We start from the raw sequence: 72,089 nt of genomic DNA, 5'->3' as shown, positions 1-72,089 counted from the left end.
AGCAAAGGAGCAAAATAAAGACAATGTGTGGAAAGAAATTAAACACCTTTGGCAAGATAGAAAAAATGTTACGATTAGAAACCATTACACTGTACGCAATGACGTTCTGTTTCGCCGCTCTCATCCTGACAGCAACAATTGGTTATTATGCATTCCTGACGAACTGGTCAACAAATTAATTTGGTACACTCATTTAAGCTACGCACATTACGGAGCACGAAAATGTTTTCTTATACTGAGACAGAACTGTTATTTTACTAACATGGAAAAACGTATATGACGAGTTTTAGCGTCTTGTAAAATTTGCCAGAAAGCTAAATCAGACACCACTTCACATATTCCTCCTTTATATCCCATTGTACCTGTTAAATTAAGACATATGGCCGCAGTAGATATTTTTGGTCCGATTCCGAGAACTAACAGAGGTTTTTGCTACATTTTTGTCGCTGTTGAGCTCACTTCAGAATTTGTTACTTTCACTCCGTTACGCAAAGCTACTGCTAAAACTGTTTCGAAAGCATTTGTAAAACATTTTCTATCTCATGTAGGGCATGTAATGAAAGTAATTTCTGATAATGGATCACAATTTCGTAGTAGCGTATGGACACGCATGTTACGAGCTAGAAACATTTCTCCGATCTATATATCCAAGTACCACGCTTCTTCGAACCCCTGTGAAAGATTAATGAAGGAAATTGGTAAACTGTGCCGAATATACTGCCACAAAAGACATATTGATTGGGATACACACATACTCTCATTCCAAAATGTAATTAATTCCATACCAAATGAATCCACTATGCTATCTCCGACTGTTATACTGAAAAACGTTGAACCACCGAACAAAATTAAAGAATTAGTAAAATTACCCAATTGTAGGCGACTAAGACACCACGAAATAATTGACATTGCGCTGAAGAACATCAAACGTGCCGCAGAGCGCCGGAGAAGACAGCAAAAACAGGTTTGTACACGCCGCGACTTTCACGTTGGACAGAAGATATTAGTACGTACACACTATTTATCCAGCAAATTAAAAGGTAAGTGCAGTAAATTTAAACTTCTATACGCAGGTCCGTATCGGATTCGCAGCATCCCTCACCCCAATGTTGTACACGTCGAAACTTTGAGAACCAGAAAATCGAAAGGCAATCACCGTATCTCAAACATTAAACCGTTTATTGAGTGAAACCACTGTATGATTCAACACACTATGATGCCATTTACTAATGCAATTATATTCACCTGACTAATTACTGATGATTATCGTATTTTTTTCTTGGCAAGTGCCCGGCAAGGTAAGGTTAGCAGGTCGCTTTTCTTGTCGTTACATATCAGACCGTGCACATTTTCCACTTTTTTTGTGTATATGATTGTACTCCAGTTTTGTTTGTATGCACTGTGAAATAGTTAAGATATAACACACCTGTTGACTTTGACATTTTTTTTGCCTTATGACATCTCAACATCGTGACTGTTTTACATTTTGCTGCTGCATGGTATTATTCTGTGTACATTTTTGCCTCTGAACACTGTCAATGCCTTTGACATATTACGTTTTCTGTCATGTTATGCTGTATGGTTAATTATGTTACCATAAACCAGTCATTATTTAGTGGGTATATGATTTAAATGCAAGACATTAATCTCTGTTCATCAATTTCAGTAAGAAATGGTGCGTGTAAGAAATAAATTCAACAGAAATGGGAATTTCACCTATGGAATAAACGAAAGAAGATGCAATAACTTTATGGGGAAGAGTAAATGGATCAGGATTAACAAGCATTAACAAGAATATACTATACTCATCGTAGAATAGCAGTCTTAACTAATTTTTTCTTTCAGAATACAAGGTGATTGATGCAGGCTGTCAGACTGAACTACACATCTTAGTTTTAGTGATGAAATATGCTAGAGATAAGGAATAGTTGTATAATGAGTAATGAAGTGATTTTTTGCAGATGATAATGAATACTGATGAATAATGATAAAGGAAATGGTATTATGAATAATGAAGTTTTTCTCTACAGGTGATGATAATAATGAAGTTATGATGATATGGATAATGAAGTTTTCTTTACAGATGAGGATAATGTTGAAGTTATGTATTTATGTTATGTAGTTATTTAAGTATTTGTTGCAGTTTGTTTTGACAGCAGGTGTTATATTGCATAGTAGGATGACGGAAAGTTTTGGAAAGGACAGCTATGGAACAAATTTTATACACATTTCACTACTTGTTAATTCGAAGTTCACTACTTTTCAGCCTAGTGTGCGTTTCTTCTTTCAGGTCAATAATCCATTTTGTATTTTTTTCCAGAAGAAGTTTTTCATGATACTTACTAAACCTGTTACTTATTATACCTGTTCTAGTACTTGCATTTTATTTGTATTTTACCCATTTGTGTTTATCATTTATAAATGTGATCACATGTACTGCCTTGTTACATAATCTTGCTACAGCTGACTCATGACGAATGACGTTACCTATCCTCATTTGCTGCAATAGGTCAAAAGCAAATAGTGTTATGTTTCAGCAATTAATTATCGATCCCAACGCAATGCATTGCTACCAAAAAAATGTATTACCAGTCCCACATAATGTCACTAGTTTATGATAATTCTGAATAATACTGATTAGCTCTGAATAGTATGTCGCTTCAGTAATGACTTCTTAATGAGACAAAAAAAAGTATATATTTAAAATAATGCTTTGTCACTAGCTAATAACTGCCACTGTTTATTGTAATGAGACTACTTATAATGCCCATGATTATTAATGATTTGACTGTAATTAACTGATTTTAATAATGACTTTGTAATGATCTGAATACTACTGAAGGAGGAACACTGTTTATGGTAATGAGACTACTTATAATGCCTGTGATTATTAATGCTATGACTGTAATTAACTCATTTTTAATAATGACTTCATAATGATCTGAATAATACTGAATGATGAACTATGTTTTATTCTATTCAATACTTGCTGGCCACTGAGTGCCAATAATTAATGTCAATCAACGAATTATGTTATTAATTATGCCATTAATTAGCTCTTGTTTTCAATGTTCATACTTTGTAGTTGGAAATGAATGTGACTGTTTAATAATGCTTTGTAATTAGGAGAAGACTAATGATTCTTACTATATTAGAATGACAAATGATTAATTAACGACAAATGATTAATTAACTCTAATTAGACAAATGATTAATTAACGACAAATGATTAATTAACTGTAATTAGACAAATGATTAATTAACTGTAATTAGACAAATGATTAATTAACGACAAATGATTAATTAACTGTAATTAGGAAAAGGCTAATGATTATTATTGGAATGACAAATGATTAATTAACTGTAATTAGGAGAAGGTTAATGATTCTTAATTATACTCTGTAACTGGAAAAGAATGTGATTGTTTCATAATGCTTTGTACTTAGGAGAAGGGTAATAATTCTTACTACATTGGAATGACAAATAATTAATTAACGATGCCATACTTTGTAATTGGAAATGAATGTGACTGTTTAATAATGCTTTGTAATTAGGAGAAGGCTAATAATTCTTACTAGATTGGAATGACACATAATTAATTAACTATGCTATTGTTTCATAATGCTTTGTGGTTAGGAAAAAGATAATGAGTATTACTATTGGAAGACAAATGATTAATTAATTATACTATATTTTGTAACTGGAAAAGAATGCATTTATTTCATAATGCTTTGTAACTAGGAAAAGAAGGCTACTGATCCTATGTAAAACAATTAATGAACATTTTTCTGTAATACTACATACTTGGTACAGAAATGTTCAATAACTGGGCTATGAATGCCACAAACTGCTAATTAAGTCTGTAATTGTCAATATTATGTGACTTGATGTCCTTCACCTCATAAGCTGACTACCCTAAATTACTGCAATGTCCATTTGTCCTGTTTATCCTAGTGATCATGGAGCACTATATTTGGTTTTTGCACTAATTCTACGTTGGTGTGCCTTGTAAGAGTGTGGTGTTGACACGACATGCTGTCCACCACCGTGAGCAATGAAGACGTTATTATGGTCCCACTGTTTGGTGTACCTAATGTACTGCCAAAATGAAAACATGGAACATTACTACGACAGTTCAGTGTCTTGGCTACACTGATAAATTCTGATGGGAAAAGAACTTCAAGTTGTGTCACTTGGTGTTGTACTTCTGTGGAAAGATATGGACTTTCAGAACAGCTGTGTGCAATCTAAAGTGCTACAACCATGATGCAATCCTTCCCTTTCCTATCCTAATTCTTGTCACATAATGAAAATCATTTTTTTGGTAACATCATTTCTGTTCGCAGGTTATACATTTTTTCGATTCGCTGAACTCCAGTGCGAGTACACTTATGTCACTGGTCGACATGATGTTTGCCATTATGTTTATTTGTTGTGAAAATGCTAAAGACATTTTTCAGTGCATGTGCACTTTGGACATGATTTTCTTGCCATTATGTTTATTTATTGCGAAAATGCTAAAGACATTTTTCGATTTGTTCTGAAGTACAGTATATGTACACTCTTGTCTTTTATATTGTATATACATTTTTTTATTTTCTGAACTACAGTGCATGTGCACTCATGTCACTTGTCAACATAATATTTTTTGCCAGTCTGTTTATTTGTTCTGAATATGCTAAAGAATTTTTTTTTCAGTGCCTGTGCACTTTATCTGTCAAATAATTTGTATATACATTTTTCTGATTTGCTACTATGTTTTGTACTCACATTTTGTCTTTGTCTGATATATTTTGTACTTAGTGCGTGTGCACAACGTTTAAATATTCTGTAAGTTGAAGAATTTTGTTAATTAAAGAAAAATTTTGCCGCGCTTGGCAAGTCCAAATGACTCACCATCGCTGCCAAATTTTTGCCCCCCCAGTGGGGGGTTATGAAACACGTATGTAACATAGCAGCGATGGCGAGGCATTGTAGCATCTGTGACCAGAGAGTATGCGCTTGACCGCGCGAGTGTTGCGAGCGGTTCTCAGTCTGTCAGTAGTCGTTGCGAGTCTGTAGCTCTGTCTAGTTGCAGAGCAGTACGCTAATAGTCGTCATGCAGAGTGGTCGGTCAGTAGTAGCAGCCCAGTGCGGTTGTGTGATGTAGGCGGTCGGCAACACTGGTCAAGATGCTGAATGAGGTATACTATTAATTAATATAATCATTAGATAATGTAAAAATTTATTTATTGTAATTATTCTCCAACAAGTCCCCCAATAATAATTTTTATTTCAAAAGCATTTTCTCAAAAATTTAATTTTTTATTGAACTAAAGATTTCGTTGCACTTCCCATTTCATTCCACTTCTTTTGAAGAAAAATTTCACTAAAATCACAAAAAAAGAGAATATTATTATTTGCAATGCAGTTCCTCCAAGCGGTGCGCAACAACAAGAGCAGAAATGTGACATCCATTTATTCTGAGGTCAGACTTTAATTCTGATTGTTTTGCACAGGGCCAAAGACCGATATTTCGGTTTAATTGAATTTTCTTATCACTGAATTGACCTTAATTTTTTTGAAGAACTTATATTTGAGTCAGATTGCGATTCTCACTTTTATTGTCATTAAATTTAATTGCAGGGAGGTTACGTTTGGCTCCCATTTCTATTAAGTATTGTCATTACATTCCTTATAAATTTTTGTGGGGAGGTTACACTTAGCGAAATGTCCATTAGGATTTCTATTAAATATTGTCGTTACATTTAAAAAATTTGTGGGGAGGTTACAAATTACCCGAAACCTTTGACAACGTGTCTGGCGGAATGGCTTCACATGCAGATGAGATGTACTCCTTCAGCTGTTCAATTGTTTCTGGATTCTGGCGGTACACCTGGTCTTTCAAGTGTCCCCATAGAAAGAAGTCACAGGGGTTCATGTCTGGCGAATAGGGAGGCCAATCCACGCCGCCTCCTGTATGTTTCGGATAGCCCAAAGCAATCACACGATCATCGAAATATTCATTCAGGAAATTAAAGACGTCGGCCGTGCGATGTGGCCGGGCACCATCTTGCATAAACCACGAGGTGTTCGCAGTGTCGTCTAAGGCAGTTTGTACCGCCACAAATTCACGAAGAATGTCCAGATAGCGTGATGCAGTAATCGTTTCGGATCTGAAAAATGTGCCAATGATTCCTTTGGAAGAAATGGCGGCCCAGACCAGTACTTTTTGAGGATGCAGGGGCTTTTCGGTTCCCCATATGCGCCTGTTCTGTTTATTGACGAAGCCGTCCAGGTAAAAATAAGCTTCGTCAGTAAACCAAATGCTGCCCACATGCATATCGCCGTCATCAATCCTGTGCACTATATCGTTAGCGAATGTCTCTCGTGCAGCAATGGTAACGGCGCTGAGGGGTTGCCGCGTTTGAATTTTGTATGGATAGAGGTGTAAACTCTGGCGCATGAGACGATACGTGGACGTTGGCGTCATTTGGACCGCAGCTGCAACACGGCGAACGGAAACCCGAGGCCGCTGTTGGATCACCTGCTGCACTAGCTGCGCGTTGCCCTCTGTGATTGCCGTACGCGGTCGCCCTACCTTTCCAGCACGTTCATCCGTCACGTTCCCAATCCGTTGAAATTTTTCAAACAGATCCTTTATCGTATGGATTTTCGGTCCTTTGGTTACATTAAACCTCCGTTGACAACTTCGTCTTGTTGCAACAACACTGTGTTCTAGGCGGTGGAATTCTAACACCAGAAAAATCCTCTGTTCTAAGGAATAAACCATGTTGTCCACAGCACACTTGCACGTTGTGAACAGCACACGCTTACAGCAGAAAGACGACGTACAGAATGGCGCGCCCACAGACTGCGTTGTGTTCTATATCTTTCACATCACTTGCAGCGCCATCTGTTGTTGAAAATTGTAACTACTGTAATCTCGAAAGTTTGTCCGCCTGAAAATATACTGTTGTCCCAAGCATATTGCAACAAACGGTGTATTTCTATCGCTGCTCGTTTAGTTTTTATTGCCGTTTCAAATACACCGGTCGTTTTTGAAACACCCTGTAAATGTTATCAATTAAAACAGAAGTGCATACGAAAATTAACACGTCACGTGAAAATCTGCAATCCTGTATCGTACCATAATTGCTAGCAATGAAATTATGATTTTTCTTTGTTTGAGATGTTAATAACTCTAATCTGTTAAACATACTGTTTTCCCAACGTTAACTAAAATTTCTCCACACTGTCGAAACGTACACGTTCGTCGTATGTCCCACATTGATTTCTGCGGTTATTTCACGCAGTGTTGCTTGTCTGTTAGCACTGACAATTCTACGCAAACGCCGCTGCTCTCAGTCGTTAATCGAAGGCCGTCGGTCAGTGCGTTGTCCGTGGCAAGTGGTATGCCTGACATTTGGTATTATCGACACACTCTCGACACTGTGGATCTCGGAGTACTGAATTCCCTAAAGATTTCCGAATTGGCATGCCACATGCGTCTAGCTCCAACTACCATTCCGTGTTCAGAATCTATTAAACTCCCGTTGTGCGGCCATAATTACGTCGGAAACCTTTTTACACCAATCACCTGGGTACAAATGGCTGCTCTGACAAAGCACAGCCGCGTTATATGTTGCGTGCGCGATACTACCTCCATGTGTGTATACCGAGCGAGGTGGTGCAGTGGTTATCATACTGGACTCGCATTCGGGAGGACAACAGTTCAATCCCGCGTCTGGTCATCCTGATTTAGGTTTTCCGTGATTTCCCTAAACCGCTTCAGGCAAATACCGGGATCGTTCTTTTGAAAGTTCAGGCCAACATCCCTAATCCTCTTGGACTGATCTCCTCGCTCTTCGGTCCCCTCCCGTAAACCAACCAACCAACTACATGTGTATATCACTTTCCCGTGATAATTGTCACCTCAGTGTAGATGTTCGGAGTGATACCAGCTGAGGAGGACAGGCTGTGCTGGCCTGCACTTCAGTTTCGGTGCGTGTTGTGGTAATTGCAGGGGGCAGAGAGGCGACAAGGCGCCCACTCGGTAGGCAGGCGGGAGGCTGCACGTGCGCCGTGTCCGCCGCGCCACAGCCGGCTGGTGATCACAGGGCGGCCCGCCTCTGCTTTTTGCCGGCTCTGCCTCTCTTCTCTTCCCTCCTCTCCTCGCGCAGCGCCCCCTCTCGCTGCCGAATTACGCTCCGCTCGCTAAACGGCCCGCGACTCGTCAGCTGGTCATCAACCCGGGAAAACGAAACGCCGACACGCTCGCTACCTGCTTTTCACGGCCGCCAGCGCTTCTGGACGGCCCCGGTAGCGATCGCCATTCTTACATCGGGAATCGCTGCTTTCCATCTCCCCTTCGCAGTTCCTGATTAGCGTTTCGCGGAGTTCGGGTAAATAGCCGAGTCGCGATTCTCCGATGTCTCATCTGGACCCGTTCTCCCAATCGCTTCTACGTCAGGGCTACCTTAGTTGAAATCAACGCCCGGATTTCAGTTAACGAAGACTGATCAGAGCTGAGTGCACAGTACACGTATCGGTCGATGGAAATGCAGATGGCTCAGTACATTTAAGGGCAAATGAACTGCTGTTGCCACAAAAGCACTTCCGTGTTCACACTGACCCCAAAAGTTATAGGGTCGACAGTTTCTTCATGAGGTTGACGCTGATGGTTAAGTAATCGTCAACATATCTTAATCTAGCTTTTCACATATTTCCACAGAGGACAGTGCTCATCTAGGATGATTGTAGATGACTTGAAATAGAGTTCAAACCATAGAGAACTGTGTTTGGTGGCAAGAAATCCTAGCAATCAGTGAATGGCTGCCTGTACAAGGATTTACAGCGCCCAACAACGGTGCGCGGATGATACCAAGGTTGTTGCCTGAGAGGCACCCATATGCCTTGCTCATACTGTGGCATCAAGCAGTCAGGCCTGCAAGATGAGTGGTCTGCCAAGCGAGTGGATTCATTCTTATTTATCGAGTAACATGAACTCTAGTACTCACACTTAAGTTACAAGTTATCCTCCTATATGATCTACACGCCGTAACAGCTAAAGGGTCGCTTATTTCAAACACCAAAGTTTTACATCTACACAGATAATCCGCAAGCCGTAGTGCGATGCGTGGTGGAGGGTACCCTTTACCACTCCTTGTCGTGTCCCTTCCATTCCCACTCGCAAATAGAACGAGGGGAAAGCGACTGTCTATATGCCCTCATATGAGTTCTAATTTCTCGTATCTTAGCTATGTGGTCCTTAAGCACAATGCATGCTGACGGTAGTAGAATCGTTCGGCAGTCAGCTTCAAATGCCGGCTCTCTAAATTTTCTCAATAGTGTTTCTTGAAAAGTGCGTTGCCTTCCCTCCAGGCATTCCCATCCGAGTTCCCGTAACGTCTTTGTAACACCTGCCTGTTGTTCGAACCTACCAGTAGCAAATCTAGCAGGCCGCCTTTGCGACGCAGAAGTTAGAAATTTTTTCGCAAAGTTTGCCTACAATGTTTCTCTGTAATGATGCGAAAGCGTGCCGCCGTGCGACCTCACTCACGGGCTCAGCGACGTTTCAAACGGCAAGGTGGTGTTGTTCAAATGTGTGTGAAATCTTATGGGACTTAACTGCTAAGGTCATCAGTCCCTAAGCTTACACACTACTTAACCTAAATTATCCTAAGGACAAACACACTCGCCCATGCCCGAGGGAGGACTCGAACCTCCGTCGGGACCAGCCGCACAGTCCATGACTGCAGCGCCCTAGACCGATCGGCTAATCCCACGCGGCGGGTAAGGTGTACAGGCGAAAAAAAAGGCAAGAGGTCAAAAGTTCATATGAGATGCTAGGTGGGTTCATGATATCATGTTGGCACCTAATTTCACCACAATTCTGTCCAAGTCCACCAAGGAAGTGTCACGGGACGCTAAGGTCGTAACACCCCCTCTTACCGACATCTCAGGCCTTCGTAAAAGACGCTTCTGTGATGGAGGTCAGAGACGCGATACCGAGACTAGATATCAGGCAGTACCCGAAGAAAATATTTCAGAGACACCGCTGCTTGGAATGGACACGAAAAGGCCTCAGTGGATAGTATAATGAAACAACTCCTTCCCCTGGGACGTTGATTCCTACATATTTCGCAGCCGAAAACGACAGTTTGCAGTGCCATTCCTGAAAATCTTTAACGCTGCTGATACTCTTGTCCCCCCCCCCCTCCCCTCCTCCTCGGGCAATTCGACCCTTCTCTAAGGACATACTCGACCTGCAACCCCACTGAACGTAATCGCAACCCTTTGGAGTTTATTGCGACCGTAATTTTTGCTCTCGCTTACTAGGTGGAACCGCTAGGGACCGTTTAAAATCCTTCGAAGAAATCTGAACGTGATCCGAGGCAGTAAAAGGTGTTACGCTTTTCTACCACTCCTGTTTCGCGTTTTCTTGTCGCGTGATGAAAGGGGGAGCGGGATGCAGCATTGACACACAGATTAATAAAACAGTAAAGTGTAACTCTAACACCCGATAACATGGCATGAAAGGGTACAGTACCGCCCGACATTGAAAATAGGTACAACATACTTCACTATTTTTGTCAGAAGAACACATTTTTTTTGTAAAATAACTCAATTTCAATTAATACAGCGAAACCGGATACCAGTGTGGGAAAGAATGACAATTTATTTATTTAATTGATCACATGTGCACTCCCACAAAGTAAATCCCTACATCCAGTTTGGTGAGATCTGTGAAATGAATGAATGTATGGTAGTCTGCTAACTGCAGATGGTGACTGTGGGTATATGATCATCTTTGAGTCGATCCTTTGGCCACCTTTGGTGGGACCAAAGAGATGAAATTTACCAGAGCTTTGAGCGCCTGAAATGTGGCTGACCAATACGATAGCAAGGTGCTTCCCCCACCTCGACAGAGGTGTGAGAGCACCTAGAGAACGGCCATGCCGGCCGAAGTGGCCGTGCGGTTAAAGGCGCTGCAGTCTGGAACCGCAAGACCGCTACGGTCGCAGGTTCGAATCCTGCCTCGGGCATGGATGTTTGTGATGTACTTAGGTTAGTTAGGTTTAACTAGTTCTAAGTTCTAGGGGACTAATGACCTCAGCAGTTGAGTCCCATAGTGCTCAGAGCCATTTGAACCAGAACGGCCATGTTTCAGCACTCTGCCGCTGGATCTTGTGCTGTTAAGACCTGTTTTAGTTGTGCTCCGTAATGACGAAAGAGTGGAGACAAGGTATGCATGTGGAATATTTAAGAGTAGTTTGAAATATTAATTTCTCTATTTCAGGAACTTTTGTGGGGAGAATTAAATGTCAGGCAGGTAATATTAATGGGATTGTAGGAATCTTCAGAAGTGACCAACGGTCACAATGAAACCACGTGTAGCAATTAAGTTGAAATACTTCCATGTGCTTAAGTTAAGCTGAATTACTAGCGTGTGTACAATAAGTTGAAATATTTAAGAAATAGCGTGTGTACCATAAGTTGAAATATTTAAGAAATGGCGTGTGCAGGATTTGAAATTAGAGACGAGTACTTCCACGTGGTGAGTACTGTGTGAGTCTCAATCTGTGTATGAGACAAAGGATAAAGAGAAGTACTCGTCCATGGTACCAGTTGAGGACTCGCGTGTGTGATGTTCTTAATATTACTTTGCGTGATATGATTCCGCGTGACGCTTGATTCAAACTCTGAGAGAGAAGCAAGGTGAGTCGGCCGTCTATCCAGCAACGCCACTTGGCTTGCATTGCACAGGAAGATGGGCATATATCTCTAGAGTTCATAGTAGGAAAGTAGAATTACGAAGTGGGGCAGTGTCGTGTGAAACTGGGATAAATATTAATTGAAGTGCGAAAGCTGAAAGTGATAGTGTTGTGACTATTTAGTGTTTTATATTTCTTATTGCAGTGTGATGTATGTCATGTAATTTGGGTATGTGTGGTTTGCATGGGAGAGTAGCAAGGTAGTTTCAAAAGATTAGTGTGTTATGCTTGTTCCTTCTGTACCGCTCGGTCTGGAGGAAAGTTTAGTGATGATGATTGTGAGAGTCGAAGTGTGAGGTACAATAAAAGATCCACCATCCTATCCAGAAAGTGCACTGTAGCGTTAAAAATAATTACGAGACCATAATATAGAGATTCACCATTGTAAAGCCATGCCCACGGGGCGGAATTTCTCACGTGTTATTGTTGTAGGTTATAGAATTTGTGTGTGTAGGTTAGAGAATTTATCGGAATAAATAAAATAGTGAAAAGAAAAATATTGGTGACCTTTCCTTCGAATTGTATGTTGTAATAATGTCCCGAATTTATAATGTGTGCGCCATTCATATTCAGTGCGGTGGTCACGTGTCGATAAACAGACAAAAAGAAAAGACAAAAAGAAAATGTGGTATTGCCAGTGCGTAGTGTCCAGTCAGAGTTCTGTAAATTACTGATAGTCAGATGCGTGTTTCCGTTGCGTATTAATCATATAGGAGGATAACTTGTAACTTAAGAGTGAGTACTAGAGTTCATGTTACTCGATAAATAAGAATGAATCCACTCGCTTGGCAGACCACTCATCTTGCAGGTCTGACTGCTTGATGCCACAGTATGAGCAAGGCATGTGGGTGCCTCTCAGGCAACAACCTTGGTATCATCCGCGCACCGTTGTTGGGCGCTGTAAATCCTTGTACAGGCAGCCATTCACTGATTGCTAGGAGCCGATGTGACAGCCATCCCTTCCTATACTCATAACATTTCACAGGGTTCAAATGGCTCTGAGCACTATGGGGCTTAACTGCTGTGGTCATCAGTCCCCTAGAACTTAGAACTACTTAAACCTAACTAACCTAAGGACATCACACACATCCATGCCCGAGGCAGGATTCGAACCTGCGACCGTAGCGGTCACGCGGTTCCAGAGTGTAGAGCCTAGAACCGCACGGCCACTCCGGCCGGCATTTCACAGGGAACCAGCAGGCGCTGGTTCAGCGCTACTCAGGTGAGTGATGTCGAAATGGTTGCCTGTTACACCGACACCTAAGATTCAGTTTTGGTTTCAAACGGTCCGTATGGTTCCATCTTGTACACTAGAGCAAAAATTACGGTCTACATCCCAAAGCGGTGCGATCACGTTCAGAAGTTATCAAGAACGTCGTTCTGCTGCTCATAGCATTGCAAACTGTCGTTTTTGTCGTTTTCGACCGCCAAATATGTGGGAATCAGTGCTCCAAGGGAAGGGGCTCTTTCATTGACGCCTTTTGTGCCACCCGCTGAGGCGTCTCCGTGTAGATTCTTAGCTACAATGTAACTGGAATTTTCTTCTGGGGCACCAATAAGAAAACTCCGTCTACAGCGTTCCTTTAGTCCTTTTGCTTTTCCTTCATTGGTACTGCGTAATTTCTGTCAATCGCACCGTTAAGCGCCTGTATTCCCTTTTGCATATTTCATTTCCGTATTTTCTCATTTTACCAATTAAATTCCATACCTGTGTGTTACACAATTATTTCTACCGGACCTTTTTTTTTTTTTTGTCTATTTGCTATTTGTTGTTTTCACTGTTTCATGTCTCAAAGCTATCAGTTTGTCTCCGATTATGTTAGTCACCCCTACATCATTCAGTGGTTCCCTAAAGTTCGTTTTGTAACTTTCGACAACTTCCAGTTCTTTCGGTTTATGTAGATCCTTTCTCCTTATTTTCAGACCTATTCTGTTATAACTTTAGCTTTAATATGCAGTTCATAATTAATAAATTATGGCCATAGTCAACATCTGCTGTCTTATCATTATGTAATCCGTGTTAAACATTCCAGTGTTCCGAGGCCGCTTCTATGTATACAACCATCATCATGATTCTGAACCAAGTGTTACCAGCGATAAAATTGTGATCTGTTCAGAATTCTAAAAGATCACTTCCCTTTTCTCCCGTCCACGTTGTTCTAGTATTTTTCCTTCTCTTCGTTTCTTTACTGTCAAATTCCAGTCTCCCATCGGAATTAAAGTTTTGTCCCCCTTAAGTATCTGAACAGTTTTCTTTGTCATTAAACATTCTTTTAATCTCTTCATCACCTGTGGATCTACTTGCACTAATCTGTTGGTTCTTGGATTTATGTCTGTTTTGACTACAAAAAGTGCATTTATTGTCCCTTTGATAATAGTTGATCCGGGTTTCTATTTTCTTATTCTTTATTAGTCTTACTCCAGCGTTAAAAAATGACTCTGAGCACAATGGGACTTAACATCTGAGGGCATCAGTCCCCTAGAACTTAGAACTACTTGAACCTAACTAACCTAAGGACATCACACACATCCATGCCCGAGGCAGGATTCGAACCTGCGAACGTAGCAGTCACGCAGTTCCGGACTGAGCGCCTAGAACCGCTCGGCCACCGCGGCCGGCTCTCCAGCGTTACCCCTAGGGCTATGTCACGCAGGGGATTACAAATTTGAGTGTCTATCATTTGACCAAAGGAAACCTCTCAGATACCTTGATCCAAACTGAGGGATTAAAACTATGTCTAATTTAAATTTAAAAAAATATAAAGCATTATTGCCTGTAACTGAATGTGCCATTGTGTGCACGAGAGTAACGTCGACGATGAGATCGCATTTAGAGTAGAGTTGCTACCGCTGATGAAGTCATGTGGATAAGCAGCCGCAGTAAGCTGGAGAGACACGTCCACATGAACTAATACGACTGCAATGAAATACAGGGTCAGGTTAATCGTTGACAATCAGTATAAGAGAGGTTACGTATGAAATTAAAAGAAATATATTACAGAGTAATGTTGAAAGGTGTGTGTAGCACGTAACTGAAGATGGAATTCCCCGGCAGATTAATGCTGTGAGACTCGAACCTGAAATCTTCGGAAGGTAGGACGGATATTTTGTTGCAGTAAAGGTGTAAGAGTAGGCAGTGAGCCCAACCGGGATAGCTCACTCAGTATAAGCATTGGCCTGTGAAAGAGAAGTTCCTGGTTCGAGTCACGATCCGACACACAATTTGAATCTGCGAAAAATTTCAAAATAGGCCAAACTCGGCTTCAGAATGAAATATTCATACTGAATAATTGGAGACGGTTCTAAGAAAATAAATGACATTCTCTCCCTCTCCCAGTGGATTCATTCAAAATGGCAACAAAAATTTAATTTCTATCAGTTTTAGGTCAGTGATTGAAGCTTAGCATATCCATTTGCTTTATAGTAGTGTATTACGATCGCGTTAGACAAAATGTTCGTCTTTCCAGCCCACAGCGACTGTTTGTAGTCACGATTAGTACCAACTGTCTCTAATCATATCGGGCTTCTTGTTCAACTTGTAGACGTAGGGGCAGCTTCGCTGACACACGGTGTACAAGGCCAGTCCGAAGTTTTTTTTTAATCTGCAGTATTAATGAATTAAAATAATTGCAATTTGGACCGTCTTTAATAAACACCGCCGGCCGATGTGGCCGAGTGGTTCTAGCCGCTTCTGTCTGGAACCGCGCGTCCGCTACGGTCGCAGGTTCGAATCCTGCCTCGGGCGTGCATGTGAGTGATGTCCTTAAGTTAGTTAGATTTACGTAGTTCTAATTTCTAGGGGACTGATGACCTCAGATGTTAAGTCCCATAATGCTCAGAGCCATTCGAACCATTTTAATAAATACCACCTGAAACTGATCCGCTTCGCTTGACCATGTTTCCATTGGTTTTCTGAATACGAAAAAAGTGCAATAATCATCTCATTTGTTTAGCCTGTAACGTATTCAAAGTATATTTTTACAAACAACATTTAGTGACTTTTTTTTTTTTCGCGTGAAAAGACGAGAATAAATCTTGTCGTTGGGCGACACGCGAATACGCTACGAATAGCTATCCATGCTTGAAACAAGTTCTCTTAAAATCACTCCGCAACATCAGAACCTTATGCTTCTGCTTTATTCATTGTTATAATATACGCCAGTGTTACTGAAAATTGTACCCTCTTAAATCTGAATGTAAGTTCGTGGAAATGAGTGGAACTCGTAATATGAAAACGTGATTTGCCGTGTTCTTTTCTGATTAATATTTCCGCTGATATGATGTTGTTTAGAAGCTTTTTAACCAAGGCATATCGGGAACATCTTTTTCGTCCCCTGGTACTATATTCTCTCTTTCAGTGTGTGTTTGTTGGAATAAGTCATTTTTGTTCTTAAAATTGTTTCCTCAAACAACCACTCTTTATATGTCCGATTCCATCATGAAGTAACAGAAATTTGCGACTCCATCTCGTTTCTCGGCAATGTTTATTCTGAGTTTGATTGTACAGTACGATATTCAAGGTATTTACATAAGTGCGGTGCACTGTGATGTATTTAAAATTTATGCTGTTTTCCAAATTTTTTTCTGATATTACTACCATTTTTTGAACTATTATATGAAAATGTTGCAGTATGAAACTTGATCATTCTATTGTTTTCAATTTACAAGCAGATATTGTGGCTGTGAAAAATGTATTTTGTTCCCATTTTTATATAATTTACAATTAATGTTATTTGTACTTGATTATTTTCCAAATTTATTATGTGCTGTGGCAAATGAAACACCATTAGTCACCAAATTAAGAACCATTATTGTATTTCAAAAACTCATCTCTTCATCTACACACACACACACACACACACACACACACACACACACACACACACACACACACACACACTCTCCGCAAGCCAACGTCTGGTGCGCGGCGGAAGAAACACTCTACTACTACTACTGGTTTCTATAGTTTGCTGTAAAAGGTAGAGGTAAGCAAACCTTATGACGTGCCATTTCTTGAAATTTTACATTGTATTTTACGACTTTATCAAATAACTTTCTTCACTAATTTTATCCTCAGATCTTTGTAAGCATAAAATGATACAATTTTGCTTAAAATGACAGTGATACAAAACCGGATGTCCTTATTATACTAAATTTGAACAAATAGCTTTTATACTCTGTGTCTACTTACTTAAACGTACTTTCTCAACCCCAAAGACCGCAGTCGCTTATTGGCCTCGTCAGTTAGTCTGTTACAAAACGTTCTTCCCTTGGCATCTTCTTTCGTTGTTCTAAGTATTTGAAGACGCCTGGTCTATCCATCTTATTTTCAGTCTTCCTATAAGTCTTCGTCCTTGGGGCTCTTCATAGACACTTCTCTCTGTCTCTATCCGGTCTGCCTTCTACAGACGTGGTCGCCCAATCCCAATCTCCTTCTTTCCGCTTCCAAAACAATGTCTTGTTCATTTTATCTCCCTGAGCACCGTGTTCTATCGCCATTCTCTTCTTTCGAAAATTGGCCCAGGTATCTTCTGTAGGATTTTATTTTCAAAAACAGTTGTATTTCTCTGAATATACTTCTTTACTGCCCTTATTTCTGTCCCCTGTCCCCTGTAGGAATACAGGCCTCATTATATATTTCTGTATCCATATTTTGGTTCCTCTTGAAAAATTTGTATTACAGCAATTTGTTGAGCGAATATGACGTTCTGGGCTCCACTTTGCTCGTCGCGTCTCTTTATTGTTTCTCTTCATTTCTGTTGTTTACTACTGAATCAAGACGTTTAAACTCATCTACTTCTTCAAACGTTTGGTAATAAAGCTGCAGGGTTTCCTACTGTGTTATATTGTCATTTCTTTCTACTCTTGTGAATTTAGTTTACTCGTCATGTAGTTCTAGTGGAACTTCCCTTGCTGATTCTGTACTTGAGAATATTCAACAGCATTCGAAAATATTCGTAAATCTCGAGAGTATCGTAGCACAATCTCGACATTTTTTCCCCTTGCGAAAGTGACAGATGATGCCCAGTTGACCACCACGATGTGATTGGCGACCTTTTAAAGTATTTGTATCTCTACAACCACAACGGCTGCCTCGCATAGACGCTATAATGCACATTACTCCTGAATATTTTCGAATCTTCTAAAATATTCTCGAATGTTTTAGAACACAATATAGAAACTTCACCTATCAGATTGATCTATACTTCCGCAAAATCGTCTTAAACTATGAATTGTGCAACGCAGGAGAGCCAGAGGACCAGAGGAACAACTCATCGAAAAACTGCATCTGCTTATACAATGAAACTATGTAAACAAAGGCTGGTTGTGTGGGTGAACAATTTTACCAACAGAAAAAAGGAAACGAAAGAAGAGTAGTTCAACAAACAAATAAGCGAATTTAGAATGTGGCATAGAATCCAAGAATAGCACCGAACACAAGAAACATTTATGGATGCCAATTTCACCGATATTTACTGATTAGGGTGAGAGGCAGGTTATCAGCAGGTATCCCATATGGGAGTTGAGTTGTCCTTGTCTGTAACGGTGTGTCTTTAAGAGAGACGCCGGCGGAGTGCGGTCGATGCGCCTGCTGTGTATGCAGCCCGTGTCGCGCTATCTGAGGATCTCGCGGCGGGAGGCAATTAGGCAGGCAGTGTGGCGATCCTAGCTAGGCCTGGCCGCTATCTCAGCCACCGCGGCGGGGCGCGTAAAAACAAACTGCGGCCGCTTATCTCGGGAAGCGCACAGGGCCGACCCGCACCTCCCGTCGCTGGCTGCATCAGCATCAGTGTCTGCGTCTCTGCCGCTGCACAGTCTGCGCCCGCCACTGAGACGCCCCTTCCCGCCCTGCACCAACCAGTGGCGCGGTGCGCAATGCAACGTCACGGAGCTCTGAACGTCGTTTTTGATAATAAAACGTCGTCTGCCAAGGTGAGACAGGTTCAACAATCTGTGATGAACGGTGAGCTCCGAAACAATTTTTGTGCCTGTTCCAGCACTGTAGGCTGTCGTCAGATCTGCCACAGATTGCCGCCTATCCTGCTTTACAGAGCAAGGAAACCGCCGACTACCAAGTTCTGTGAAGAGACGTACACGTCCAGCACATCGTCACTTACAATGTGATAGTCATTCATCCACTGCCCATACATGTTGACGATAGTATCATGTGAACAGCCGACCAGTTTTGGCGTTTCCATATGGTCTTCCCAGGCGCCAGACCATAACGATCTCGCCTTCATCAAAGTCGCTTTTATCAGAGCATTTCGCCACTTGTGACCCTTGCCGTCGCTAGAATGATTTCCCATTCGTCTCTGCTTCGCTTACGTCCTCTTTTTACCGTCTCAAGTGCCCGCAACGCCACCGCGTGACGTTTAATCTCGCGGTGGGCAGTAATCGTACACTGAGGTGACAAAACTCATGGGAGCCCACCTAGCATCGTGTCGGATCTCCTCTCGCCCGGCGTAGTCCAGCAGCTTGTCGTGACGTGGTCTCAACAAGTCTTTAGAAGTCCCCTGTAGAAATATTGAACCATGCTGCGAAGGCCGAAATACTAAATGTCTTTTTCCAAAGTTGTTTCACAGAGGAAGATTACACTGTAGTTCCTCCTCTAGATTGTCGCACAGATGACAAAATGGTAGATATCGAAACAGACGACAGAGGGATAGAGAAACAATTAAAATCGCTCAAAAGAGGAAAGGCAACTGGACCTGATGGGATACCAGTTCAATTTTACACAGAGTACGCGAAGGAACTTGCCCCACTTCTTGCAGCGGTGTACCGTAGGTCTCCAGAAGAGCGTAGCGTTCCAAAGGATTGGAAAAGGGCACAGGTCATCCCCGTTTTCAAGAAGGGACGTCGAGCAGATGTGCAGAACTATAGACCTATATCTCTAACGTCGATCAGTTGTAGAATTTTGGAACAAGTATTGTGTTCGAGTATAATGACTTTTCTGGAGACTAGAAATCTACTCTGTAGGAATCAGCATGGGTTTCGAAAAAGACGGTCATGTGAAACCCAGCTCGCGCTATTCGTCCACGAGACTCAGAGGGCCTTAGACACGGGTTCACAGGTAGATGACGTGTTTCTTGACTTCTGCAAGGCGTTCGATACAGTTCCCCACAGTCGTTCAATGAACAAAGTAAGAGCATATGGACTATCAGACCAATTGTGTGATTGGATTGAGGAGTTCCTAGATAACAGGACGCAGCATGTCATTCTCAATGGAGAGAAGTCTTCCGAAGTAAGAGTGATTTCAGGTGTACCGCAGGGGAGTGTCATAGGACCATTGCTATTCACAATATACATAAATGACCTTGTGGATGACATCGGAAGTTCACTGAGGCTTTTTGCAGATGATGCTGTGGTGTATCGAGAGGTTGTAACAATGGAAAATTGTACTGAAATGCAGGAGGATCTGCAGCGAATTGACGCATGGTGCAGGGAATGGCAATTGAATCTCGATGTAGACAAGTGTAATGTGCTGCGAATACAAAGAAAGAAACATCCCTTATCATTTAGCTACACAATAGGTCAGCAACTGGAAGAAATTAATTTCATAAATTATCTGGGAGTACGGATTAGGAGTGATTTAAAATGGAATGATCATATAAAGTTGATCGTCGGTAAACCAGATGCCAGACTGAGATTCATTGGAAGAATCCTAAGGAAATGCAATCCGAAAACAAAGGAAGTAGGTTACAAAAAAATGGCTCTGAGCACTATGGGACTCAACTGCGGAGGTCATTAGTCCCATAGAACTTAGAACTAGTTAAACCTAACTAACCTAAGGACATCACAAACATCCATGCCCGAGGCAGGATTCGAACCTGCGACCGGAGCGGTCTTGCGGTTCCAGACTGCAGCGCCTTTAACCGCACGGCCACTTCGGCCGGCTGAAGTAGATTACAGTACACTTGTTCGCCCACTGCTTGAATACTGCTCAGCAGTGTGGGATCCGTACCAGACAGGGTTGATAGAAGAGATAGTGAAGATCCAACGGAGAGCAGCGCGCTTCGTTACAGGATCATTTAGTAATCGCGAAAGCGTTACGGAGATGATAGATAAACTCCAGTGGAAGACTCTGCAGGAGAGACGCTCAGTAGCTCCGTACGGGCTTTTGTTGAAGTTTCGAGAACATACCTTCACCGAGGAGTCAAGCAGTATATTGCTCCCTCCTACGTATATCTCGCGAAGAGACCATGAGGATAAAATCGGAGAGATTAGAGTCCACAAAGAAGCATACCGACAATCCTTCTTTCCACGAACAATACGAGACTGGAATAGAAGGGAGAACCGACAGAGGTACTCAAGGTACCCTCCGCCACGCACCGTCAGGTGGCTTGCGGAGTATGGATGTAGATGTAGATATAGCCGTCTATGAATGAGAAAGTGTCGCCGATGCAGGATTTTGTGCACGAACTGACCTCTCGATTATGTCAGGTAAATGTTCGAAAGGATTCATGTCGGGCGATCTGGGTGTTCAAGTCATTCACTCGAAATGTCCGGAATGTGGCCGGGTGCATTGCCATCCGTAAAAATGTCATCGTTATTTGGTAACATGAAGTGCATGAATGGCTGAAAATGGTCTCCCAATAGCCGAACACGACCGTTTCTAGTCGACGATCGGTTCAATTGGAGCAGAAACCCAGTCCATTCTATAAAGACAATGTCCACACTATTATGAAGCCACCACCAGCATGCACAGTGCCATGTTGACAACTTCGGTTCACCAAGTTTGTGTACGTCCATCTTTGAAGGTTTTTGGGACTTCGACCGTTTACTTCGGTTCATGGACTCGTGATGTCTGCGCAACACTCGAACCCTACCATCAGTTCTTACCACCTGAAATAGAGGCTCATCTGACCAGAACACCGTACTCCAATCGTCTAGCGTCCAGCGGATATGGTCACCAGCCCAGGAGAGACGCTGCAGGCGATGTCGAGCAGTCAGCAAACGCACTCGCGTCGGTCGTCTGCTGCCATAGCCCATTAAAGCAAAATTTCGCCGCTGTGTCCTAACGGTTAAGTTCATCGTACGTCCCATAGTGATTTCTGGGGCGTTGCTTGTCTGTCAGCTCTGACACATACGGAAACGCCGCTGCTCTTGGTTGTTAAGTGAAGATCGTCGGCCACTGCGTTTTCTGTGGCGAGAGGTAATGCCTGAGTTGGATTGTTTTGGGGGAAGAGACCAAACTGCGAGGTCATCGGTCTCATCGGTTTAGGGAAGGATGGGGAAGGAAGTCGGCTGTGCCCTTTCAAAGGAACCATCCCGGTATTTGCCTGGAGCGATTTAGGGAATCACGGAAAACCTAAATCAGGATGGCCGGACGCGGGATTGAACCGTCGTCCTCCCGAATGCGAGTCCAGTGTGCTAACCACTGCGCCACATCGCTCGGTGGTAATGCCTGAAACATGGTATTCTCGATACACTCTTGACGTTGTGTATCTCGGTCTACTGAATTTCCTAACGATATCTGAAATGGAACGTCCCATGTGTGTAGCTAAAACTACTATTCGCGTTCAACGTCTGTTAATTCCCGTCATGCAGCCATAATCACGTTGGAAACCTTTTCACATAAATCACTTGAGTGCAAACGACAGATCAACCAGTGAACTGCCGTTTTATACTTGGTGTAATCGATACTACCGCCTTCTGTATATGTGGGTATCGCTACCTCATGACTTTCGTCACCTCAGTGTATACAGATATTCATCTGGAGATTTTGATGAGTGAGATTGCATCAAAATATATAACATGTGTGGCCCTATCTCTTGACTGCATTGTATTAGAAGCTTAATTATTTTACGCACTAAGGAACTGTAGACGTTAGCATGTGACGTAAATTTCAGCACGGTACCTCCATCCATTGCTGACAAAAAGGGGTTTTAAAAATCGGGCAGACAACGAAGTGATTCTAAAAGGGTTCTGTTTTTATCAATTGAGGTACGGAACTGAGGAAAAAAAAAGCATCGTCCACTCACTGCCCAGTTCTGATCCATATGGAGATTCTGAACCTTCCTTCTACATCTACATCCATACTCCGCAAGCCACCTGACGGTGTGTGGCGGAGGGTACCTTGAGTACCTCTGTCGGTTCTCCCTTCTATTCCAGTCTCGTATTGTTCGTGGAAAGAAGGATTGTCGGTATGGTTCTTTGTGGACTCTAATCTCTCTGATTTTATCCTCATGGTCTCTTCGCGAGGGTATGTTCTCGAAACTTCAACAAAAGCCCGTACGGAGCTACTGAGCGTCTCTCCTGCAGAGTCTTCCACTGGAGTTTATCTATCATCTCCGTAACGCTTTCGCGATTACTAAATGATCCTGTAACAAAGCGCGCTGCTCTCCGTTGGATCTTCACTATCTCTTCTATCACCCCTGTCTGGTACGGATCCCACACTGCTGACCAGTATTCAAGCAGTGGGCGAACAAGCGTACTGTAACCTACTTCCTTTGTTTTCGGATTGCATTTCCTTAGGATTCTTCCAATGAATCTCAGTCTGGCATCTGCTTTACCGACGATCAACTTTATATGATCATTCCATTTTAAATCACTCCTAATCCGTACTCCCAGATAATTTATGAGATTAATTTCTTCCAGTTGCTGACTTGCTATTGTGTAGCTAAATGATAAGGGATGTTTCTTTCTGTGTATTCGCAGCACATTACACTTGTCTACATTGAGATTCAATTGCCATTCCCTGCACCATGCGTCAATTCGCTGCAGATCCTACTGCATTTCAGTACAATTTTCCATTGTTACATCCTCTCGAAGCACTAAAACTTCATCTGCAAAAAGCCTCAGTGAGCTTCCGATGTAATCCACAAGGTCATTTATGTATATTGTGAATAGCAACGGTCCTATGACAATCCCCTGCGGCACACCTGAATCACTCTTACTTCGGAAGACTTCTCTCCATTGGGAATGACATGCTGTGTTCTGTTATCTAGGAACTCTTCAATCCAATCACACAATTGGTCTGATAGTCCATATGCTCTTTCTTTGTTGATTAAACGACTGTGGGGAACTGTATCGAACGCCTTGCGGAAGTCAAGAAACACGGCATCTACCTGTGAACTGTGTGTCTATGGCCCTCTGAGTCTCGTGGACGAATAGCGCGAGCTGAGTTTCAAACGACCGTCTTTTTCGAAATCCATGCTGATTCCTACAGAGTAGATTTCTAATCTCCAGAAAAGTCATTATACTCGAACATAATACGTGTTCCAAAATTCTACAACTGATCGACGTTAGAGATATAGGTCTTGCTGTACCTTTGTACGTCTGCAAAGGTGACGAGCTGCGAGATGTTTCCCGTTTGGTCCCAGTGTGTCGGCCGTTCCAGTGTACAGCTGCAGTGTGAATGCTGACCCAATTCCGGATCTCGCGCGAGTCAATATTTGTGAGGGCGGGCGCGAGCCGCCAGGCACCCAGCACGGGGCGATAAGAGCGCCGGCTAGCTGCCGCTCAAACACCAGATACCAGGCACCCACACCTCGCCACACCACAAGCCAACACAGCCCACACTGCACCGCCGCGCGCCGCCTGCAGGGGCGGCCGTGCGCCATGCACGCTCTGTTGAGCGTTGTTGCGCTAGCGCCGCTGCTCTGTGCCTCCTATCTGCGTCCTACAACGCGACGCAGCCCAGCGAACAGAGTGTGATACTTTCTTATTTATTGTTCGGCGCTACAGGCGTTGTAGAATCTTGGCCTCCTTTGTCACCTGCCTCCATTCTTCTCTGGCCACCTCTTTACTCGTCCAGTTCCTGACGCCCGTTGCTTTGAGGTCTTCCTCCATACCTTCAAGCCATCTTTTCCTAACTCTTCCTCTTCTCCTCCTCCTTTCGGGCTTTCCTATAAACGCTTTCTTAACACTTAGAGTTTCTGGCATTCTCTTAAATGTCCAGTCCATCTTATTCTTCCATCGTTAATTTTTCTCTTAAATATTCATGTGTCCAAAAAGTGTCTATAGTTCTGCAGTTGTCCTTATTCTCCGGTTTCCTTCCTCTCTCAGCGCCCCAAATTTCTTTTACAAAATCTTTCTTACTTATCTTAACAACTAGCCTACCTCCTTTGTGATCATTGCCCAGCCTTCTGGTCCTTACATCGCTAATGGTCTTAATATAGTACAATACATTTTCGATTTTTTGTATTTCTACTAACATGAACCATTTTTTGTATTTCTACTAACATGAACCATGGACCTTGCCGTTCGTGGGGAGGCTTGCGTACCACAGCGATACAGATAGCCGTACCGTTAGTGCAACCACAACGGAGGGGTATCTGTTGAGAGGCCAGACAAACGTGTGGTTCCTGAAGAAGGGCAGCAGCCTTTTCAGTAGTTGCAAGGGCAACAGTCTGGATGATTGACTGATCTGGCCTTGTAACAATAACCAAAACGGCCTTGCTGTGCTGGTACTGCGAACGGCTGAAAGCAAGGGGAAACTACAGCCGTAATTTTTCTCGAGGGCATGCAGCTTTACTGTACGATTAAATGATGATGGCGTCCTCTTGGGTAAAATATTCCGGAGGTAAAATAGTCCCCCATTCGGATCTCCGGGCGGGGACTACTCAAGAGGATGTCATTATCAGGAGAAAGAAAACTGGCGTTCTACGGATCGGAGCGTGGAATGTCAGATCCCTTAATCGGGCAGGTAGGTTAGAAAGTTTAAAAAGGGAAATGGATAGGTTGAAGTTAGATATAGTGGAAATTAGTGAAGTTCGGTGGCAGGAGGAACAAGACTTCTGGTCAGGTGGCTACAGGCTTATAAACACAAAATCAAATAGGGGTAATGCAGGAGTAGGTTTAATAATGAATAGGAAAATAGGAATGCGGGTAAGCTGCTACAAACAGCATAGTGAACGCATTATTGTGGCCAAGATAGATACGAAGCCCACACCTACTACAGTAGTACAAGTTTATATGCCAACTAGCTCTGCAGATGACGAAGAAATTGAAGAAATGTATGATGAAATAAAGAAATTATTCAGATTGTGAAGGGAGACGAAAATTTAATAGTCATGGGTGACTGGAATTCGAGTGTAGGAAAAGGGAGAGAAGGAAATATAGTAGGTGAATATGGATTGGGGCTAAGAAATGAAAGAGGAAGCCGCCTGGTAGAATTTTGCACAGAGCACAACATAATCATAACTAACGCTTGGTTTAAGAATCATAAAAGAAGGTTGTATACATGGAAGAACCCTGGAGATACTAGAAGGTATCAGATAGATTATATAATGGTAAGACAGAGATTTAGGAACCAGGTTTTAAATTGTAAGACATTTCCAGGGGCAGATGTGGACTCTGACCACAATCTGTTGGTTATGACCTGTAGATTAAAACTGAAGAAACTGCAAAAAGGTGGGAATTTAAGGAGATGGGACCTGGATAAACTGAAAAAACCAGAGGTTGTACAGAGTTTCAGGGAGAGCATAACGGAACAATTGACAGGAGTGGGGGAAAGAAATACAGTAGAAGAAGAATGGGTAGCTTTGAGGGATGAAGTAGCGAAGGCAGCAGAGGATCAAGTAGGTAAAAAGACGAGGGCTAGTAGAAATCCTTGGGTAACAGAAGAAATATTGAATTTAATTGATGAAAGGAGAAAATATAAAAATGCAGTAAATGAAGCAGGCAAAAAGGAATACAAACGTCTCAAAAATGAGATCGACAGGAAGTGCAAAATGGCTAAGCAGGGATGGCTAGAGGACAAATGTAAGGATGTAGAGGCCTATCTCACTAGGGGTAAGATAGATACTGCCTACAGGAAAATTAAAAAGACCTTTGGAGATAAGAGAACGACTTGTATGAATATCAAGAGCTCAGATGGAAACCCAGTTCTAAGCAAAGAAGGGAAAGCAGAAAGGTGGAAGGAGTATATAGAATGTCTATACAAGGGCGATGTACTTGAGGACAATATTATGGAAATGGAAGAGGATGTAGATGAAGATGAAATGGGAGATATGATACTGCGTGAAGAGTTTGACAGAGCACTGAAAGACCTGAGTCGAAACAAGGCCCCCGGAGTAGACAACATTCCATTGGAACAACTGACGGCCTTGGGAGAGCCAGTCGTGACAAAACTCTACCATCTGGTGAGCAAGATGTATGAAACAGGCGAAATACCCACAGACTTCAAGAAGAATATAATAATTCCAATCCCAAAGAAAGCAGGTGTTGACAGATGTGAAAATTACCGAATTATCAGTTTAATAAGTCACAGCTGCAAAATACTAACACGAATTCTTTACAGACGAATGGAAAAACTAGTAGAAACCAACCTCGGGGAAGATCAGTTTGGATTCCGTAGAAACACTGGAACACGTGAGGGAATACTGACCTTACGACTTATCTTAGAAGAAAGATTAAGGAAAGGCAAACCTACGTTTCTAGCATTTGTAGACTTAGAGAAGGCTTTTGACAATGTTGACTGGAATACTCTCTTTCAAATTCTAAAGGTGGCAGGGGTAAAATACAGGAAGCGAAAATCTATTTACAATTTGTACAGAAACTAGATGGCAGTTATAAGAGTCGAGGGACATGAAAGGGAAGCAGTGGTTGGGAAGGGAGTAAGACAGGTTTGTAGCCTCTCCCCGATGTTGTTCAATCTGTATATTGAGCAAGCAGTAAAGGAAACAAAAGAAAAATTCGGAGTAGTTATTAAAATTCATGGAGAAGAAGTAAAAACTTTGAGGTTCGCCGATGACATTGTAATTCTGTCAGAGACAGCAAAGGACTTGGAAGAGCAGTTGAATGGAATGGACAGTGTCTTGAAAGGAGGATATATGATGAACAACAACAAAAGCAAAACATGGATAATGGAATGTAGTCTAATTAAGTCGGGTGATGCTGAGGGAATTAGATTAGGAAATGAGACACTTAAAGTATTAAAGGAGTTTTGCTATTTGGGTAGCAAAATAACTGATGTTGGTCGTTCTAGAGAGTATATAAAATGTAGACTGGCAATGGCAAGGAAAGCGTTTCTGAAGAAGAGAAGTTTGTTAACATCGAGTATTGATTTAAGTGTCAGGAAGTCATTTCTGAAAGTATTCGTATGGAGTGTAGCCATGTATGGAAGTGAAACATGGACGATAAATAGTTTGGACAAGAAGAGAATAGAAGCTTTCGAAATGTGGTGCTACAGAAGAATGCTGAAGATTAGATGGGTAGATCACATAACTAATGAGGAAGTATTGTATAGGAGAAGAGAAGTTTGTGGCACAACTACACGAGGAGAAGGGATCGGTTGGTAGGACATGTTCTGAGGCATCAAGGGATCACCAATTTAGTATTGGAGGGCAGCGTGGAGGGTAAAAATCGTAGAGGGAGACCAAGAGATGAATACACTAAGCAGATTCAGAAGGATGTAGGTTGCAGTAGGTACTGGGAGATGAAAAAGCTTGCTCAGGGTAGAGTAGCATGGAGAGCTACATCAAACCAGTCTCACGACTGAAGACCACAACAACAACAACTAACAGTTCTGGACATGAATAAATTCAGCAAGTAATAACAACATCCAGTTGCTATCCTTTGCCGGCCGAAGTGGCCGTGCGGTTAAAGGCGCTGCAGTCTGGAACCGCAAGACCGCTACGGTCGCAGGTCCGAATCCTGCCTCGGGCATGGATGTTTGTGATGTCCTTAGGTTAGTTAGGTTTAACTAGTTCTAAGTTCTAGGGGACTAATGACCTCAGCAGTTTAGTCCCATAGTGCTCAGAGCCATTTGAACCATTTTTTTGCTATCCTTTCGTGAATTTTTGCTGCTGTCCTGTTATGTTCTATTATCATCGAGTCTGGGTATTTATACTTTGCCACTCTTTGGTACTCTTTCCCATTTATTTTTATTTAAGTCTCTCCTCTATACCCACCAGGATCGCCCATCATCATAGACTTTGTTGTATCTACAGGGTGTTTCAAAAGGGATGGTCAATACAATGAAGGCTTCCACGAATTCCATGGACCACGGCATATAACCGGAAGAATTATCAACAACGGATGGTCAATAATTCACACGTGGAAAGTACAGGCCAAAAGTAGCTAAAAAGCTCCAAAAGACACGGATAAACAAATCAACCATTGTCGAGATAAAACACATTTTCTGTTGCGATTCATCAGTGTCTAGGAACACATGGCACATCTAAACGTTAAAGCAAGTGTTCGAAATGTTGTCCATGCGTCTGAATGCAACACTGAACTCGTCTCTGAAATGAGTTGCGAATCCTGTCAGGCAATCCTGAGGAATTCCCTAAATGCTGGAATGCTCTTCAATCCCCAAGCGTAATTCGTCAAGAGAGCTGAATTCGGTAGTGTAGACCAGGCTTTAGACATTACATCACATACGGAAATCCATGGAATTTAAATCTGGAGTGCTTGGAGGCCGCCGGCCGGAGTGGCCGAGCGGTTCTAGGCGCTTCAGTCTGGAACCGCGCGACCGCTACGGTCGCAGGTTCGAATCCTGCCTCGGGCATGGATGTGTGTGATATGCTTAGGTTAGTTAGGTTTAAGTAGTTCTAAGTTCTAGGGGACTGATGACCTCAGAAGTTAAGTCCCATAGTGCTCAGAGCGAAAGGCGAAAGGAAAGTAGTTGCGCGTGCGTAAACAGATAGTCGACCCCAACCCTTGAGATACCAACGTAAATACTGCGGTATTCAGGGGCGTTTACAGCTGGTTCCCATCTAGAATTAATGCGATACCACCGCAACGTTTCAGCTGCGAACCCATGTTTGTTGGAGGTTTTGAACTACTTTTGCCCTATGCTTTCCATGTGTAAATTGTTGACCACCACTTCTGAAACACCCTGTACGTTAATTCCAGGCCCAACTTCCGCGCAGCTGCTTCCAAAGTAGCATTTATCCTTCCTTAGAGCGTGATCCGCCGCACAACCCAGGGCCTGCTGCAGCATAATAGCAATCTCTGTGTGTCTGCAGGCAAAGTGATGGAGGTAGCCCAGAGAGACCAATAAAGTGCTGCGATTCGTATACGTAGCCTAGACGTTGTTGTACGTGTTAATAAATTTTCATTCGATACTTTAAATGAAATTATCAAATTACGAGGGCTATTCGGAAAGTAAGGAACGATAGGTCGCGAAATGGAAACGACAGTGAAAATCAAAACTGTTTTATTTGCAACGGTTAGCTACACCTTCCAGCTACTTCTGTACACAGTCGCCGCTCAGACTTAGACATATGTCGTAGCGTTGTACCAACTTCTCAATTCCCTCGTTATAGATGACAACCGCCAGTGCTTTTCGACAATTTTCTACTCTGGAATGCAGCTCGTTGTCTCTGTCAAAATATTGTCTTCGTAGTCAGCGGTTCATTTGAGCAGAGATGAGCCGCAGGTGTAGCCAATTACGGGCTGTATTGTGGGTGATCCCACACTTCCCATCGAAAACGCTGCAGGAGCATCTTCATTGCTCCCGCAGAGTGCGGCCGAGAATTGTCGTATAGAATGAACTGTACGACAGTTATATTATGTGGATTGTATAGCTTCAGGCGAAATCTTTTGCCAGGCCCTCATACTTGGCGCGAGACTCTAATTTCTAGCCATCTTTGCGTTCTGACTGTGAGCTCAGAACTGAAAAGAGCGACATGATGCGATCGACGGGTGTACTAGACACAGTGCCCAACACATCTGCGCAAAGATTGTCAGATTTTCACTGTATTTACCATTTCGTGACCGATCGTTCCTTGCTTTCCGACTAGCCCTCATACTTTGATAACTATTACACTTTCTTTCCGAAAAATTCTGCCGAGCGAGGTGGCGCAGAGGTTAGTATGCTCGACTTACATTTGAGAGGATGGCGGTTCAAATCCGTGTCCGACTACCAAGATTCAGATTTTTCGTGATTTTCCTAAATCGCTCCAGGCAAATTCTGGGGTGTTTCCTTTGAAATGACTCGGGTATATTTCCTTTGCCTTCTTGTTAAAAAAATTACCACTTACTTTAAATGTCACGTGTGTCTGTATGTGCGTGGTTTACGTATATGGACGTAACGGCATCTGGCCACCTCTTACCCCTAACTGCACAACATCTGCAAAATAACATGCAAATCCCGTGGAGATATGCGATAACATCAGGAGGAAAAAGAACCAGATTACATTTTGTTGACAATAATATTTTTAATAAATTGTAATTAAGAAAATTTACTACAGTTCAAAGTTACTGAAACTCGTCACGACAAACTGAGGAAAACGTAAACACAAATTTTGTGCTCAGAATTGAGTAATACATGGTGTTAGGAAACTATTCGTTCAAATTAATACATGAAGTAGAAAACATCAAAACAAATATATTCAGTTGTTGTACCTATGGTTGCTGACGTCAGTTTTTGATGCTAGGGGCAATTTACACAGAAAGTAGTTCAGCATGCTAAGTACAACAGCGGCATTCACAGAAACTGCTCCAATGAGCGATCATAGGCCTGCATGCATGCAGTACATAGTTGGACCATGGACTATGTTCGTTCGAAGGTTCCTGGCATATGCGCAATGGTACCAGAAACGACGCCAGTTCTAGCGACAAGGTCTTCTTACACCTCCACAACATTTTCGTACACCAGCTGCTTCGTATGCCCCGGAGAAAGGAATGAGTCAGGTGGCCTTGCTGACCAGGCCATAGGGCCACCTCGGGCGATTCATGGATTCCTCAAGGTGGCTGTCACAAGATTCAAATGGCTCAAATGGCTCTGAGCACTATGGGACTTAACATCTTAGGTCATCAGTCCCCTAGCACTTAGAACTACTTATACCTAACTAACCTAAGGACATCACACAACACCCAGCCATCACGAGGCAGAGAAAATCCCTGACCCCGCCGGGAATCGAACCCGGGAACCCGGGCGTGGGAAGCGAGAACGCTACCGCACGACCACGAGATGCGGGCGTGTCACAAGATTCCTCACAGCAATGCTCAAATAGGCTGCCATCCCATCGTGCTGGAAGTAAATCCTTTGTCTAACATTCAGAGGTACATCCTACAGCAGTTTTGGAAGACATGTTCCACGAAGATGCGGTATCTCCGTCCGTTGAGACGGAATAGAAGAATGTATGATCCAATCAACCTATCACCGAGAATACATTTTCGCACAAGAGCACCGTATCGCTGTTGAGTACCCCCTGAATTCACATGTGCCCAAACGTGCGAACTGTGGATATTTGAGTGTCAGTATACATTCGCATTTAACGACAGCGACATAGCATTTAACGTCAGCACCACTTGCAAAATGTTCCGTAATGTTACAAGCTAACTTCAGAAACCATATGTTCCTTACCTGAAAAGATTTTTTTGATATTGTCTGCCTGCTGTATTAACTTAAACGAATAGTTTCGGAACACCCTGTATACATCAATGCTGTATCACTGTTGCAAGCTATGTGTTTTTAAGAATCAAAAATTAACAATTTTTAATTTAACATATTATTACTTTTCGAAACATGTTACTAATATCTGCAGAACTTTACCATGTCTAGAATTATGCCCTTTTTTGCATTGGAATTAAGAAAATGTTTGGAATGTACCAGTCTTAAAAATGACAAACAAACATATCATTTATATAAGTAATTTGAGTGTACTAGCTGAGGACGTGATGAATGGTAATCAGTGTTAGTAAAAATAAAAGTTGTAATAGTAAACAGCTGCATACTTACTAAAAGTCTGTCGGCATGATTACTAAATGTATGTGTCGCATTCTGCAATAGTTCCTCTCGATCTAATCCATAACACCACATAATCCGAGAACTGAGTTATTAGTGAAACATTTTGCTAACAAAGAGAGGTTCCTAACAGTGGGTTAGACTTTTTGAAACCATCCATACGGTGATGTAGGTTAAGATGTCTGGTGTCACCCTCTGCAGCCACTCACCATCGTGGACCCTCGTTTGCGGTTGTTGACGAAAAGAAATATAGGAACTTTGTACGGCTTTCAATAACGTTGAATCATTACGTTTGTGTTGACTGGTTCAGTGGTTGGACGGACAGACAACTGTCTTCACGTGCAAAAGGTTATGGATTCAGATCTTGTCAGGTGATTTACATTATTATTCTATTTAAATCTTTATCGGAATAACTTCAGTTTTATTCAGTTAAGTGGTTTACATGTAATTTTATATTTCTATTCCTTTGTCAAATTTTAATCATCATATCAACTTCTTTATTTGCCCTCATTTTTCTTCCTATCATTCTGTTTCCACTCCAAATTTTTATGAATGTGTATTGAACTATATTTATCTTTTATGATATTTAAATATTTGAAAAAGTCGATCAATCGATTAAAAAAAACAAAAGACGAAATAATCTATGTCGACGGTACAATGGTGTCCAAAATGTATTTTTCGTTAAAAGATGAGCATTTGTTTTTGGTGGTAATCATCATAAAAAACATCTAAAACATGACCCAAATTCATATTGCAATACAGACAAAATAACGCAGATGAAGGTTTAAACGAAAGAAGAAATTCAATCGAAATTAATACCTAAAATCAATTAAAATCCGTCGAACAAAGATTTCAAGCGGAAAAACAATGATACGAAGAAAAATGAGGGCAAATGAAGTTGATATGATGATCAAAATGACAAGACAAAGGTACAGACATATGAAATCACATTTAAACTAATTAACTGAAGAAAACCATTGATCAATTCACATCTATAAAGATTTAAAAATAAAAATAAAAAATTCAAATTGCCTGACACGGTTTGAACCGACAACCTTCTGAACGTGAAAGTAGTACTCTGTCAATTACACCACAGAACCATTCGACACGTTATTACTTTCTGAACGCTATTGAACGTCATGCATAATTCAGTTTTTTTTATTCTTCGATAACTCGCAAACTATGGTCCACCCCGTTGAATAGCTGCAGGGAGTAATAACTGGGATCTCTGGATAGATAGTTTCAAAGATAAGATACCACAGCTGGGGACTCCTCCTTGCAACTTCTCAAGTCACAAATGTATAACAAAGATTCAAAATGTTCTTCACTTACTTACACTCAGGCATGAACTCGTCGGATAGTGGGCTGTGGTATCCCCTGTAGTGATTAAGTATGTCTTCGCAAGTCTTGTGACACGCTGGTGAAGCTCATTCGGTTCAGAATCTGTGCTGCATAATCCTATTAGTTTAGCTGGTGTCCCTGAAAATAATGCGACGTACTGTGGTCTGTATGTCATGCATGCCATTGAACTGGTTCTTCCCTACCAATCCATCCGTCATAGTAGATATCGTGCAAGTCACGTAGCAGATATCACTGGAATGCGCTTCCTCTTGTTAACAGGAACAGATCATATAGCTTGTCTGGAAGAGTTTTCTGAATACATTTCTTTCAGACAATAACCAGAAGAAACGGCAGTGGGTCATAGAGAGAAAGACACAGTTGCCTACCATTCCAGAACATACACTGAATTGTTGCTGCATCAGGTATTATACGCAGAAAAGAGAAAGAACTGTTTCTGAGCAAGGTATGTAATATCTTTATGTGATGGTCTTCGTAATATACATCACTTGTACAGAACATGGTGGATGCTTGTGGATTTATGGTGTCGATCAGTATTTATGTGTATATTCACGCTATGGAAATAAAGATGTAACTTCTGCGTGCCTCACATGAGTACGACCTTGGAAAACACGCGAAAACTAGTTGATGGGAATAAACAAGTATTTCAGAAAGTGAGTGGTCGCAGTTTTACCGAATATATATATTCAATACAAAATCGTGGATTAAAGAATATCCATAAAGGACAAACCTAATAAGATGGCGGTGGCTGTTGGGGCAGCAATACTCAGCACACCGCTGTCCCAGCCGACGAATGTGACCGCAGAAAGCGTTGCCGCCACTTCTTAAGGCAGCTAATCAATTGTTATCGCAGTGCTGACCTGGCCCTTTTCCCGTCTTCCCACAAAAGAAAAATCCATGACGGGACCGACGATCGATCGCAGCTCCTTCGTGTCCCAGTCGAACATGCGGATGTCAACCAAGGAGCGTGCCGTTCGTGTAGTTAAACGTAAAACTTGTGTTACAGAGCTTAAAATTACTCGTAGAAGTAACGTAAAACGGAATAAAGACCTAGAGCAAACTGCCCAAAAGACATGAGGCACTCACAGGCTAGGGATACACAATGAACTTCTTGTAACTTAAATTATTTTATTTACCTTTAATCCTCAGTCACACAAAGGGTGCCATAATGAAGTTCAGAAACATCGTAGAACACGCCTGAGACAGGTATGTGTCGCTCAAGATCGTGAGGGACCATAAAGAGACACCGTGGTACAGCAGCCGTGTTAGAAAGTTGTTTCGAATGCAAAGAGCGGTTCATCACAGATTTAAGAGAAATCAAAGTCTAGTTGACAAACAAAAGCAGAACGAAGGCAAAATGAGTGTAAGGAGAGCAATGGGAGACGATCTCAATGAATTTCTAAATAAAATTTAGTAAACCGAACTGACTAAAAATTCCAAAACGTTTTGTGACTTTATAGGAGATAAGCTCACAACGTTATTCTTAACGGAACAAAATTGACAGATGCAAAGGTAATTTATAGAGTATCCATATGTGCAGTAGAGCCATTACTGTTGGCAACATGTCTAAGTGACCTCTTGAATAACGTCGGACGCTGCATGAGACTTCCTGCTAACAGGAAGATGGGATAGCGCCAGAAGACTGGAGCGAATGTATAATGACCTGCTGAGGATCAATGATTAGTGCATGGCATGGCAGGTGACCCTGAACAAAAGTAAATGTAACATTAAGCGTAAGTAAGTAAAGAGGTCTGTTAGTGTTTGTTTACACGATTAGTGAATAATCACTGGACACAGTAACAACCTCAAAATACTTAGGACTAAATGTCCAGAGCGACCGAAAGCGGAATGCCCACATAAATTAAATTGTAGGGAAAACAGGCGCCAGGCTGAGTGTCACTGGAAGCTTGTAAATGAGATAAACAGGAATTGTGAAAGAGGTGGCTTACAAAACAATTGTTCGACCGATTCTTGGTGTTGTTCCTTACCGGGCTGGATTATTAGAAGAGAGAGAGAGAGAGAGAGAGAGAGAGAGAGAGAGAGAGAGCGGAATCAACGAAGAGCGGCGCGTTTCATCACAGGATCGTTTAGTATGCGCAAGAGTTTTACGGAGATTCTGAACAATTTCCAGTGGCAGTCGCTACAAGAGAGGCATTGTGTCACGGAGGGGGGTTACTGTTGAAATTCTGAGTGCGTATGTTCAGAAAAGAGTCTGGAAACACAACACTTTCGCTCACCTTTGTCCCGTGAAATGACCGCGATGAGAAAATCAGAGTCCACACGGAAGCACATTGATAGTCATTCTTCCCACACACCATTTGCGAAAGGATTTGAGGAGGAAAAATTATAGTGATAGCAGAAGTACTCCCCGCCACACACCTTAAGGTGGCTTGCCGAGTAGAGACGTAGATGCAGAATTGGTTTCGACTGCTCAGCATGTCAAAGCTAGTTTAAGTAGTGTGTACGTCTAGAGACCGATGACCTCAGCAGTTTGTCCTCTTATGAATTCACACACATTTGAACAAAGTTGAAATATGAGAAAAATAAATAAAAGAATTTTGTTTAGAAATATCTTACCACTTACAGGCTAAGCCAAGGTGAAGGCATAAAAGACGGATAGGGGTCGAAATAAACTGCTATGCAAAACAAATAATTTCTTATCTTGGAAATCTTCCATGGGACCATATTTACATACAAAAACAACAACATGGGAATTGTGGGGCAGAAAATTCCGAACGAGGTACACAGAGCTTATGAGAGCTCTGAAGAGTGCCAGCACACATTCCACTTTCGCAGAACACATAATGAACAAAAAACCCATAGCCCCATTGATATCGAAAGTTATCTAGAAAACCTGAAAAACAGCAACAATTTATACCGACAACTAACAATAGAAGAAATTTATTACATACAAAAGGTAATAGTGGAAGGGAAAAACGTAATAATCTAAAACACAACAGTTTGCAACAACACACTCCTTACCACTCTGAGAGTACTGACAGAGGCCACGGAACAGGAAACACGCACACGCAAAGGAACCACCTCTCCCCTACCCACCCCCTCCAAAAAAAAATCTCACAGAGCGGTAAATAAGGAACAGAAGTCGTCAGAATCCTCGCTACATGCGATACGTTCTCCGACACTCATGAACAGCAAAATGGCGTAATGTTTTGGATTATGATCAAAGTACAAAAGTTACGTTCTTCTGTGAAGAAAAATAGCTGCAAGCCGTCGAACTAACGTGAGTACAGGACAGACTACGTAACAATCTAGTGCACACCAAAACTGTACCCACAACGCTATAGCAATCCCAATTGTATAACACTGAAACACACAAGTTCAGGTTTTTGTATTTGTTTACTAACAGCCGCTCACAGGTGGCATGAGGGGTTTAACTTACCAATCCGTATTGTGAACTTAGAAAACCAAAATAATAGCTGTTCTCATACTATTAGTTAGTAAATAAAAGTGTGTGTGTCATCTTCTCCAATAAAATTAAAAGCTGTTGGTAGCACCTCTCCATCTTTTTGCCTCCTGTGTCATGGTTACGTTGCGTTATTCACAGTCCTTTCTCGTCAGGAATCTTCTGTTGACAAACTTTCACTTCCTTAGCTACCTGTTAACGTGTAAACAGGCAAACTACCCGCCACTCTATGAAAGAAGCTGCTTGTTTGGTTCCACGAAGCAAACAAGTTTTACATTCTCTCCGCGTCCTGAAATGACACTGACGAAGTAGGCAAGAAAAATAAATAACGCTGTATTAAATAGTTCCCTTGGTCTTCATAAAGATTGATATCTTCGTCATTCTTCACTCCTTTATAAGCTCGATGCTATTCTAATGTCTGTTCTTGCATAGCCGCGATGGGGAAGATTAACCTCTGGCTGGGAGGGGAGGGAGATAGATCGTACTGCTTCTCTGCTTGCTGAGTGTCAATCGAGAGCAGATTTCATCACTGATATCTTTAGTCTGCCATTCTTAATCCCTTTGTATTGGTTTCCGGTCATAAATATATATTACGTATTCTGTGACATAAAGGTTCTGAAAGTGAAAAATTCTAGATTATTTCTTAACTTCTATGATCTCTGGCTTTTGTTGAGGCCTTCGTTTTGTCATTAACGTCGTCTACATTTTATAAGGCCTTCGTTTTGTCATTAACGTCGTCTACATTTTGAATGACTGACAACGGCAACAGAATTCAAAGTAAGTATAACTCTCTCTCTCTCTCTCTCTCTCTCTCTCTCTCTCTCTCTCTCTCTCTCTCTCTCTCTCTCTCTCACACACACACACACACACACACACACACACACACACACTCTTATACTGAGAGTAACTGATAGTTCTACTATATGGAAATCAAATCTTGTGACTCGGAATAAGGAATTATAGTTTTCATAACTGAATATTCTGAGGATTCAAAATGAGTGGGTTTAGGCACTAAATCTGGTTTTATGGATAAGCTGTAGCCTACTGCTAGAAACTTGATTTCCTTCGGCAGAACTACCGGCAGACAGAGGGAGGGGTCTGAGGTGTTGGGAAAGGAACATGTAGCTGTTTGCTGCAGAACACGAGCCAGAAGCCTGCTTTCGATAACACGTGTTTCTCCGGGATCTGACACAATAGTGGAATAAAACGTTGTCGACTAATACGACCACTGGAAAAAATTGTTTAGTTTGGTAATGCTCATGATTTCCGAAAACACAGACGCAGTTATGGTACCTGGTTTAAATATCTCCCTTCTTTCGTCTGTAACATCGCAAATAAGACTAAGTACAGCATTGTCACTGGTAAATGATGTTCAAACGCTACAGATACAGATTCAAGAGATCCCCATGAAGGAGTAACGTAGTGATGACCCACAAACATCAGAGGTAGTAACGCGGAAACAACATAGAAGACCTTCAGAATCCACAAAGCCCTGAGTGAGTGTGTAACTTTCATTATTCTTACTCCCACTGACACTTGTTCAACTAGCAAAAACTGTATTTCGTTAACCGGTAGTTTCATTATCTTTCACTCATTAAAACCAAAAGGATACGGGCTAACCAAAGTGCAACGCAATGAGAGAAATGTGTCAGCTCGTTTACCAATCCTGGATGGCATATCGTTGTGTTGTCTAGCTGCATGAATACTATCCTATGAACATCATCATCATCATCATCATCATCATCATCATCATCATCATCTTGGACAGTTTCCAGCCATTGGCTGGGTCTGTCGGGAACACAAGCCTCTCCATCGTGTTCTGTCTTTCCACCATTCCCCCTCTTCCACCTTCGTCCAGTTCTCTCCTCTTCTCGTCACACATTCCTTCACTCCCTTCACCCATCTATCTTTTGGTCTTCCCCTGGGCCTCTTCCCCTCTAGTTGCAGATCAAGCATCCTCTTTGGAATTCTTCCCTCATCCATTCTCTTCATGTGTCCATACCACTGCAGTCTTGATTTTTCTATCCTGTCCTGTACTGGTTCCTCCTTTAGTCTTTCCCTCACATACACATTTCGCAATCTGTCTCGTCTTGTTACACTCAACCTGCTCCTCTGGAACTTCATTTCACTAGCTTGTATTCTACTTTTGTCGCTTTTGTGCATTACCCATGTCTCACTTCCGTATGCCAATATGGGGACAAAGTAGGTTCGGTATATAATTCCCTTGGATTTCTGTGGCACCTCCTGGCTCCATATAAGCCCACTGATGCATTTGAAGAACTGCCCTGCTTTTCTGCACCTTTCATTTATTTCCATTGCGTTTCCCCCCTTACTTTCAATCATGCTTCCCACGTACTTGAAGTTCTCTACCACTTGTAGTTTTTCCCCTCCACAAGTTATATCCACATTTGGCCTATTCTTCTTCCTTGTTGTGACAATTATTTCACTTTTCTTTGCAGAGAAATGCATTCCATATTGTGCTGCTGTTGCCTCCCATACATCTAATCCTATGAACAAGAAAATCAAAATCTGATTAACGACCTGGTTGTTCTCTCTATGTACACTCATGCTCATAAATTAAGGATAATTGCAGAATGTGGTGCCAAACAGCGTGGTGCTATAGAAAACTGGCGCTAATAGCGTAGGCATGTAGGGAGCACACATGGCACAGATCTGTAAGTTACGGTATTGGAGATAAGTTGAGAAAACCGTCCCGAAACACATGTACTACAAAACGCCACTGTTTCCTGCACATGTACCCCGACATCAATATGGGATATGATCACCATGCACACGTACACAGGGCGCACAACGTGTTGGCATACTCTGGATCAGGTGGTCGAGCAGCTGCTGGGGTATAGCCTCCCATTCTTGCGCCAGTGCCTGTCTGAGCTCTTGAAGTGTCCTAGGGGTTTGAAGACGAGCAGCGATACGTCGACCGAGAGCACCCGAGACGTGCTCGATGGGGCTTAGGTCTGGAGAACAGGCAGGGCACTCCATTCGCGTGATATCTTCTGTTTCAAGGTACTTCTCGACGATGGCAGGTCGGTGGGGCCGTGCGTTATCGTCCATCAGGAGGGAGGTGGGACCCACTGCACCCCTGAAAAGGCGGACGCACTTGTGATAAATGACGTCCCGTTACACCTGATCTGTTACAGTTCCTCTGTCAAAGACATGCAAAGGTGTACGTGCACCAATCATAATCCCACCCCACACCATCGAAACACGACATCCATACAGGTCCCTTTCAAGGACATTAAGGGGTTGGTATCTGGTTCCTGGTTCACGCCAGATGAAAACCCGGCGAGAATCACTGTTCAGATTATACCTGGACTCGTCCGTGAACATAACCTGGGACCATTGTTCCAATGACCATGTACTGTGTTCTTGACACCAGGCTTTACGGGCCCTCCTGTGACCAGGGGTCAGTGGAATGCACCTTGCAGGTCTCCGGGAGAATAAACCATATCTGTTCAGTCGTCTGTAGACTGTGTGTCTGGAGACAACTATTCCAGTGGCTGCGGTAAGGTCCAGAGCAAGGCTACCTGCAGTACTCCATTGCCGTCTGCGGGCACTGATGGTGAGATATCGGTCTTCTTGTCGTGTTGTACACTGTGGACGTCCCGTACTGTAGTGCCTGGACACGTTTCCTGTCTGCTGGAATCGTTACCATAATCTTGAGATCACACTTTGTGGCACACGGGGGGCGTGTGCTACGACCTGCTGTGTTTGACAAGCCCCCAGTCGCCCTAGTATTCTACCCCTCATAACGTCATCAATATATGTTCTTTGAGCCATTTCCAACACACAGTCAACATTAGCACGTCTGAAAACGTCTGCACGCTTACTCGTATGCTCCGTACTCTGACATGCACTAACAATGTGGACTGCAGCCAGCGTCACCTTTAAGACGACTAGAGGTCAAATGCACCGCATGGTCGTACCCCGAGGTGATTTAAACCCGCAATCCGCCCACCAGAGCGTTGTTTTACCATGTATCAGCATTATCCCTCATTTATGAGCATGATTGTATTAGATTGTGACAGATCATTTAGTGTGTCGGAAGGAGACATAAATTTGAGTTAAAGCTGTGGGAGAATAACGTTAAGTATCTCTATTGTTCTGCTAGAAATCAAAAAACGATATGGTCAAAAAAGCTTCACTTACGTGAATGTATGGTGTCTGTTTTTTCGGCCATGTCCTAAAAACCAGATACCACGCATTCATATAATTGATTTGCCTAGATGGGCAATGTGTCCACCTTCTTCAGTACGTATGCACAGGTACATCCGATCTCCTGCGGGCATTTCAGAGAAGCGAGCGTGGAAGAAATGGACAAGGACTGCGGATAGGTGACGCGTACTTGCGCTTCGCTAACGGGGTTTTTGTAAATGTCTTTCCAGTCTATTACATACTAGATTGTAACTTCCCACATTACCTGCCAGTCGTTGTCAGCCTGCGAGTTCATAGAAATCGGCACCAGTAACATTGTGACACAAGTACAGCCGCCGTCCTGTGAAGTGCTTACCTGATACTTCTCTTTCTGAAAATTAAACCCATGTGTCCCTTTAGTCAGGCCTTTTTTCTCTATATAAAAATATCGGATACCTTCATTGATGGTAAACGCAACGTGATCCTTAACAGCTACTTTTCTTTGCGGGGGCTGGATTTTCATGCGCGAATATTTCAGTCGGATTGCACTTACATTGTGAGTTGGTGAGTTTGGTTAAATCACCTGGAAAGCGGAGCAGGGGTGGCTGCCCGAGCTTGTCTTCTATACGTTCCCTATGTCACTTTTCTGCCTGTCTTTGCATGCTGCGGGTAATGGAAGCTCCAATATTTATGTCCCACGGCCTTTCACGACGTAGCATTCACGTTGTTTGTCTTTCTGACCGCAGACAGGAAAAGAACAGAGTGCAAAGGGGATTGGGGGGGGGGGGGGGAGGGAGAGGAAGGATTGTTAACATGCAACTGTGCTACACGCAACGAAAATGCTCTGGTCTACTGAAGCATCGTGTGTCCTTCATCAGCAGTTACTATGGTTAATTAGAGGAAGTGACAGGGTCGTGTTTTCGAAATCAGTAATGTCTCCTTAGCATAACCGTATTTTCACCCACATGAAAGCGCAAACACGCGAGAAAAGGAGAAGATACGTCAATCAGTGCTGCAGTCTACTCATGGCGAACTTGTTTTCTGTTTCTGAAAAATATATTGTGCCCCTGGTTGTACTTAGAGTACTGAATTCAAAACTGTTTTTACTTTTTTCCTGTCAGGTATAGTTTATGAGTAATCGCAATTTTATATCTGTTTTCTGTTTCTGATATAGCGCAGCAAACATGAGATGAAATTCGATAAACAAATCCACGTTTTTATTAGGTTATAAGTTCATCACATTAATGGATGGTGAGATCTAACATACAACACAGTAATCTTTGTGTATATGCTTTATAGCGTTTATTTGACATGAGAAATTACAGAAGATTGCCAAAAAAATGAGCCCTTGTATTGTAATGCACATCAATTTTTTTCTTGTACAGTGAATCTTTATTCTCTCGAATGATATTCAATCAATAATCTGCTAACGTAGAAGGTACCCACTTCCCTTCATAACTTCTTTCTATGGTAGAAATGTCTTTGTGGAATCTTTCGCTGTGTTCATCTGATACGTCACAACAACTCTCTGTGAAGTAGTCCTGATGAGAGTCCATCATAGGTACCTTCAAAGACATATTGCACCCCAGATCTTGATATGGTTTCATCATACTATTCACCATTGCTTTGTAGTTAGTAGCTCCTCTACTTCTGAGGATGTTTTCTGACACCATCTTGAAACAGTCCCATGCCGTCTTTTCTTTGTCGGTTAAAGGTGCTTCAAAATTTGCGTCTTTCTGCAGCTCCTTGATTTGTGGGCCCACAAATACACCTTTCTTTATTTTTGTAGCTGAAAGACAGGGGAATCTGGTAGCTAGATATGCAAACTCACTGCCTTTGCGATCCAAGGCCTTTATGAATTATTTTATTAGGCCAAGTTCGATGTGAAGCGGTGGGAGTAGTATATCTTCAGGAGCTACCACACTTTGGCGTTGTACATTCTTTTCGCCCACTTTCCATCTCCGCCTACGTCATTTCTTTTTCGCATAGTGAGAATATCTGTCTCGGCTATCCTACCCGCAAAGAAAACAGGCATACTTCGTGTAGCCTTGTTGTATTAGCAGTACCTTAGCAATTACTTTGAAATCTGCACATATTTTCCATTTGTAATCGTTGAATTGTAATGAATTTAGATCCTTTGTACGAATTTGTAATTCTCTTTGGTCAAGCTGGCGTAAGCCACTGGAACAGAGGGTATTTTATTCCCGTTATGGAGCAAAACACGCTTGAGACTTGTTTTCTCTATGAAAGTCTCCACGTCTGTGAAATATAGATGAAGTTCGGGACATTCATTAGGCCAGAAACAGCATTGCAAAACGCCAGTACTCCGTCAGTTGCAAAATAGGAAATAAAGGCGTGTTCTCTGTGCCTGAACCCACTGATTTTAGTACTTTGGTGGAGTAGATTATACTCTTGTCATCTTGAACCAAGCAGCTGCGCCTTTCGTTTACCTAGTCCTAGATCACGTCATAAACCATTTAAATCTGCTTGTGTTAACAAATGTAGCGATGACTCGCTTGTGCAGTCACCTTTATGATCACCATCTGTAATTTCTTCAGTATTTGTTACTTCAGTGTCACTCCGAAACTCTGAAGGCAGATCTGGGTAAACAATGTTCCTGTTCTATGTTTTGTTTGTAAAACCTCGAATTTTTGTTAGAAATAGCAAACAGTCACGTGGTCCTTGGGCTCCCTCCACACCATGGGCACAGTGAACTACATTAATATTAGAGAACTAGAGAAACGCTACGAAATATGACAGACGGTTACTAGGCAGCCAAAACACCCACCTTTTAACATTGACACAAATTACGGCTTGCACCACTGTTGTAACTCGGTGCACCTGTCTTTGGGAAGCGTGGGGGTTTACTGCCGAGGCAGCCACCGGTTGTCGCCGTTCGAGTTAATGAGCTATTGCAGGTGGTCGTAATGACATAGGTGTGGCGGGGGATAACCCAACGACGTCTGATTATTCCCACCTGCTGGTGAAAAAGAAATTGTCACATTCCATCATTACTGTATGCGGCAACACACCCGTATTTCTCTATACCATCCCTGTGTTTGCCATGAATTGTGGATATACATTAAAATTTATGTATACATATTACATAAAAAGTATCCCTGACAACGATATTTTGTTTACATATTTGAATTTACCACATACCTTAATATCAGTAATAGAACCCTTGTCGAACAGTGTTAGCACTTCCACTTTCGAAGTTTAACCATAGTAGGTCATTGTCACAAAAGTAAGATTTTATATATCCGCTACCATGTGAGAAAAAAAGGGTCATAATAATAACGTGAAATTACGAAAAATGAATAAGAAAAAAAAATTCGCAACATTAAGTTACGCTGTTGCCCAGAGGTGAGTACTCAGTTTTACACATTATAAATCAAGCAGACAGTAATAAAAAGTATGACAAGTGACATTTTCTGTAAATTTGCAATCAGTTTCTGTACTGTTCCGTAGAACATAAATTAACAATGATCTAAATTCCATGAAGGCGATATTAATTATTATTCAGAGACTGAGTGCCAGTGTTAATAATCTGGAACTGAACCAGTAATCCCACCCCTGAGTTTTTAAATCATAGAGCTCCGTTTTTAAAAAGCTAGTTTTCCACACATCTCATTGTTTATGACATAATACTTCCTGACATATATGTCGTACAATGATATAATTTTGTAGGTCTATTTAGTGGTATGTGTAGCTTCTGTTTTCAAAATGTGTTTCGAGTTAGTAGTAAAGAAATAATAAATTATATTTCAGTGGAGGATACGGAAGTTTTGCTGCGTAAACAACTAATATCTAGTAATCGATGACTTTTTCCTTTGTGACTGTATATAATGGATGTTCCGCTGTTGAGTAATAGCTTCTCTAACCAGCATCCCGTACGAGCAAACCAACTGCGACTTTAGCTGCGCTGACCGGAACTTTGCCGGCCGAAGTGGCCGTGCGGTTAAAGGCGCTGCAGTCTGGAACCGCAGGACCGCTACGGTCGCAGGTTCGAATCCTGCCTCGGGCATGGATGTTTGTGATGTCCTTAAGTTAGTTAGGTTTAACTAGTTCTAAGTTCTAGGGGACTAATGACCTCAGCAGTTGAGTCCCATAGTGCTCAGAGCCATTTGAACCATTTTGACCGGAACTTTAGGTAACTGTGCTATGTACGGCTCTGTTTAAAAAAGAACAGCTTGATGATGTCAGAGAGTAGAGCTGCACACGCCTCCTTTCATGTTCAGCAGCTAACTCGCTGCAAATAATAATCTATAGCTGTGATCCTGGAGTCAAATAGTCTGCGTGCTAGCTATAATTATGAATTAATAAATAAACAGACATATTTATTAAAGTTTAATCAACAATCATTAAAAAGCATTCTGTTCTAACGTCTGAAATTGATACAGACGACAGAGAATTATGCTGAGTAATGCTTATTCAAGAAGATATATCACAAATACATGAAAAGTGGTCCTGCGATAACTTTGTACATTGCAGACGGAAATAATGTTATGAAATGCAGTAAAGTTGCATTGAACGCTTTACGAGATTGGTAGCGAAATCCACAAGCTAAATGGTTATCCAAGACATGTGGAAAAACTAATCCCATTTCGTGATCACAATACACGAAATATTTGTCAGTTCAAAATAATTCAGAGTTCGATATGCCGATTTGCATAACAACACAAGAGGTATAACAAACAGAAACTCGTGGTTCATCTGTTTTCAGTTTCGTGTTACAGGAAGTGGAAAAAGGCGAAGTTCTACATTGGAGGACATGCAGACCTCTACAGACTTTGATTTGCTTCAAAAGTGAAAGTATTGTGGCAACTATCCATCACTCAGAATCTGTCACCCACACAACCAAACAGCGCACTGCCTTATAGACAGGTCTGCCTTCCCCACCAAAAATACGTCATTATTACGTTCTTCAGAGATGATGTGGCTTAACTTGACCACTTTCTGAATCAAATTAATATATTACGATAATACTGAAATAAGAAAATGTTTTAAGCATTGAGTCACACTCAAACCAGTCATAATAAATATAAATAAAGGTTTGTTCATAAATAAATATACCAGCATTCTTGTGGCAGTGGGATCACGTTAAATGACATGAGATTGTCGTTAAATATTGTTTAAACAATTATTTATGTCTTCTTGATAGAAGCGACTTTTGTTTCTCTTTTCAATGGTGGTGTCAGTTAACTCTTATCAATTACCATGGTTTTTAATATCAATTTTAAACAACATTTAAATAGCGCAATTGGCAAAATACCAACACATTCCTTAAATAACAATACAAGTATGACACGGAGTGGCCGAACGGTTCTAGGCGCTACAGTTTGAAACCGCCCGACCGCTCCGATCGCAGGTTCGAATCCTGCCTCGGGCATGAATATGTGTGATGTCCTTCGGTTAGTTAGGTTTAAGTAGTTCTACGTTCTAGGGGACTGATGACCTCAGAAGTTAAGTCCCATAGTGCTCAGTGCCATTTTTGAACCAAGTATGACAAGATATGATGCTGCATTCGATTGCTGTGTTGTTGTGGAGAAATGTTGATTCTGATAGACACTTGCATGATGAGAAAGACAAAAATACATAATAAATCCATAAATAAATTAGTACATATCAGTAGCTTTCAGGGATGATATCTATAGTGTAGTGCTATCATTTCAGATTTCGCTTGTTGAAATTACACGTATTTAAAAGCTGTTAATTCAATAGTTAATTGTGAAAATATTTAGTCACTGTAAATTATAAACTTTTGTAGTTTTAAAGATACTGAAAAATCATTTTCTCATTGAATGCACCTTATTTTTCTGAGATCGATGATGTATTCAGATTTGCTTGGTTATGTAAGTGTGATTTATTATAGATTTTCTAAGAGCTGTAAGTAGCCACATTTGAGACTGTCCAACACTCCAGAATTTCTGGCGTATCACATGTCGTCCTAAACGAGCAACGGCCATCCAAATTCTCCAGGATGTACACATGTCCAGCCATGTGCTCGTCGCCCCTGGCTCTGGGCTCACCGCATAACGTCCTGTTTATACAAATTCGCACTCACCAATTCACCACTCTTCAATGCCAGGCCTAAGCGGCCGAATAACTCACCCACATACTCGTAACGGTACACCTTTCACCATTTTATGGGTGGTGCCAGGTAGAAAAAGCTTCGTAATGGTTTTAACTTACATGCAGAATTTGTTGGGATTTGCTAACTGCTTTCGTTTTCAAATACTGGATGTATAGTCTGGGTAATTTGCACTCCATCAGTTACGCTGCCTCAACACATGTACACAATTTCCAAATTTGCGTTAAACCTCTAACGTAAGACTAGGCCTCTAAATGAGTATATTACGACGACATTTAAAATTTTTAAAGTTGAGTGTTAATTGTATGAAATAAAAAGATACAAATTTTGTTTGCCCTGGAAGCCATTCGAGAGGAAGCCTGCAACTAAGATTGTGCACCGTTATAGGTGTTTAGTAACACAAAGCAACAAGCCTTTTTAAGATCATAACAAATTACATTGATTAGTATATAGCTGCCAAGCATCATTGTTCCATTAGATTGTATAACAAACGATCAAGCTCACACAAATTACGGCGATGTCTTCAGCTGTTGGGCAGTATTACACTAATCATTGAATTTTGTTATGATCTGAAGAGGGCTCGTAGATAAGCCGAAACTAGGAATGGTATAAAATCGTATTTGCAATCTTGACTGTTACGGGTTCCTCTCAATCCGTGGCTTCAAAAGGGAAAATAGGTTGATAGGATGCATTGTGGAGCATCAAAAATACGAGGTGGTTTGAATTAAACATTCGTTGCTTGAGAAGACCGCCGTGACAAACTGGAGGGCGTTGGACAATGAAACTTTGTGGAAACGTTTGTAAGGACTTGCGGGAGAGAGATAACGAATAAACCATTGAAAGAAGTACATTTTAATTTCCACATGAGAGGGAGACATTTGTTAATTGTGTACCGTGTTTAAATTTCCGTAAACAAACACTGGTAAATGCGACGACCATCTGCATCGACGACAGCCTGGAGCCGCACTAGAGATTGCTCTACTCTTTCCCAAATCAATGGTGGATCAGGAAACGTTCAGTTGTCGTGACACAGCTCATGAACTTCTTGGAAATCGCACTTTGCATCAAACACTCTCATTCGTGGCCACAGTAACTTCTTCAAAAATTTGTGGCGCAGTTGGTCGCCGGCCTCTCCAACCAGCAGTTCCCAAATCGCCAATTAATTCCATCTTCCGAACCATATATTTCAATTGCAGTGCAGGAAGGGGCCTCTACGTATTCCTTTAATGTGTCGACACTCATTAAGACCTGCAGCGCTATGACTGTTATTTTGATAAAACAGCTTTACAAATAAAGCCCTGCTCATCCTGTCCAGACCCATATTGACTGTTTGCTGCAGAGTGCAATAATGTTTGAACAATGAGTACATTAGACTTACAGCACAAACTACTTGATATCTGTGCATATAAAGAAGGCTTTGCTCGTAGTAATTGGAGTGGATAAGAATTTTTAACATTTTTTCATTAACGATCGTTACGTCTATTCATCTTGCCCTTCATTTTGTCCTACACCTTGTCCATCGCCCTGCTCTTACTCTTCACCTTCTTATCCACTTTGCTCTACCCCATTCTCTTGCTATTCCCTTCCCCTTGTTCTTCCCCTTCCCCTTGTTCTTCCCCTTCCCCTTGTTCTTCCCCTTCCCCTTGTTCTTCCCCTTCCCCTTGTTCTTCCCCTTCCCCTTGTTCTTCCCCTTCCCCTTGCTCTTCCTCTTCCCCTTGCTCTTCCTCTTCCCCTTGCTCTTCCTCTTCCCCTTGCTCTTCCTCTTCCCCTTGCTCTTCCTCTTCCCCTTGCTCTTCCTCTTCCCCTTGCTCTTCCTCTTCCCCTTGCTCTTCCTCTTCCTCTTCCCCTTGCTCTTCCTCTTCCCCTTGCTCTTCCTCTTCCTCTTGCTCTTCCTCTTCCTCTTCCCCTTGCTCTTCCTCTTCCTCTTCCCTTTGCTCTTCCTCTTCCTCTTCCCTTTGCTCTCCCTCTTGCTCTTGCTCTCACTCTTGCTCTCCCTCTTGCCCTTGCTCTCGCTCTTGCTCTTCCTCTCGGTCTTGCTCTCCCTCTTCCTCTTGGTCTTGCTCTCCCTCTTCCTCTTGGTCTTGCTCTCCCTCTTCCTCTCGGTCTTGCTCTCCCTCTTCCTCTCGGTCTTGCTCTCCCTCTTCCTCTCGGTCTTGCTCTCCCTCTTCCTCTCGGTCTTGCTCTCCCTCTTCCTCTCGGTCTTGCTCTCCCTCTTCCTCTCGGTCTTGCTCTCCCTCTTCCTCTCGGTTTTGCTCTCCCTCTTCCTCTCGGTTTTGCTCTCCCTCTTCCTCTCGGTCTTGCTCTCCCTCTTCCTCTCGGTCTTGCTCTTTCTCTTTGCCTTCACCTCCACCTTCTTCTTCATTTTGCTCTTCTTCTTCTTCTTCTTCTTCTTCACTTTGCTCTTCACATTCTTCTTCAGCCTGTCCTCAACTTGTCCTTCATCTTGTCCCTCAACTACACCTTCAACTTGTCCTCCACCTTGTCCTTCATTTCCCTGTTCCCCTGCCTATTCCTTCTCTCATTCCTCTGCCTCTGCATCTGCATCTACCTCTCCCAGTTCCTTTTGATGACTGAGTGAAGTGGCACCGTGCTCGTATTAGGGACGATGGCAGTTCAAATCCCTATCCAGCCATACAGATTTAATATTTCCGCCATCCCCTTAAAATCAGTTATGGTGAAAACTGGGATGGTTTCACAGTCTTTAAGGGACTCGTTGTCAGTGTGGTGTTATACTCTAATATTCAGTCATCCTCCTCCACCGACGGCATAAAGAAATTACATGCTGTCTTTACGAAAAATATTGTGATGATACAGATACTCTACCATGCAGTTGATATCTGTACCTGATTTGTGTTCCACAACTGCTATTTTATTGCAATATATTCACAGCTGAGAATACAGACAACAGTCATCTGTGTAAGGAAATGATGACAATGGAAACCTGTGCTGGACCAGGACTTGAATTTCCCTAAGTGGTGGCCTTAACCACTTTGGCTATCTATGCTCGAAGCACGACCACCCCCAGACTTCCTTATGTCGTCGTCCATGCTCCACAACCTGTACAAAAATTGCATAATTCCTGTGCAGGGGAGCATATTTTAATTGAAAGTCGCTGCCTTACATCGACGGATGAACAGGATATTGCAGTGGCTGTCAAGAAAAACGATGCAGTGTTCCTTTGCGCAAGCATGCGTTTTCGAAGGAACATCGCATCGTACTTCTTAACGACACAGGCACTGCAGTATCGTAGGTATTATTTTATCAGATCAGCAGAATCGATTCAGGCTTTATACGTAAGACACTGTGGCGGAAAAATATTTCCGATCGGTTTCGTCGCGCATGTCGCGTCGAAAGCAAGCGTTGTGTCTGTAGCCGAGGAAGGGCAGTGAGACACGGTGCGAACGGCCAGGTGAGGGAACGGCGCGGAGCAGCGGGAGGCGGCTGGCGGCCGGCGTGGCGTGAGAAGAACTGAGCACAGTGGAGAGCAGAGGAGGCGAGGCGCGGCGGGCGGCTGCGGCTGGTGGAGCGTGAAGGGCGATACGATCGCCGGGGCCGCCGTGGCGCAGCACAGCTCAGCACGACTGCCGGCCGCGGCGGCGAGAAGGCGGCGATCACGCCTCGGACTCCGGACTCCGCCTCTGCCGGCGGCGGCGGCGGCGGCGACGGCGACGACGCGCCGTAACGAGTGATTCACGAGAGCCGACAGCGCCGCGCCGCGGTGCGTGCCCTGCCGCCACCCCGCTACCCGTCCAGGTCTACATTTGCATACGCACGCTGAATCAGTAACTCCACCGGCAGTACCAGGTGATTCAAAAGGAAATAGCTGTTTCAGTTTTCCCATACAGGCAAACTATGAAAGAGAGAAACACGTTGCGCCTATCACTGGATAGAGGAAGGATCAAAGTTTTGACATAGCTCCGCTGGGACTACATGACGATAGAAATCATCTTGTGTCTTGGAATTTCCGCGAAATCAGTCCATTGCAGCGTACATTCCGCCGTCGATTCAGCAAGAAGCCGCCTCTGCACTATCAGATTTATGACTGGCATGCGAAATTTTTGGAAGTTTGTTGCATATGCAAAGGGGAGAACACAGGTCGACCTCGCACTTCTGATAAAAATGTCCTGCGTATATGAATTCGTTCACGCAGAGCCCGCGGAAGACCACAAGACGTGCAATCCGAGATCTTCACTTTCCTCAGACAAACTAGGGCACATCTGTATGTGGCACCAGAATATGACTTTATACACTACTGGCCATTAAAATTGCTACACCACGAATATGACGTGCTACAGACGCGACATTTAACCGACAGGAAGAAGATGCTGTGATATGCAAATCATTAGCTCTTCAGAGCATTCACACAACGTTTGCGCCGGTGGCGACACCTACAACGTGCTGACATGAGGGAAGTTTCCAACCGATTTCTTCTCATACACAAACAGCAGTTGACCGGTGTTGCCTGGTGAAACGTTGCTGTGATGCCTCATGTAAGGAGGAGAAATGCGTACCATCACGTTTCCGACTTCGATAAAGGTCGGATTGAAGCCTATCGCGATTGCGGTTTACCGCATGGCGACATTGCTGCTCGAGTTGGTCGAAATCCAATGACTGTTAGCAGAATATGGAATCGGTGTGTTCAGGAGGGTAATACGGAACGCCGTGCTGGATCCCAACGGCCTCGTATCACTAGCAGTCGAGATGACAGGCATCTTATCCTCATGGCTGTAACGGATCGTGCAGCCACGTCTCGATCCCTGAGTCAACAGATGGGGACGTTTGCAAGACAACAACCATCTGCACGAACAGTTCGACGACGTTTGCTGGAACATGGACTACCACCTCGGAGACCATGGCTGCGGTTACCCTTGACGCTGCATCACAGACAGGAGCGCCTGCGATGGTGTACTCAACGACGAACCTGGATGCACGAATGCCAAAACGTCATTTTTTCGGATGAATCCAGGTTCTGTTTACAGCATCATGATGGTGGCATCCCTGTTTGGCGACATTGCGGTGAACGCACATTGGAAGCGTGTATTCGTCATCGCATACTGGCGTATCACCCGGCGTGATGGTATGGGGTGCCGTTGGCTACACGTCTCAGTCGCCTCTTGTTCGCATTGACGGCACTTCGAACAGTGGACGTTACATTTCAGATGTGTTACGACCCGTGGCTCTACCCTTCATTCGATCCCTGCGAAACCCTACATTTCAGCAGGATAATGCACGACCGCATGTTGCAGGTCCTGTACGGGTCTTTCTGGATACAGAAAATGTTCTACTGCTGCTCTGGCCAGCATATTCTCCAGATTTCTGACCAATTGAAAACGTCTGGTCAATGGTGGCCGAGCAACTGGCTCGTCACAATACGCCAGTCACTACTCTTGATGAACTGTGGTATCGTGTTGAAGCTGCATGGGCAGCTGTACCTGTACAAGCCATCCAAGCTCTGTTTGACTCAATGCCCAGGCGTATCAAGGCCGTTACTACGGCCAGAGGTAGTTGTTCTGGGTACTGATTTCTCGCGATCTATGCACCCAAATTGTGTGAAAATGTAATCACATGCCAGATCTAGTATAATATATTTCTCCAATGAATACCTTTTATCATCAGCAACTCTTCTTGGTGTAGCACTTTTAATGGTCAGTAGTGTATACAATTTATGTCTTTGATAGGCTTTATATCGCTGACTGTGTAAGACCGCAGACCCAGCGATACTGGTTCTGGTCTGAGATCATTATGGTGTTGGGAGTAAGAGAGCGCTTGGCGTGCAGTTATAGGTAGCTATCGGTGAGCGAAGGACGATGGAATAGACAGTTTTTGTGGTGTGGAGACATCTACAAACATGGACGTCTCGTTTGTTGCATTATGTGCGTAATTACCACTAATGGAATCTGACGGATGCTTAAGAATAGACTGAGTACTTTACAGTATTGTTTCCTCCCACATACTATTGGCAATCTAATTAATTGTCTGAAAAGTGGGTAAATCACTGACTTAATTCGGTAAACAATCAAGATTTGAATTGTGCACATCAAGCATGTGCAGAACAGCAGCGTCCGCAATACCGGAATCTACTGTCTGATTATTAGTCAAATTAGTGAGCGAAATTTTATTGTCAGGAAACTGTACATTTTATTTGGAAACGGAACTCACGTTTTCTGTGGTGCTTTGCACCAGTTGCACCGCAGAAATATCAACATTGTTGTCAATAATAGGAAACTCGTTTATTTCGATGTTTTTAATTGTAAGATTACGTGCCGGAACCTTAACACGCGACATCGTAAATCACATATAGGGTGCAATTCCAAAGACAACAAATGTTGAACAATTGAATCAATCGAAAACAAGGTGGAGCATAAGAATGCCGATGAACTGTGGAAAAATTTTGTACAAGTTAGTAAACTGCGTTGCGCCAATCAATCTAACAACTATTATTCCTACAGAGTGGTTGAGAGAACAGTATAATATATATATATATATATATATATATATATATATATATATATTTTAATGTCAAAGACTGCACAAAGCGAACGACTGGCAGAGCTATCGCCAAGTGTAACGTTCTTTTAAAAAATGATTAATGCTTTACGATTACGTTGAATGAATGTCTCATGTTTGGAATGGGTACCGAACTCTAATTCTCTTGTGGCGTGTTGTAAGTGTAAATGGTAAGCTTACTCTGTGTTATCGTTAGCAAAATCTTTATACGAATTGATTGGGCAATGCAACTGCCAATACCAATAAAGAAATACAGTCACTGTAGAATACATTCAGCCCCTCAGGCACTGAATCATCGGGCCCTGTTCAAAGCTGATAGCTTTGGTCCCTGTGCACATAACAAATAAATTAAATTGTCTTACCTCTAAAGCAGCAACGGTGGACGCGATATATTCTGGTCTCTCATAAAACACACACAAATGCTAACTACAGGTTCAGCAGTGTGCAACGCTGGCCATAATACTTGAAATGCACGTGTAATTCTTTGGGCTGAAAAGCGAGAACATTTAAGAAAATTCAATTTCTTTGCAAAATATGACGTGGACAGGGAGTCGGTACTGATTGTGGTGAATTACTGAGTTTTTTAGCAAAATTATATTGCAAGTTAGGTTGTCTTTTTAAAAATCCAACAATTGAAATTACATTACTCACAATTGTTTCACAAACAATGAGATTTAAACAGTAAGTACTATATAACCTCATTAGACCACCATAATTGCAAACTTCCCCCACAAAAACTAATAATTGAATAAAATTATCAAATACAAAAAGCCATAGTGGAAGGAAAACAATGATAAATGAATACATAATTCTCTACAGTGGAACTCTGTTCTCTGCCCTCAAAGAACTATTAGATAAGACCAACCTATAGAGCTTCCCCCGCCCCCCTCCCACACACACAAAGAAATATTCAGAACAACCGCCAGAAACACCTTCAACTGTTCCACTGTCAGCCATGTTTGTTTTTACAGTTGGTAAAACAGTGAAACAGTGACAGCTCGATATATATTGTACTTCACAGTCAAGAAGATGAGGAAAAAGAAAACGTAAGTGAAACATATTGTAAATACACACACACACACACACACACACACACACACACACACACACACACACACACACATACCCGTCAACACAGAATTAATTAATTTTAGGCATAGCCATAACAATTTTCAAATCGTAATTTTGGCTTAAATAATTATTCTACTTTAAGGTGTACGTGGTTGAAGGTGACAAGCCGTGAACAAAATAGTCACTGTAGAAACATAACACATCAGGAAAACCACAACATGTGGTATAAAGGTATGAATTCATAATTTTATTTGTGTCTTCAAATATCTGTAATTACTATTTTGAAAACTAATATTTACATGTGTACAAAAAGTAAAGAACATTCTTTACCTTTATCAGCCATAAAATAAAAGCCCACTGAAGATGCTGCAACTGCAGTGAATATGTTTCGGCTAAAAAACAAAATTGTGTTTTGCTAAAGGCGGACCCCATTCAAAAACGTATGTATAATTGCAAATCAACAAATTACATATAGCTCTCTTAACAAATCTTAGAAGCATTACAATAGTGAAATATCTAACTAGCCTTTTTATCAAATCAGTTTACGTACATTCTGGGGTTACTCAACAATTACAAATTATCATCCAACTGATCTATACTATGCGCTGGCAAAAACAAAAATCATAATTATTTAACATCTTTACTTTGCTTGCATGAAGACTTCTGCTTCAGTGTTCAACAATATTGACATACCTACATTAATCTAACACTTGATGGATTCACAGAGCACACCACGAAGACTGTCTATTCCATCGTCCTTCGCTCACAAATAGCTACATACAACTGTGCGCCAAGCGCTCACTTAGTACAACACTAAAATTATCTCAGATCAGAAGCAGTATCTCTGGGTCTGCGGTCTTACACAGTCAGCGATATAAAAGACATAAATCGTTTATAAAATCATATTCGGTTGCCACATACAAATGTGCCCCAGTAGACTCCTTTCAGTGTGTTCTGAAACGACACCTGCATGTGAAGGCTTAAAAGTTACAGTTACTACAGCAACTGCGTGCCGAAAAGCATAACAGAAGGTACGCATTTACAATTCCAATTCTCTAGGATATGCCGGAAGACATTTCCTCCAAACGACTGTTTTAACAAAACCCTGGCTTCTTCGTTGTCGAACATGAGTCACCGAATCTGAATGTGTTTTGTGCCGATTCTGTCCACAAAGTTTATGGTCCTTTCTTTGTTGCGGAGGACACGGTGATACAAATACCATACACAGACATGCTTCAAAGTTAATTGTTTCCTCAACTTCACGAACATTCCAATAGTTTGATTTTTATGTATGACAGTGCCACACCTCAATTTCGCGTTTACGCGCAGAATTATCTTCACAATACTGTCACACAACGTTGGACTGTAAGAGATGGACAAAAAGATCTTCTTACCTTAACAATACTGTCCCACAACATTGGATTGTAAGAGGTAGACAACAAGGTTTTGTTCATATTTTTTAGCCTTCCACGCCACCAGACCTCACACCTTGCGATTTTTTTCTGAGGGGTTACATGAAAGAAAGTGTCTTTGCCCCACCTGTGGCAGCTAATCTTCAAGATACGAGACTTCGAATTGTTGAGGCTATCGATTCAGCAAACAGGGACCTTTCCATTCGTGAGTGGAATGAAATGAACAAGCGTTTCTATCTTTCTCGAGCAACACATGGTGTTCATCTTGAATGTATTATACAGTGTCTTTACGAACATAAAACTTTGAATCCTCCTCTATCCAGTGACATGCGCATCAGTTTTCTTTCAGAATTTGTCTGTAATAAACAATTGAAATTTTTTCTTTCTTTTTGAATCGCACTGTATTTCGGAAGCTTCCCAAGGGATAACGTCGAAAAATCTATGAGTTTCGCAGATGATTCTGTTGTTTATAGAGCAGACTGAACGCTAGAAAATTGTGGCGAATTGCAGGAAGATGCGCAGAGCACCGGAGCTTGGCACAGGTGTGACATATCATTTCCTGGTCGTACCTGTGGGCTCGTTGTGAGGGTGGCTATTGTGTCTGCAAGGACTAGGTACCCGGAGAAAGGAGGTGTTCTCCAACTTGGAGGTGATGAACCGGTCTTTCCCTAATACTTCTGAAAGGGTTGTGGCCGAAGCCCTCATGACTGCCATACGTTGAGAATTTTCCCCGTGACGGCCATGTGTTTCCAACATCCGTTACAGCAAACAGTTCTTAAAGTACTGCCATAAGGCAGTACCTTACATAAGCGATGTAAAAAGAAAAATAAGAAGAAGAAGAAGAAGAAGAAGAATGATGGCCCATTGAGAATGCTGACTTCTGCTCCTGGTTCTGATTGGTTGAAAGAGTAACATGGCGGATAAAAATTCAACACCCTTAAGGACTATGTCCAATGGTACCAGGGTGTAATATGTACGTACTGGGGAACTGTAATTGCATTTTATTGGCAGAAGGTGCAAAGGCCTACACAGACTGCCCACACTAAAGCTTGCCGGTTCCCTTGCACATTTACATCTACATGGTTACTCTCCAACTCACACTTAAGTGCCTTGCAGACGGTTCACCGAACTATTTTCATACCACTACTCTACCATTCCACTCTCGAATGGCCCGTGGGAAAAAGGAACACCGAAATGTTTCCGTTCGAGCTCTGACCTCTGTTATTTTATTATGATGATCATTTCTCCCTACGTAGGTGGGTGTCAACAAAATAGTTTAGCATTCGGAAGAGAAAGTTGGTGATTGAAATTTCGTAAATAGATCTCGCCGCAAAAAAAAAAAAGCCTTTGTTTCAGTGACTGCCACCCAAATTCGCGTATCATATGGGTGACACTCTCACCCCTATTGCGCGATAACACGAAACGAGCTGCCCTTGTCAATTTTTCGATGTCCTCCGTCAGTCCTACCTGGTAAGGATCCCATACTCTGCAGCAATATTCCAGCAGAGGACGGACAAGTGTAATGTAGGCTCTCTCTTTAGTGGGTTTGTCGCATCTTCTAAGTGTTCTGCCAGAATAAGCGTAGTCTTTGTGTCACCTTCCCCACAATATTACCTATGTAGTCTTTCCAGTTTAAGTTGCTCGTAATTGTAATTCCTAGGTATTTAGTCGAATTGACAGCCCTTAGATTTGTGGATCGTATACCCTAAATTTATCAGATTTCTTTTTGTGGTGTCACCGCCAGACACCATACTTGCTAGGTGGTAGCCTTTAAATCGGCCGCGGTCCGTTAGTATACGTCGGACCCGCGTGTCGCCACTATCAGTGATTGCAGACCGAGCGCCGCCACACGGCAGGTCTACAGAGACTTCCTAGCACTCGCCCAGTTGTACAACCGACTTTGCTAGCGATGGTTCACTGACAAAATACGCTCTCATTTGCCGCGACGATAGTTTAGCATAGCCTTCAGCTACGTCATTTGCTACGACCTAGCAAGGCGCCATTATCAGTTACTATTGATATTGATTCATGTACCGTCAAGGCCGACGTTCTTCATTAACGGATTAAAGTTAATTTTCTAAATTCTAATTTCCTTGTCCTGTTCCAGACCTCACGCCAGCCTGCATGAGCTAAAACGCGTGCCTTTCGGCCTCCTTCTAGTAACACGGTGTTGGCTCTCCTGCCAACCAAAACACTTTTAGTACACATCTGGATAACTACGCACGTTTCTTTGTTTCGTGCCAATTGCCACTTTTCGGACCATACAGAAATCCTCTCTAGATCATTTTGTAATTGGAATTGATCGTCTGATGGTTTAAATAGACGGTAAATTACAGCGTCATCTGCAAACTATCTAAGGGGGCTGCTCTGATTATCACCTAGCTCATTTATCTGTATGAGGAACAGCAGAGGGCCTATGACGCTACCTTGCGGAAAGCCAGATATCACTTCTGTTCTACTCGAAGATTTACCATCTATCACTGCGAACTGTGATCCCTTTAAGAGGAAAGCACGAATCCAGTCACACAACTGAGACGTTACTCCATATGCACGCAATTTGATTAATAGTCACTTGTGAGGAACGGTATCATAAGCCTTCTGGAAATCTAGGAATATGGAATCGATTTGAGATCCCTTGTCGACAGCACTCGTTACTTCATGGGAATAAAGAGCTAGCTATGTTGCAGAACGATATTTTATGAATCATTGTTGTTTATTTATCAATAAGTCATTTTCTTCAAGGTGATTCATAATGCTCGAGTACAGTATATGCTCCAAAATCCTACTGCAAATTGGGGTCAGTGATATGGGTATGTAATTCAATGTGTTACTCCTATTTCCTTTCTTGAATATTGGTGTGACCTGTGCTTCTTTCCAGTCTTTAGGAACAGACCTTTCGTCAAGTGAGCGGTTGAATATGATTGCTAAGAAAGGCGCTATTGTGTCTGCATACTCTGAAAGGAACCTGATTGGTATACCATCTTTACCGGAAGAATTACCTTTCTTAAGTGATTTGAGTTGTTTCGCAACACCTACGATATCTACTTTTATGTCAGTCTTGCGCGGTATGGGACCCGTATCAAATAGGATTGACGGAAGACATCGAAAAAGTTGAAAGCAGGGCAGCTGGTTTTGTATTTTTGTGTCACGGATATGCTAGACGAGTTAGCGTGGCAGTCATTAAAACGAGGACGTTTTTGGTTGAGGCGGCATAGTTTCACGAAATTTCAATCACCAAATTTTCTCCTCCGAAAGCAACAGTATTTTGTTTGGGGCCACGTAGATAGGGAAAAAGGATGATTACAATAAAATAACAAAAATAAGAGCTCGCACGGAAAGATTTAAGTGGCCGTATTTTCCGCGCGGTGTTAGAGAGTGGGACGGTAGAGAAATAGTCTGAAGATGGCTCGTTGATGCCTTCATTGTGAATTGCAGCGTAGTTATGTAGATGCAGCTGTAGACGTTTAGCAACGAAAAAGTTGAAGAACTTTCCACGTTAATATTACTCTCGCTCCAGCTCGTTCTCAAAGCCACATTACGTAACAGCGAGCTTCGCAATGCTGCAGCTGCAAAGAACCTGTGGAACAGTTCCAGTAGCTGAGGTCTGCTAACAACATGCTTGTCGGAAGCACTCCAGCATGTAGTCCGCGCTGGAGATAACCTCCGGCCGTAGCGGTAGTTATCGCGAATACATGTGTCTGAGATAGAGCCAGCTGTCAGAGCTAATGGGCGTGTCGTAGCAGCGGCGGAGGCGCCGCTCTGCAGTATTTACTGCCACAGCCCGCCTGCCATTGCCCCGAGCCCAGGAGATCTCAACGAGCTGAAGAGCCCGCCCGCGCTCGCAGCTGTAACGCCTCGGCGGCCCTAGCCGGCAGCGGTGCTCACTTGTGCTGTTTGCTGTCGACGCGCATGTACGTGTTTGGCGGCCGTCGTAAAACAAGTGTCTGCGACGCGCGCGCGTGGGCGGTGTGTGCTCTGCCAGGTGCGGCCCACGCAACACTCAGCCGCACCCCTCTTCTTCTGCGAGTGAGCTGCCAGGCGTTAATGACACCACTACGCTGTAAACCGCTCTTCGAGTGGTATAATTCTAATGGCACGGCAGTCTTCGTGATAATAGGTACACTTCAGAGAGCTGCCTATGTTTATTTTCTGCCGTTTAACAGAACCCCCATTAGTGGATAACCAGATCTTGAATTCCTGTAGATGTCACTATCTTTCTTTAAGAAGGAAAAAAAAGGCATCATAGAGCCATCAACACCACACTCTTGAGCCAAAACGTTATGACTACTGTCCTTCGCGATTCTAACTGCCACCTGCTGGCGTTGCGGGCAAGTTATGTAGTAAAGAAAACAGGCTGCTCTAAAGAATGAGGAAAACACGACTGCAGGTGTCTGCCATATTCCACTGAGCAATAATTAGGACTGGATATGTTAGCAAATTATACGAGGCGTATTCGGAAAGTAAGGTTCGATTAGGCGCGAAATGGAAACCACTGTGAAAATCCGATGGAACCTTGCACAGAAGTGTTGGGCTGTGTCTTTAGTGTGCCTGTCGATTGTTTCACTTATCTCTTTTCAGTTCAGAGCGCAAAGTGATCACGTAGAAATGCCTAAAACAACAGTGTCTCCCGCCAAGTATGTGGATCTGCTGACAGATTTCGCCCGAAGCTATGCAGCCCACGTAACATAAACGTCATGCATTTCTTTCTTCAAGACAATTTTCAGCCTCATTATGCAGGGGCAATGAAGACGCTCCTGCAGCCTTTTCGATGGGAGGTATTTGACCATCCACAATACAGCCTATAATTGTCTCTCTCTGAGTTTCATATCTGCTCACATGAACCGCTGGCTAAGAAGACAACATTTTGGCACAGAGAACGAAAGGCAGACCAGTGTAGAGAATTGGCGGAAACCACAGGCTGCTGCTTTCTGTGTCGAGGGTACTGGAAAGTTTGTACAACGCCACGAGAAATGTCTTAGTCGGAGCCGCGACTAATTAGAGACGTGTGACTAACTGTGTAGCTAACTTGACTAACTGTTGCGAATAAAAAACTTTTTGATTTTCACTGTGGTTTTCATTTTGTGACCAATCGGACCTTACTTTCCGAACAGCCCTCGTACCTTCATCTTTCACAAGTTATGTACGAAACAAAACATTGTTACCTTCTCAGTCACTTACATAACAAGAACTGAATTGTCTGGGAGGTGTCGTAAACAAAGTGGAAACAGTCATTCATCCCGTCTCTTAGGGTTCTTTCCATTGGACTTTAAGTTTCAATAACTTGTATTCCCTTCGTGAGCGTTTATCGCAGCCTGACACCTGGGTGACATGCTCTGTGGAAGTGTAGCGAACCCACCCTCAATGAGAGCTCTTGAGAGTTCTTGGAGAGTGTAGTGAAACCGGACCACCACAAATAAGTCTGTCAAGAATGTTCAACTCACGCTCGAAGGGGTTTAGTTCAGAACTCATTGCTGGCGGTCATTCCATTACTTCAGTGTCCAGGCTTCGCAAGACAACCCTGGTCACGCCTGCCACAAGGGCCTAGGCAGTATCGTGCGTGAAAAGACAATTAGGGCCACCACGGTATGCAGCAGTTCCCACCTGCTCCAACAGCGTCTGTTCAATGTACTGCCTTGGGGCGAGGCGAACATGGACAACGACAAGATCCGTACGGCAGCAACGGTTATCAACGATGATAACGCCCAGCACCATCCCATAACCTTTTCTGAATCTGTCGATTTTCTGGACAACATTCGGCTGGTACCGCTCACCATGGCGTCTCCACACATGAACATGGCCATCACTTTGTGTCGTTGGAAATGTGGCGTCGTCTGCGAATAAAACGTTTCGCCAATGATGAAATTGTCAGATGACATGGAAACGGCAGAACTGAGACGAGGTGCCAGATGAGATGTCAAGGGTGTACTGAAATAGGACGTCGGGGTCGTAAGGTCCTTAATTGTAACGTAAATCTTTCTGTCTGATCAGAAACAGCTGCTCCAATGACTGTTTTGGGAGCACCGTGCAAGGCTCTGGCGGTAGCCTTATAACGCTGCAACACACAAATGGCCACATGTTGGTCTTCCCGTGGCGTTGTCGACCTTGTCCGAATTGCCTTGTGTGCTGGCATGTCGCCCTGCAGCATATCCACAACCTATTGGTGACGGATGGACAGACATTGGTATCTGCATGAACACAAAGGAAAGTCCATCTTTCTTGGATCAAACACACTGCCTTTGCAACTTCCATTGGATTAAGATGACGCATTGGGTGTACTTGGTTGAATACAACGTCCATAAATGAAAACAGCCGTCTGTGTCTCTCACTAGAGAACAGTGAGACAGTGGTACCCATCTCTTTCTGAGGGATCACCTGATACAGGTTTGCGTAACACAGCCGATAAATTGTGAATGACTTTAGTCGCTTCGTACATTGAAAACTAAGATCAATAGGCGCCAATTAAAATAGATTTAACATACCAAATGTTGATATACGTGTTCTTCTAACTCTTTTGAGCAGAGTATGTCAACGGAGCAGAGACTAATGGGAAATCATTGTAGCGGCGTTGGGATCCGCAACTGGGGAAATACACTGACGTAAGCGACTTTGACGATGGGCAGATGGTTGTTGCCCAGTGTTTGGAAACGAGCATTTCAGAAACGGGGAAACTATCGGCTCTTTATGTACCACTGTCGTGAGCTATCGAAAGTGGATGAAGGACGATTCCTCATCAACAGTGCCAAATGCCCTCATTTCATGAGACGCTGCGAAGAGGTTTGGAATTGAATACTCGACATCGTGTGCGTTAGGCCACTACCTTTCCTTCCCTTCCCAGCCAAATACTGGCAGAGGGAATGTAATCTATCACTAGGATTCGAACCGGCCTACCTCCGAGTCGAGGGCCACCGTACAGGTGTACGCTAGCCCCCGCCCCCCCCCCCCCCCCGGCTACATACGCTCGTAAGTTACAAAGTGTGGAACACACTGTCGTCTGTATAGATTTATTTCTTAATCTGTAAGACACCAAATAAGAGGTAAAGCAGAACGCCACCGACAAAATTTTGGATGTCTTTGGGGGATGTTGTCTGAAAATTTTTATAATGGACTAATGGCTCTTTACAAAGTAATCGTATAAAAGCGATTTATTCGGTTTATTATGCAGTTTGGTTTGTTCTGTCAAGATATTTTCACGACAGCGAAACTGTAGTTATTACAACTCTCAGATACAGAAGAGCAGGAACGGCTCAGTGCAGTATCGCAGTACTGTTCTTGCACTGATTTCTTCATCAGCAGACCTAACCATACAGTAGTGCATAGTTCCTAACCTTATCACTGGAATTATTTTTCCGGAATGAAAGACATTAATGTACGGTTATTTTAATTAATGTCGTAGTCAGAAGTAATAATATGAAAAAAAAGAAAAATATTTCCAACGTATTCGTTTCCCAACGATGGGAGTGGCGAGACATATGTAGCATTGGTTTTCGACGTGGGACCTGTGTGTCCCAGAGGTAAGTGAAAGAATGACCATCCTGTGTTTCCGTTTATAATGTACAATGTGAACCGGAAATCCACCGACAAACTTTCAGAAGTGGTAGTATGGACCAAACTAGAAAAAAGTCTGGAGAACATGGGTTCTAAAATGCATACTGAAACAAATGTGAGTACTTGTCCATCTTCGCATCTGTGAAATCTATTTCTTCTACTGAACAGTTCCTCACAGCTCTAAAGATACGCTGTTCAAAGCCCATGATTACTGGAAACTTTTTGTTATCTTTTGGTCCATACTGTCACCTCAGAAAGTTTATCGTTGAAGTTCTGGTTCAGAACAACAATGCCGGAGAAACAAACCAGACAAAAGACCGAGAAGTGGTGAATATGAGGTTGAGGACGGAAAGTGAAGTGGGAATTATTGTTCACGTTTTGATCGTAGGGTGGTGTTATGTAGGTCATGACCCTGCCCCACTAACCCCGTCTTCCCCTCCGCTCCCCTTCATCTCTACACATACTTCATCATACGGTGCATGGCGGAGGGTACCCTGTGCCACTACTAGTCGTTCCGTTTCCTGTTCGCCTCCATCCGAGCTGAAATTTCTTTTGTGTTGCCTTCGCGGTCCTTAAGCGCAATCTACGTTGGTGGCAGTAGAAATTTTCTACAGTCACCAAAAATACCGGTTTTGTAAATTTTCTCATCAATGTTTCGCAAAAAAAAAAAAAAAAAAAAACACAAAACGTCGTCCTTCTTCGCGTGTCGATGGGAACTACCGGTAACAAACCCAGCAGCGTGCCTGTTAATTGCTTCGTGTGTTCCTTTAATCTGACCGGATGGGGATCAAAACTTTCAAGCAGAACTCAAGAATGTGTCGTACTAGTGTTGTCCACCCGGCCTCTTTTACAGATAGGCTACAGTTTCCTATAACGCTCCCAATAAACCGAACGATTTGCGTTCCATATTGCCGTCCTTAAGTGTTCGTTCCATTTCGTGTCACTTTTTGGCCCTACACCACGATATTTAGTCGCTGTGACTGTGTCGAGGAGCACACCACTAATATTGTATTCTACCATCACTGGATTATTTTTGCTGATCATCTGCATTAACTTAAATTTTTGCACACTTATAACAAGCTGCCATTGATCGTACCAAATACGAATTATGTCTACGTCAGTGGTTCCCAACCTTTGTTAGACCATTACCCCTGAGTGCAATCAGACGTTAGATAGCACTCCTGCCCTACCCCCACCCCCTCCTTCCCCCACATTATCACCAACCCACTTTAACACCTAACTAAACCGAAGAATGAAAGACTTTTCTTGGAAAACCATTTTTTAAATGATGGAAGATAGATGGTACTTAGTTGTGGGCAGAAGCTTTTCTGACTCACGGAAATTTTATACATTCGAATTTGGAATACGCTCAAGAATTTTGAGGCAAACCGATGTTAAGGATATTGGTTTGCAATTTTGCAGATCCGTTCTTTTACTCTAATTATATACGGGAGTCCTCTGCGCTTGGGACTTTGGTGTGGTCGAGAGAATACGGTAAGTGCAAGCTAAGCGAGGGACCAGAGCCGAAGTATACTCTCTGTAAAGCAGAACTGGTATTCCATCCAGTCATGGCGACTTATTTGTTTCCAGCTGGTTTAGCTGCTCATGAACGCCAGTGACGGTCTGTTTCGGTCACCTCCACACGGGTGTCTGTGCAACGGTCTGTACGAAAAGTATTTATGTGAGTGGTATCTCTTCTGTCGGATATGCCCGATATAACAAACAATACTTGTGAAGCTTCCTGGCAGACTAAAACTGTGTGCCGGACCGAGACTCGAGCTCGGGACCTTTGCCTTTCGCGGGCATGTGCTCTACCATCTGAGCTACCCAAGCACGACTCACGTCCCGTCCTCACAGCTTTACTTCTGCTAGTTTCTCGTCTCCTACATTCCAAACTTTACAGAAGCTCTCTTGTGCGAAACTTGCGGAACTAGCACTCCTGAAAGAAAGGATACTGTGGAGACACAGTTTAGCCACAGCCTGGGGGATGTTTCCAGAATGAGCTAAGCCGTGTCTCCACAGTATCCTTTCTTTCAGCAGTGCTAGTTCTGCAAGTTTCGCAGGAGAGCTTCTGTAAAGTTTGGAATGTAGGAGACGGGAGACTAGCAGAAGTAAAGCTGTGAGGAAGGGGCGTCAGTCGTACTCGGGTAGCTCAGATGGTAGAGCACTTGCCCGCGAAAGCCAATAGTGCCGCCAGGCAGTTTTAATCTGCCAGGAAGTTTCACATCAGCGCACACTCCGCTGCAGAGTGAAAATCTCTTTCCGGAGACAGTATTTGTGATGACGCGACTGGTACATACATTTGCTTGAAATAGAGAATGGGGAGAAAAAGGAACCGGGTGGGTAGGAAATCGTGATTCGCAGCCGCACAGGGCGCTGTGGTACTGCAATGGTAAAAATTCAAAATTTGTGACGGACCAGTAATCGAAACGAGATGAACGGTTCTTCATGAGCGGTTGCCTCAACAGCTTCGGCCATCCGAACACGGTCCCAAACCGATTCCAATTTCCAACTTAGAGCACTGTGGTTTTACGCAGTATCAGAGTTTTTGCGGCTTCTCGGCAAGATATTTCGTTAAGATATTTCGTTAAGATATGACGTAGGAAGAAATTGTACACTTCGCACATTGATATTTTTGTATCAGTTAGAAAAAACAGCCAAGATCGCAGAACCATTTGCACTACTGGCCATTAAAATTGCTACACCACGAAGATGACGTGCTACAGACGCGAAATTTAACCGACAGGAAGAACATGCTGTGATATGCAAATGATTAGCTTTTCAGACCATTCACACAACGTTGGCGCCGGTGGCGACACCTACAACGTGCTGACATGAGGAAAGTTTCCAACCGATTTCTTCTCATACACAAACAGCAGTTGACCGGCGTTGCCTGGTGAAACGTTGTTGTGATGCCTCGTGCAAGGAGGAGAAATGCGTACCATCACGTTTCCGACTTCGATAAAGGTCGGATTGTAGCGTATCGCAATTGCGGTTTATCGTATCGCGAAATTGCTGCTCTCTTTGGTCGAGATCCAATGACTGTTAGCAGAATATGGAATCGGTGGGTTCAGGAGGGTAATACGGAACGCCGTACTGGATCCCAACGGCCTCGCATCACTAGCAGTCGAGATGACAGACATCTTATCCGCATGACTGTAACGGATCGTGCAGCCACGTCTCGATCCCTGAGTCAACAGAGGGGTACGTTTGCAAGACAACAACCATCTGCACGAACAGTTCGACGACGTTTGCAGCAGCATGGACTATCAGCTGGGAGACCGTGGCTGCGGTTACCCTTGACGCTGCATCACAGACAGGAGCGCCTGCGATGGTATACTCAACGACTAACCTCGGTGCACGAATGGCAAAACGTCATTTTTTTCGGATGAGTCCAGGTTCTGTTTACAGCATCATGATGGTCTTTTCCGTGTTTGGCGACATCGCGGTGAACGCACATTGGAAGCGTGTTTTCGTCATCGCCATACTGGCGTATCACCCGGCGTAATGGTATGGGGTGCCATTGGTTACACCTCTCGGTCACCTCTTGTTCGCACTGACGGCACTTTGAACAGTGGACGCTACATTTCAGATGTGTTACGACCCGTGGCTCTACCCTTCATCCGATCCCTGCGAAACCCTACATTTCAGCAGGATAATGCACTACCGCATGTTGCAGGTCCTGTACGGGTCTTTCTGGATACAGAAAATGTTCGACCGCTGCCCTGGCCAGCAAATTCTCCAGATCTCTCACCAATTGAAAACGACTGGTCAATTGTGACCGAGCAACTGGCTCGTCACAATACGCCAGTCACTTCTCTTGATGAACTGCGGTATCGTGTTGAAGCTGCATGGGCAGCTGTACCTGTACACGCCATCCAAGCTCTGTTTGGGTTGTTGTTCTGGGTACTGATTTCGCAGGATCTACACACCCAAACTGCGTGAAAATGTAATCACATGTCAGTTCTAGTACAATATATTTGTCCAATGAATATCATCTGCATCTCTTGTTGGTGTAGCAATTTTAATGGCCAGCAGTGTATTAGAATCACCGCTTGCCGCACGTTCAGAAGACAAGTTACCGTTATGACCACACGCAACTGTTTATCACACCGGCAGCTCCAGCCAAATGGTCTCATAATGTGGAGGTTTTTCTTTTCTCTTTTTTTTTTAATTTTATGGGGCTTAACTGCTAAGGTCATCAGTCCGTAAACTTACACAGTACTTAACCTAAATTATCCTAAGGGCGAACACACACACACACACACACACACACACACACACACACGCCCGAGGGAGGACTGGAACCTCCGCCGGGACCTGCCGCGCAGTCCATGACTGCAGCGCCCCAGACCGCTCGGCTAATCCCGCGCGGCAGATGGACGTTTAAACGTGCCGAAACAGGTCATTTTAATATGCGATCTTAACTGGTTTTTTCCCTAATATTCATCATCAAGAACAGATGGATGTAACCTCGCTAACATGTCAGTTAAAATTATGGTATTTTTATAGACGGACGAATTTCTGCTAGATTTTGCGCTTTGATGCCCTAGAGTGTGTGGGAGCTGGTCGTGTGCCGGGGGGATTCTGGGAGGAGGCGAGTGACGCTAATAGCGACGCCGGGCGGTGGGCGTTGGGCGGCGTCCCGTCCCGTCACGTTTATAAGTAGGCGGCAGGGGCGGCGGCGGCGGCGGCGGTTATTATCAGTCAACAGGTGCGGCGGGCGTGGCGCGGCGCGGCGCGGCGCAGCGTCCACCTGTTGCCGGCGCCGACACAGCAGCGGTGCTGGGTGGTCGCCCGCCGCCTGCTATATGTGTGTCGCGGCTCAACACGACACGGCCGGAAACGGCCGCCACACACGCGCCCGTCACTCAGCGACCTGGACCCCTCCAAGCGCGAGAGGCCTCGCTCTGCTGATCCACTTACTGTACTAGAAATAGCAGTAAGGGGAGGGGAACTTCGCATGTGCATGCGAAGTGTACCATGCAGGCGATCACAGGGGCATCCGAGTCTTCAAGAATTCAGTGTTAGTTGCGGAATCATACACTATCTTGAGAGCGCTGGAGCAGATGATATGTGTTGCGACTGCTAAATTCCTCGTCTGTTCCGATTCCCAGAGTGCCCTTAACTTCCTCCAATAACCCAGCAAATGGTTCAAATGGCTCTGAGCACTATGGGACTTAACATCTATGGTCATCAGTCCCCTAGAACTTAGAACTACTTAAACCTAACTAACCTAAGGACATCACACAACACCCAGTCATCACGAGGCAGAGAAAATCCCTGACCCCGCCGGGAATCGAACCCGGGCGTGGGAAGCGAGAACGCTACCGCATAACCCAGCAAATAAAGTAGTCTAGACTATCCAGGACGCCCTTCTCCATCTGCAAAAGCTATGGTGCGCTGCAGGGTGCCAGCACACGCTTTTTCCATCTTCATCTCCGAGTAGCATTTGCATCCTTACGTCCCCCGTAAATTTGATTTGCTGACTGCGAGCGAGGTGGCGCAGTGGCTAGCGCACTGGACTCGTATTCGGGAGGAATACGGTTGAATCCTGCGTCCGGCCATCCTGATTTAGGTTTTCCGTGATTTCCCTAAATCGCTCCTGGCAACTGCCGGGATGGTTCCTTTGAAAGGGCAGAGCCGACTTCCTTCCCCGTCCTTCCCTAATCCGATGAGACCGATGACCTCGCTGTCGGGTCTCCTCCCCTAAACAACCCAACCCAACCATACAAAAGGTGCAGTCGTTTGCTCTCACCTATGGCCACCAGTTTTCAACCGCCAAGACATGCGTCTTGCACTTCTGTCGTACTGTCCATCCACAAGCTTAACTATATACCTTCACGACCAATTGCACAAAGTTTTACCACTTTCTAGGACTGGTCTTCGGTGCCCCATTAACTGACTTCTCCCATCTTCACCAACGAAGCGAACCTGCTGGTCACACCTTAATACTCTTCAATGTCTCACTAAAAAGTGCTTCAAATGGCTCTGAGCACTATAGGACTTAACATCTGAGGTCATCGGTCCCCTAGAACTTAGAACTACTTAAACGTAACTAACCTAAGGACATCACACACATCCATGCCCAAGGCAGGATTCAAACCTGTGACCGTAGCGGTCGCGCGATTCCAGACTGAAGCGCCTAGAACCGCTCGGCCACAAAGGCCGGCACTGTTCCACTGTCATCAGCTAGGGCACTGACCACTCTACACTTTAGCGGCTTTATAAAAGCCAGCATCTCGTGGTCGTGCGGTAGCGTTCTCGCTTCCCACGCCCGGGTTCCCGGGTTCGATTCCCGGCGGGGTCAGGGATTTTCTCTGCCTCGTGATGGCTGGGTGTTGTGTGCTGTCCTTAGGTTAGTTAGGTTTAAGTAGTTCTAAGTTCTAGGGGACTGATGACCGTAGATGTTAAGTCCCATAGTGTTCAGAGCCACGGCTTTATAAAGCACTGACTGACCCTGTCCCGTTGCGATTATAGGCGTCAGGCATATGCCTTTACATTGGATCCGACCGCACGGTCTGATGTGCGACAGATGCCTTCCAGACCAGCTCTGTAAACATCCTATGTGCGGAGGCTGGGGTCCCTCCACTACAGTTTAGACGCCAATAACTGCTGATCAGGTATGTGATACACATTTGCTATTTTCCTGAGCATCTGAACTACAGTGTCCTTTTTTCTGGGAGGAGATCCACCTCCCACCACAGGGGCCCAGGACTGGCAGTTCTCTTACACTGTTCCTGCACTGAACTCCAATTTGCCCCACTGTCGCCTCTTGTTAGGGAGCGTTCTTGTAGATCCTCATGGTGGGCCTCCCATCCTCAGAACTGTCACAGTCTATCCTTTGGACCGAAAGACTGCCTTGACCCCATGGTCTTTCGTCACCTCCCATCCTTGATTCATATCTGCAATTGAAAGATGCACTGGTTTTACCTAAACACTTGCAGGGGGCAGTGAAATGTGAAATGGATCCAGTGTATTAAGAGCAGAATTGGTTGAAATGGCTCTACGCACTGTGGGACTAAACATCTGAGGTCGTCAGTCCCCTAGACTTAGAACTATGCAAGCCTATCTAACCTACGAGGGCAGTTCAATAAGTAATGCAACACATTTTTTTTCTGAAACAGGGGTTGTTTTATTCAGCATTGAAATGCACCAGGTTATTCCCCAATCTTTTAGCTACACAACACTATTTTTCAACGTAATCTCCATTCAATGCTACGGCCTTACGCCACCTTGAAATTAGGGCCTGTATGCCTGCACGGTACCATTCCACTGGTCGATATCGGAGCCAACGTCGTACTGCATCAATAACTACTTCATCATCCGCGTAGTGCCTCCCACGGATTGCGTCATTCATTGGGCCAAACATATGGAAATCGGACGGTGCGAGATCGGGGCTGTAGGGTGCATGAGGAAGAACAGTCCACTGAAGTTTTGTGAGCTCCTCTCGGGTGCGAAGACTTGTGTGAGGTCTTGCGTTGTCATGAAGAAGGAGAAGTTCGTTCAGATTTTTGTGCCTACGAACACGCTGAAGTCGTTTCTTCAATTTCTGAAGAGTAGCACAATACACTTCAGAGTTGATCGTTTGACCATGGGGAAGGACATCGAACAGAATAACCCCTTCAGCGTCCCAGAAGACTGTAACCGTGACTTTACCGGCTGAGGGTATGGCTTTAAACTTTTTCTTGGTAGGGGAGTGGGTGTGGCGCCACTCCATTGATTGCCGTTTTGTTTCAGGTTCGAAGTGATGAACCCATGTTTCATCGCCTGTAACAATCTTTGACAAGAAATTCTCACCCTCAGCCACATGACGAGCAAGCAGTTCCGCACAGATGGTTCTCCTTTGCTCTTTATGGTGTTCGGTTAGACAACGAGGGACCCAGCGGGAACAAACCTTTGAATATCCCAACTGGTGAACAATTGTGACAGCACTACCACCAGAGATGTCAAGTTGAGCACTGAGTTGTCTGATGGTGATCCGTCGATCATCTCGAACGAGTGTGTTCGCACGCTCCGCCATTGCAGGAGTCACAGCTGTGCACGACCGGCCCGCACGCGGGAGATCAGTCAGTCTTGCTTGACCTTGCGGCGATGATGACACACGCTTTGCCCAACGACTCACCGT

The 72,089-nt window shown here is 43.3% G+C and overlaps 1 protein-coding gene across 1 annotated transcript; it reads right to left on the bottom strand.

Moving 5' to 3' along the window:
• Positions 1–48,963: 48,963 nt before the first annotated feature.
• LOC126474328 (uncharacterized) lies at positions 48,964–60,327 on the bottom strand. Its single transcript, XM_050101795.1, has 3 exons — positions 60,302–60,327; positions 50,830–51,181; positions 48,964–49,920 (listed from the first exon to the last, which is right to left on the bottom strand). Exons 1-3 carry the CDS (start codon positions 60,325–60,327, stop codon positions 48,964–48,966), a joined length of 1,335 nt encoding a protein of 444 aa, XP_049957752.1.
• Between the last annotated feature and the right edge of the window lie 11,762 nt (positions 60,328–72,089).

Source organism: Schistocerca serialis, chromosome 4 (assembly GCF_023864345.2).
Source record: "Schistocerca serialis cubense isolate TAMUIC-IGC-003099 chromosome 4, iqSchSeri2.2, whole genome shotgun sequence".
NCBI lineage: Eukaryota > Metazoa > Arthropoda > Insecta > Orthoptera > Acrididae > Schistocerca > Schistocerca serialis.
The sequence above is the reverse complement of the archived record's forward strand: the minus strand, read 5'-3'. Positions and strand labels throughout refer to the sequence as shown.

Excerpts from the sequence above, each read along its gene's own strand:
- LOC126474328 (XM_050101795.1), bottom strand. The coding sequence starts at position 60,327 with ATGCGCGTCGACAGCAAACAGCACAA. Across the intron at positions 51,182-60,301 it reads GTCGACAGCAAACAGCACAA|ACCTGGACGGGTAGCGGGGT; the intron begins GTGAGCACCGCT and ends ATGCAAATGTAG. Across the intron at positions 49,921-50,829 it reads CGCCGTTCCCTCACCTGGCC|GGAAATGAAGGACAAGGTGG; the intron begins GTTCGCACCGTG and ends GCAGGGGAACAG.